The sequence below is a fragment of the Pristiophorus japonicus genome, chromosome 1 (assembly GCF_044704955.1).
Source record: "Pristiophorus japonicus isolate sPriJap1 chromosome 1, sPriJap1.hap1, whole genome shotgun sequence".
NCBI lineage: Eukaryota > Metazoa > Chordata > Chondrichthyes > Pristiophoridae > Pristiophorus > Pristiophorus japonicus.
This window is the reverse complement of record NC_091977.1, coordinates 73,447,288-73,519,376: the sequence shown is the minus strand read 5'-3', so window position 1 is coordinate 73,519,376 and position 72,089 is coordinate 73,447,288.

Here is a 72,089-nt window from a genome sequence, read left to right as displayed (position 1 = left end):
GAAGTGTGTCCAGCTGCAGCTCCTGACAGACCGCATTGTGGCACTGGAGGGGGTCACTTGACCTAATGTTTATTTGTCTCCTCTAAAAGAGTTGTGGCACTGGAGCTGCGCATGGACTCACTCTGGAGCATTCACGATGCTGAGGGTGTCGTGAATAGCACGTTTAGTGAGTTGGTCACACCGCAGGTAAAGGTTACTCAAGCAGACAGAGAATGGGTGACCATCAGGCAGAGCATAGAAGGAAGGTAGTGCAGGGGTCCCCTGCGGTCATCTCCTACTTTGGGTACTGTTGGGGGAGATGCCTCATCAGGAGAAGGCAGCAGCAGCCAAGTTCATGGCACCATTGGTGGCTCTGCTGCATAGGAGGGCAGGAAAAAGAGTGGGAGAGTGGGAGGTAGGGGACTCTATTGTAAGGGGAATAGATAGGCATTTCTGTGGCCGCATTCGAGACTCCAGGATGATATGTTCCCTCCCTGATGCAAGGGTCAAGGATGTCTCAGAATTGCTGCAGGGCATTTTTATAGGGGGAGGGTGAACAGCCAGTTGTCGTGGTGCATATAGGTACCAACGATATAGGTAAAAAATGGGATGAGGTCCTACATGCTGAATTTAGGGAGCTAGGAGTTAAATTAAAAAGTATGACTTCAAAGATAGTAATCTCAGGATTGCTACCAGTGCCATGTGCTAGTCAGAGTAGAAATAGCAGGATAGTTAAGATGAATACATGGCTTGAGGAATGGTGCAAGAGGGAGGGATTCAAAGTCCTGGGACATTGGCACTGATTCTGCGGGAGGTGGGACCAGTACAAACTGGACGGTCTGCACCTGGGCAGGACCGGAACCAATGTCCGAGGGGGAATATTTGCAAGTGCTGTTGGGGAGGGTTTAAACTAATATGGGAGGGGGATGGGAATCTGTGCAGGGAGACAGATGAAAGTAAAATGGGGGGAAAAACAAAAGGTAAAAAGGAGATAAGGAAAGGTGGAGGGCAGAGAAATCAAAGGCAGAAATCCAAAAGTGCCACATTACAACATAATTCTAAAAGGACAAAGAGTGTTAAAAAAACAAGTCTGAAGGCTCTGTGCCTCAATGCGAGGAGCATTCGTAATAAAGTGATGAATTACCTGCGCAGATAGCTGTTAATGGATACGATGTAATTGGGATTACGGAGACATGGCTCCAGAGTGACCAAGGCTGGGAACTCAACATCTAGGGGTATTCAATATTCAGGAAGGATAGACAGAAAGGAAAAGGAGGTGGGGTAGCGTTGCTGGTTAAAGAGGACATTAACGCAATAGTAAGGAAGAACATGAGCTTGGATGATGTGGAATCTGTATGGGTAGAGCTGCGGAACACCAAAGGGCAGAAAAAACGCTAGTGGGAGTTGTGTACAGACCACCAAATAGTGGTAGTGAGGTTGGGGATGGCATCAAACAGGAAAATAGGATTGCATGCAATAAACGTATAGCAGTTATCATGGGTGACTTTAATCTACATATAGATGGGTTAACCAAACTGGTAGCAATAAGCAGCTAATGTAATGCCTCTGTTTAAAAAAGGGGGCAGCCAAAAAGGCAGGTAGCTATAGGCCCGTTAGTTTAACATCTGTAGTGGAGAAAATGCTTGAAGCTATCATTAAGGAAGAAATAGCGGGACATCTAGATAGGAATAGTGCAATCAAGCAGACGCAACATGGATTCATGAAGGGGAAATCATGTTTAACTAATTTACTGGAATTCTTTGAGGATATAACGAGCATGGTGGATAGAGGTGTACCGATGGATGTGTTGTATTTAGATTTCCAAAAGGCATTCAATAATGTGCCACACAAAAGGTTACTGCAGAAGATAAAGGTACCTGGAGTCAGAGGAAATGTATTAGCATGGATAGAGAATTGGTTGGCTAACAGAAAGCAGAGAGTTGGGATAAATGGGTCCTTTTCGGGTTGGAAATCAGTGGTTAGTGATGTGCCACAAGGATCGGTGCTGGGACCACAACTGTTTACAATATACATAGATGACCTGGAAGAGGGGACAGAGTGTAGTGTAACAAAATTTGCAGATGACACAAAGATTAGTGGGAAAGCGGGTTGTGTAGAGGACACAGAGAGGCTGCAAAGAGATTTAGATAGGTTAAGCGAATGGGCTAAGGTTTGGCAGATGGAATACAATGTCGGAAAATGTGAGGTCATCCACCTTGGGAAAAAAAACAGTAAAAGGGAATATTATTTGAATGGGGAGAAATTACAACATGCTGTGGTGTAGAGGGACCTGGGGGTCCTTGTGCATGAAACTCTTTTTGGAGTTCACCTGCAAAACATAAAACATTAAACTGTGCCACCCGACCTGGGTGACACTCCAGACATTTACAAGGCCCTTTTTTTTTTTCCCCCCTTTTTTTTTTGTGTTTTTATTTTTTGGGGTTTTTTTTGGGCACTAAAATCACAATTTTCTCCAGTGCCCCCTATAAAAGGGAAGGGGGACACTAAAAGCACCGGCAATTAAAACAAATTAAACTTAAAAACGTAAAATCAAATTAAAATTTGGTTGCAGGGCGTGATGATGCACTCCAGTCCCTCCGGTGCCCATCTCTCGCGGAAGGTCGCGAGCGTACCGGTGGACACCGCGTGCTCCATCTCCAAGGACACCCTGGACCGGATGTAAGAGCGGAAGAGAGGCAGGCAGTCAGGTTGAACGACCCCCTCGACCGCCCGCTGCCTGGACCGGCTGATGGCACCCTTGGCCGTGCCCAGGAGCAGTCCTACGAGGACGCCTTCGGACCTATCCGCTCCCCTCCGCACAGGGTGCCCAAAGATCAGGAGAGTGGGACTGAAGTGCAGCCAGAATTTCAGGAGCAGCCCCTTCAAATAATGGAACAGGGGCTGCAACCTCGTGCACTCAATAAAAACATGGAACACGGACTCCTCCAGACCGCAGAAATTGCAGGCGGCCTGGGAGTCCGTGAACCGGCTTAAAAATTTGTTGCACGGCACTGCTCCGTGCACCACCCTCCAGGCCAAGTCCCCGATGAATAGTGGGAGGACCCCTGCGTAGAGTGCCCTCCATCGGGGACCCCCGCCTCCTCCGGACGGCAAGATGGTACGCCATGGCGTGTCCGGACGGCCGGCGAGGATGGCAAAGTTGAGGGTGTGCAGGAGCAGCCCGTACAGGAAACCCCTCCGCGCGGAACTGAAAGGCACGGAGGGGATTTCCCCGAGGCGGCTCAAGTTGTGAGGCGTCGGCCCCCGAGGGAGGTGCCGGGGTTTGGCGCCGATGAGGAATTCCGTCCGGACGGGGGTCAGTTCGGACGGGATCTCCCCACGTGCTTGAGCCTCCTCGATGCACCTAACGGAGTCAGGGCCCAGAGCTGTTTTTAGCGACTCGATGGCATCGGCCGCGTGGCGGACGTTGGCAGAGTTTAGGCGCCGCGCCAGCGTGTCTGGCGCCATCCAGCCCGCTCCTCCGCCATCGAGCAGGTCCCTGACCCTGGTCACCTCACCAGCCACAGCCCTCTCTTCCGACCGCCACATGAAACCTCGGCCGTGGAGGTACGGATTCCCGAGCAGCGGCTCCTGCAGGACGGCCGCCACTCCAGCCGGCGGAGAGCTGCGCTTGGTGCAGACTTTGTTCCAGACCCTGATGAGTTCCCTGTAAAAGACAGGCAGCCCCCGGAGGGCGGTCCTGGCACCCCCCAAGTTCACAAACAGGAGCTGCGTGTCATAATTGAGGTCGCGCTGCTGGCGGAAGAAATACCTCGCCAGAGCACACCACCTAGGAGGGGGCTCGACGTAAAGGTATCTCTGCAGGGTCTGAAGACGGAAAGTCGCGAGCTGGGCGCTGACGCACACCAACGACTGACCGCCCTCCTCAAGCGGGAGACTCAAGACCGCGGCAGAGACCCAGTGCTTCCTGTTGTTCCAGAAGAAGTCCACCAGCTTCTTCTGTATCTTGGCGACAAACGCAGGGGGAGGGGTCAAAGTGACCAGCCGGTACTACAACATTGCGGTTACTAGCTGGTTTATGACTAGCGCTCGACCCCTGTAGGACAGCACTCGGAGCAGTCCTGTCTAGCGCCCTAGGCGAGCGGCGACCTTAGCCTCCAGCTCCTGCCAGTTCGCCGGCCAGGCTCCCTCGTCGGGGCTAAGGTAGACTCCCAGATAGAGGAGATGGGTCGTGCTCCAGGCAAAAGGCCTGAGCTCCTCCGGCAGGGAGTCCACCCGCCACTGACCCACCAGGAGTCCGGAACATTTCCCCCAGTTGATCCTGGCGGAGGACGCGGCCGAGTAAATCTCCTGGCACTCACGCATCCTCCGCAGGTCAGCGGGATCCTCTATCGCGAGGAGCACGTCATCGGCGTAAGCCGAGAGGACGACCTCCACGCCCGGCCCTTGCAGAGCCAGTCCCGTCAACCTCGTCCGCAAGAGGCGCAGGAAAGGCTCCACGCAAACAGCATATAACTGGCCGGACATGGGGCATCCCTGGCGCACCCCTCTCCTAAAGCGAAGGGGCGCCGTCAAGGACCCGTTAACCTTAATCAGACACTCCGCGGCGGCGTACAAAAGTCGGATCCGGGCGACGAAATGCGTCCCGAACCCGAAAGCGCGCAGAGTTCCGAGCAGATAGTCGTGATCCACCCTGTCGAACGCCTTCTCTTGGTCGAGGGATAGGAAGGCGACCGACAGACCAGCCTCCTGGGAACAATGGATGAGGTCCCGGACCAGATGGATGTTATCGTGGATTGTCCGGCCCGGGACCGTGTAGGACTGGTCGGGGTGGATCATGTGGTCCAGCACGGCACCAAGGCGAGCAGACATCGCCCTGGCGAAGATTTTGTAGTCCGTGCTGAGGAGGGAGACCGGGCGCCAGTTCTTAAGGAGGCGGAGATCGCCCTTCTTAGGCAGCAGGACGATGACTGCCCTGCGCCAAGAGAGGGGCATCTCCCCGGTCGCCAGACTTTCCCCCAGGACCCGCGCGTAGTCGCTCCCCAGGACGTCCCAGAACGCCCTGTGGAACTCCACGGTCAACCCGTCCAGCCCCGGGGATTTTCCCCTCGAGAGCCGGTCGAGGGCACCGGTCAGCTCCGCCAGGTTTAGCGGAGCTTCCAGATTTTCGACGCCCTCCGGGCTGACCTTCGGCAGGTCCTCCCACAAAACTCTACGCGCTTCCTCGCTGGACGGATCCGGAGAGAACAGAGCCCCGTAATATTCACGGGCCCTGTTGTTGACGCCCTCCGGATCCGAGAAGAGAGAGCCGTCGTCGGCCAGCAGCGTCAAGAGCTGCTTACGGACACTCTACCTTTTTTCCAGCGAGTAGAAGAAGGGGGAGCCGCGGTCCAGATCCCGCAGGAACCGGATCCGCGACCTCACGAACGCGCCTCGGGACCCGACGAGCTGCAGGTCCTTCAGCGCGGCCTTCTTCGCTTCGTACACCGTCCGCAGGGCCGGGTCCTGGACGACTTGACCGAGACGGGCTTCCAGGTCGAGCACCTCTTTTTCTAGGCGCCCGACTCTGGCCGCCCGCCTCTTGGTCGACCCCCTCGCGTACTCTTGACAGAAGACGCGGACGTGAGCCTTGCCCACGTCCCACCATAGCCTCAAGGAGGGGAAGCCCCCCTGCTTCCTTCTCCAGTCGGACCAGAATCGACGGAACGAGTCCTGGAACCGCACGTCCTCCAGCAGCCGGTTGTTAAAGTGCCAGTATGCGGACCCCGCCCTCGCGCGGAGCGAAGCGAGCTCCGCCCACACCAGGTGGTGGTCCGAACACGGCACCGGCCGCATGGAGGCCGCCGGGACGCAGGAAACGTACGCCCGAGACACGTAAAGGCGGTCGACTCTAGACCATCCAACTCCAGGCCTCACCCAAGTAAAGGCGCTGGAGTCGGGGTGGAGATTTCGCCAGACGTCCACCAAGTCGAAGGACCCGACCAGGTCCCTCAACTTCTCCATCGCCGTCATGCACTGCGGGGCACCGGAGCGGTCCCTCGCCTCGAGGGTGCAGTTAAAATCCCCCCCCGAGGACAATGCAGTCGCCGACGTCGACGGAGCCAAGAAGAGCGGACACCTCTTCAAAGAAGCGCGTTTGCTGCGGGCCGGGCTGAGGGGCGTACACGTTCACGAGATGGAGCGGCACGTCCCCCAGGCGAACCGTTACGTGCAGCAAGCGGCCTGGCACTGGCTCCTCGACCCCCAAGATCTCCGGCTGAAAATGCGGGCCCAGCAAGATGGCCACCCCACTAGAAATGGCGGTGAGGTGGCTCATGCGGACCTCTCCTTGCCATTCCAGGAGCCACGTGGCTTCGTCTCCCGGAACGGTGTGGGTTTCTTGCAGGAAGCACACCGCATATTTCCCCTCCCGCAGGAGCGAAAAATTGTCAAATCTACGGCGTGCCCCTCTGCCGCCGTTAATGTTGAGGCTGGCTATGGTTATCTTCATGACAAAAGCATAGTGCAACCTCTACCTTAACCTATTGTGGGGGAGGGAGCGGAGTCTTTTGTTGAACTCCGCTCCCTCCGCAGCCCAGCGAGGAGTCCCTCGAGCTCGCGCAGCTCAAGGTGTTGCGCCTCTGTCAAGGGCCCGCCCGCGGCCAAGGTTTTGACGGCGGCGTGGACGGACCCCTTGATCAGCTCTGGCTCGGACCATTTTTCCAGGGCCAGTCGGGCTTGGTTGCAGCAACCCCGGCTCTGGGCCAAAAAGTCCCGGAGTTCCTTTGCAGGAATGAGGATGGTCTCGGCGGCGGCCGCGAGCAGATCCACCGCCTCGCTGGCGGTGGTCTCTAGGTCTTCACCCGCGTCCCCCACCGAGTCCCCGTCCTCCTCCGGGAGGTGGCCGCCAGCAGCCGGCCCATCGACCGCACAAGGTACGGCAAATGAACCGGCCGCTCCAACCGGCCCTGGCTCTGCCCCGATCCCACCCCCAGGATCGTCGGCAGAGGAGTCCCCACTGGGCTCTTTTAAAAATGGTGCTGGGTCGGGAAATGACAGCAGAAGGGGTTCCCCCCCCGCCCCAGGAACCGGGGAACAAGGAGAGACCCGGCCATAGGAAATCCCCAGGCTCTCCAAGTGCTCCAGCTCCACAGCAAGAGGCGAGGGTGGGTGTTCCTCCCCCTCCCCGCTGCCACCCCCCGGCCCAGCATCTACAGTGTCATAATTAACATTAATTTGTGTTTCTGCCGGGTCGAGCAACTCTCGGGGGCAGCCGATTAATAGCTGGGCGGGCTCAGGTTCGCCTTTTCGGCCCCGCCCGCCTCAGTCCCCGGGTCGCCCGACCCGGCGGCAATGCATTCCTCCGCGATCCCCACGCCCCCTACGACAGGCAGATCTTCCACGCCATCCCCGGGAGGCAGAGGCTAGGCAGCCTCGTCTGTCTCACCCTCCCCGGGGACAGACTCCTCTCGCCTACAGCGCAGCTTGGGGGCGCTGGTTGGGGACGCGGGACACGCGGCGGGCACCGACTCCTCCGCGGAGGGATGTTGTTCCCCCTCCGCCTCATCGGAGCCGTGCCTCCTTTTGTTCCTGGGGGCGCGCGGAGTCAGGGAGACCTCCATGTCTGCCGAGGCCTCCTGCTCCGCCCCCCCCTTTTCCTTTTCTTGCCCGCGCCCGGGCCCCTCTGTGGTGTTGTTCAAGGGCTCGGGCACGGGCTCGGGGCACCCCGCGCTCGCCGGTGACTGGGTTGGGCCGAGCGCGGTAAACAAATTGTCTGGCGCACCGAGGGGACCCGCCTCTAGATGTTTCTCCTTGTTCCGCGCCTTCTTTCCGTTCGGACGCTCTGCCTCCCCCCGGCCGGAGGCCCTGAAAACAAAGGCCTCCGACGATGCCCGCGCACCTATGGCTCCCGGCACGCGGACGCAACTAGGGGGAGGGGTGGCGGCGGCGCCAGCCTTGGCCGCCTTCGGTGGTTTGGCGGCCTTGGAGGCGGGGCAGTTCTTGCGAATGTGCCCCACCTCTCTGCAGGCATGGCACCGCACGCCGTCCGACGTCCAGAAGACGCGGTAAGCAGTCCCCTCGTGCACCACATTAAAGTGCCCTTCCGTCATGTCCTCCCGCGCCAGCCGGACAAAGAGCTGGCGGCGGAAGGAGAACACGTGGCGCAGGCTGTTCTCCCTGAGGCCGAGCGGTATGGGGTTGATCCCCGACCTTACCTCCCCCAGTTGGTGTAGGTGAGGGAGGAGGAGCTCAGCGGAAACAAAGGGCGGGACGTTTGACACGATGACCCTCTGCGCGGTGGCCTCGAGAGGGTCCACCGGCAGGATCGTCCCGCCCACCGTGAGCCCCTTTTCAAGGGCCAGGGACACCGCCCGCTCCGACCCCAGGAAGAAAACAGCCTTCCCAGACATCTTGGAGGCCGCGACAATGGCCGAGGGGCCGACTACCCCAGCCATCGCCCGCACGCACTCCTCAATGCTCATTGTGGGGTGAGTGTAGCTCTTGACCCCGTGTTTTTTTGTAATGAGTCTGAATGGTGGCAGGGCAGCGGGTGGCGCAGGAGGTGCCGTGGAAGCGGTTGCCACCTGCGCATATGTCTTCGCTGGCCCTGCCACCGGCGTGGATGGGGTCGCCATCACGGGGTCCCTTTAAGGGCCACACCCACCCCAAAGTCACAGGTCTTAATGGTCTTTATTGGCCTGGTATATTAACTGAGCAGAGGAGCCCTTAACGAGGCACCACTCCCCTAGTTGGCAATTGGGGAGGGGCCTTGCTCCCTCTGCTCAGTTGTCTCAATTGTTTTTTTTTAAATTAGGAGAAAGGGGCCTCAGAGAGAGAGGGGAGAAACAGAGTAACAGAGAAAGAGAGAGGGGGGTGGGAAGGGGGGGGGGAACTGCGAGGGCAGGTCTCCCCTCGCAGCTGTGGGTGGGTGCAATCCCCAGATGGCAAAACACAAAGTCTTTGGGGTGGTCTTCAGGTGAGGGGAGAAGATGTCTTCACCTGGGGCAGCTAGAGCCACCAGGCACACACTCCCAACGATGTTTAATTAGGGTGATTAAGGAAATTCTTGAGCCTGGTAGCTCCAGCTATCCCAGGCTAGGCAATTTGGGGGGGTGGGGGGGTTCAATTGTGTGTGGGGCCTAGTTGTAAGCAAGGCCCCCACACACACACACCCCCCGCGATGTTCCGGCCCTCAGTGGTCTTCTTTCCTCCCCCCACCGATTCAACAAAGTCTTTTTGGGACTGCACCAACACCCACCTGTAGAATTGTAGAGTCTCCCTCCTTCCACACTGGATGTTGTTGGTCTTTTCCCCCTCTCTCCAACTCTTTGCAGAATGGTAAAAAGATGTACAAAGTTTTCTTTTCTCCTCCTCTCCCTCTGGGTGAAAGTGGTGGTGAAGCCCCTTCCTTCCTTCTTTTCCTGGGCTGGTCTCAGGGCTCTCCAGGCAGGAGCTCAAGTTGATAGCTGCTCTCCTCTCTGCAGCTCAGCTCCAACTGAGCAGGACACGCCTCCACTGCTCCACAATTGGTCCTTGTGCATGAAACTCTTTTGAGTTTACCTGCAAAAACATAAACATTAAAACCATGCCACCCGACCTGGGTGACACAGCAGACATTTTCAAGGCCCCTTTTTATTTTTTATTTTTTTGGGGGTTTTTTTGGGGCGCTAAAATCAAATTTTTCCAGTGCCCCCTATAAAAGGGGAGGGGGACACTAAAAGCACCGGCAATGAAAACAAATTAAACTTTAAAACGTAAAATCAAATTAAAATTTGGTTGCCGGGCGTGATGATGCACTCCAGTCCCTCCGATGCCCACCTCTCGCGGAAGGCCGCGAGCGTACCGGTGGACACCGCGTGCTCCATCTCCAAGGACACCCTGGACCGGATGTAAGAGCGGAAGAGAGGCAGGCAGTCAGGTTGAACGACCCCCTCGACCGCCCGCTGCCTGGACCGGCTGATGGCACCCTTGGCCGTGCCCAGGAGCAGTCCTACGAGGAGGCCTTCGGACCTACCCGCTCCCCTCCGCACAGGGTGCCCAAAGATCAGGAGAGTGGGACTGAAGTGCAGCCAGAATTTCAGGAGCAGCCCCTTCAAATAATGGAACAGGGGCTGCAACCTCGTGCACTCAATAAAAACATGGAACACGGACTCCTCCAGACCGCAGAAATTGCAGGTGGCCTGGGAGTCCGTGAACCGGCTTAAAAATTTGTTGCACGGCACTGCTCCGTGCTCCTTGTGCATGAAACTCTTTTAGAGTCTACCTGCAAAACATAAACATTAAACTGTGCCACCCGACCTGGGTGACACACCAGACATTTACAAGGCCCTTTTTTCCTTTTTTTGGTTTTTTTTTTGTGTTTTTTGTTTTTTTTTTTGCTTTTTTTTGGGCACTAAAATCACAATTTCTCCGGTGCCCCCTATAAAAGGGAAGGGGACACTAAAAGCACCGGCAATTAAAACAAATTAAACTTTAAAACGTAAAATCAAATTAAAATTTGGTTGCCGGGCGTGATGATGCACTCCAGTCCCTCCGGTGCCCACCTCTCGCGGAAGGCCGCGAGCGTACCGGTGGACACCGCGTGCTCCATCTCCAAGGACACCCTGGACCTGATGTAAGAGCGGAAGAGAGGCAGGCAGTCAGGTTGAACGACCCCCTCGACCGCCCGCTGCCTGGACCGGCTGATGGCACCCTTGGCCGTGCCCAGGAGCAGTCCTACGAGGAGGCCTTCGGACCTACCCGCTCCCCTCCGCACAGGGTGCCCAAAGATCAGGAGAGTGGGACTGAAGTGCAGCCAGAATTTCAGGAGCAGCCCCTTCAAATAATGGAACAGGGGCTGCAACCTCGTGCACTCAATAAAAACATGGAACACGGACTCCTCCAGACCGCAGAAATTGCAGGCGGCCTGGGAGTCCGTGAACCGGCTTAAAAATTTGTTGCACAGCACTGCTCCGTGCTCCTTGTGCATGAATGACAGAAGGATAGTTTGCAGGTGAAGCAGGCAATCAGGAAGGCGAATGGAATGTTGGCCTTCATTGCAAGAGGGATGGAGTACAAAAGCAGGGAGATCCTGCTGCAACTGTATAGGGTATTGGTGAGGCCGCACCTGGAGTACTGCGTGCAGTTTTGGTCAGCTTACTTAAGGAAGGATATACTAGCTTTGGAGGGGGTACAGAGACGATTCACTCGGCTGATTCCGGAGATGAGGTTACCTTATGATGATAGATTGAGTAGACTGGGTCTTTACTCATTGGAGTTCAGAAGGATGAGGGGTGATCTTACAGAAACATTTAAAATAATGAAAGAGATAGACAAGATAGAGGCAGAGAGGTTGTTTCCACTGGTCGGGGAGACTAGAACTAGGGGGCTCAGCCTCAAATACAGGGGAGCCAATTTAAAACCGAGTTGAGAAGGAATTTCTTCTCCCAGAAGTTTGTGAATCTGTGGAATTCTCTGCCCAAGGAAGCAGTTGAGGCTAGCTCATTGAATGTATTCAAATCACAGAGATAGATTTTTACCTAATAAGGGAATTAAGGGTTACGGGGAGCGGGCGGGTAAATGGAGCTGAATCCACGGCCAGATCAGCCATGATCTTGTTGAACGGCGGAGCAGGCTCAAGGGGCTAGATGGCCTACTCCTGTTCCTAATTCTTATGTTCTTATGTTCTTATATGAGGAGAAACTTCTTCACTCAGAGATTATGAGCCTGTGGAATTCTCTATCACAGGAAGTTGTTGAGGCCAGTTCATTAGATATATTCAAAAGGGAGTTAGATGTGGCCCTTATGGCTAAAGAGATCAAGGGTATGGAGAGAAAGCAGGAATGGGGTACTGAAGTTGCATGATCAGCTATGATCATATTGAATGGTGGTGCAGGCTCGAAGGGCCGAATGGCCTACTCCTGTACCTATTTTCAATGTTTCTATGTTTCTCTGTTTCACGAGCCTGGCGTTTCAAGAGTTCATGAAACGCAACGGCATAAAACACATGAGGTTTGCCCTGCGTACAATGGTCAAGCAGAGCGAGCAGTTCAAACCATCAAGCAGAGCCTGAAACGCGAAACTCACGGTTCCTTGCAGACACACCTGTCACGCATACTGCTCAGTTACAGTACAAGGCCACACACGCTCACCGGGGTCCCGGCTGTGGAACTATTGATGAAGAGAGGCCTCAAAACCAGGCTCTCTCTAGTCCATCCTGACCTTAACGATCATGTCGAAACCCGACATCAACGCCAGCAGTGGTATCAAGACCGCGCCGCAGTGTCACGCGGCATATCTGTAAATGACCCAGTGTATGTACTTAACCATGGTCAAGGGCCCAAGTGGCTCCCGGGCAATGTTACAGAGAAGGAGGTTAACAGGGTGCATATGGTTAAGCTCAAGAAGGGGCAGATGTGCAGGAAGCACATTGATCAAATCAAGCTAAGACACACTGACAAACCGGAACAGTTGGAAGACACCGCAAGCTTAGACGACCAACCAACTCACGTCCAGCCATCAGAAGAATCCACTGTAGTCAACACCCAGCCCCAAGTCATGAGAGACTCGGAAAGCACTGGGATTGTACGGAGATTGTCAACCAGGGAGCGAACTTCAGGAACCGTCTGAACTTGTAATATGGACTTGTGCCAAGAACTGAGGGGGGAATGATGTAATGTACATAAGGTCTTCCCACCACCAGTGGGCACTGCCGTCGCAGGTCCTAGGGTCATAGGTACACTCATGCTGGGCCCAGTACATAATCTGAACTTCACCTTTGTATCTCCACTTCTGGAAGTCATTAAAGACTGACCAGGTTATACCTAGCCACTGGCGCACAGTATGGAGTACATTGTATCATTTCATACACCACACTCTGGTTGGCAACCAGTAACAAATGGGGTGCTGCAGGGATCAGTGCTGGGACCCCAACTATTTACAATCTATATTAACGACTTGGAAGAAGGGACTGAGTGTAACATAGACAAGTTTGCTGACAATACAAAGATGGGAGGAAAAGCAATGTGTGAGGAGGACACAAAAAATCTGCAAAAGGACGTAGACAGGCTAAGTGAGTGGGCAAAAACTTTGGCAGATGGAGTATAATGTTGGAAAGTGTGAGGTCATGCACTTTGACAGAAAAAAATCAAAGAGCAAGTTATTATTTAAATGGAGAAAGATTGCAAAGTGCTTTAGTACAGCGGGACCTGGGGGTATTTGTGCATGAAACATAAAAGGTTAGTATGCAGGTACAGCAAGTGATCAGGAAGGCCAATGGAATCTTGGCTTTTATTGCAAAGGGGATTGAGTATAAAAGCAGGGAAGTCTTGCTACAGCTATATAGGATATTGGTGAGGCCACATCTGGAATACTGTGTGCAATTTTGGTTTCCATATTTAAGAAAGGATATACTTGCTTTGGAGGCAGTTCAGAGAAGGTTGATTCCAGAGATGAGGGTGTTGACTGATGAGGAAAGGTTGAAGAGGTTGGGCCTCTACTCATTGGAATTCAGAAGAATGAGAGGTGATCTTATTGAAATGTATAAGATAATGAGGGGTCTTGACAGGGTGGATGCAGAGAGGATGTTTCCACTGATGGGGGAGACGAGAACTAGGGGGCATAATCTTAGAATAAGGGGCCGCCCATTTAAAACTGAAATGAGGAGGAATTTCTTCTCTCAAAGAGTTGAAAATCTGTGGAATTCGCTGCTCCAGAGAGCTGTGGAAGCCAGGACATTGAATAAATTTAAGACAGAGAGAGACAGCTTCTTAACCAATAAGGGATTAAGGGGTTATGGAGAGCGGGCAGGGAAATGGACCTGAGTCCATGATCGGATCAGCCATGATCGTTTTAAATGGCAGAGCAGGCTCGAGGGGCTGTATGGCCTACACCTGCTCCTATTTCTTAAGTTCTTATCTCAACGGTCAAAACAACGACAGGATGGTAAGTCTTAGCGCTGCCGCAAAACCATTGGCGAAAGTTCCGCCAGGAAGCAAAATATTGTGCGCCTTGTTTCACAGCCAAAAAATAATTTTTGCGCCCCGTCAAAGCGCTAAATGGGGTGCAAATCAGCCAAAAATCCAGCCCAATGTGTATTCCCTTGTCTTGTTAGACCTCCCTAAATACATTGCCTCATACTTATCCAGATTGAATGCCATTTGCCACTGTTCAGCCCACCTGATATATACCACGAAAAGCAAGGAACCTAGTACCCTGTGGAACCCCACTGGAAATAGTCTTCCAGTTTGTGAGCCATCAGTAGTGCATCAAATGGCAAGAGCTAATAGATCACAAGCGCAGGGCATTTCTGAGCCTTAAACAACAACCCAACTCTGGAGCAGAAAAACATCATTACAGACAGCTCAAGTCTGAGGTCTAACAAAAAACCCGGGACCTAAAGAACAGATGCTGGATGGAGAAAGCACAGGAGATACAGCAGCTAGCCAACAGCCATGATGTGCGAGGATTCTTCATCGCAGTCAAGACCACATATGGCCCAAACACCCAAGGCCCCACCCCACTGCTGGCCAAGAATGGGGAAACACTCAGACACCGAGGCAGGCAAGGCCTGTCGGAAGGAGCACTTCGAAGATCTCCTCAATCGAGACTCTGCCTTTGACTCGAGTGTTCTTGACTCCATCCTGCAGCATGCTACTCATCTCTCAGCTGTAGAGAGGAGAGCATGCCGGGAGATCTGAGAGATGCAGTGATCATGACCATCTTTAAAAAAGGGGACAACTCCGACTGCGGCAACTACAGAGGAATCTCCCTGCTATCAGCCAGTAGAAAGGTCGTCGCTAGAGTCCTCCTCAACCGTCTTCTCCCCGTGGCCGAGGAGCTCCTCCCGGAGTCACTGTGCGGATTTTGTCCCCTACGGGGCACAATGGACATGATTTTTGCAGCGCGACAGCTGCATGAAAAATACAGGCAACAGCACCAGCCCTTATGCATGGCTTTCTTTGACCTTACAAAGGCCTTTGACACTGTCAACCGCAAGGGTCTATGGAGCGTCCTCCTCCATTTCGGATGCCCCCAAAAGTTCATCACCATCCTCTGCCTGCTCCACGACAACATGCAGGCCAGGATCCTTACCAACGGATCCATTACAGACCCAATCCACATCCGGACTGGGGTCAAACAGGGCTGAGTCATTGTCCCAACCCTCTTCTCAATCTTCCTCGCTGCCATGCTCCACTTCACAGTCGACAAGCTCCCAGCTGGAGTGGAACTAAACTACAGAACCAGAGGGAAGCTGTTCAACCTTCACCACCTCCAGGCCAGGTCCAAGACCACCCCAACCTCTCGTCAAGCTACAGTACGCGGACAACGCCTGCGTCTGTGCACATACAGAGGTTGAACTCCAGGACATAGTTGACGTATTTGCTGAGGGGTACGAAAGCATGGACCTTACGCTAAACATCAGCAAGACAAAGGTCCTCCACCAGACTGTCCTTACTACACAACACTGCCCCCCAGTCATCAAGATCCATGGCGTGGGCCTCGGGCTTGGACAACGTCTAACACTTCCCATATCTCGGGAGCCTTCTATCAACAAGAGCAGGCATTGACGACGAGATCCAACACCGTCTCCAGTGAGCCAGTGCAGCCTTCGGGTGCCTGAGGAAAAGAGTGTTTGAAGACCAGGCCCTCAAAACTGCCACCAAGCTCATGGTCTATAAGGCTGTAGTAATACCCGCCCTCCTGTATGGTTCAGAAACATGGACCGTGCACAGTAGACGCCTCAAGTCGCTGGAGAAATACCACCAACGATGTTTCCGCAAAATCCTACAAATCCACTAGGAGGACAGATGCACCAACATTAGCGTCCTTGACTAGGCCAACATCCCCAGCATTGAAGCAGTGACCACACTTGATCAGCTCCGCTGGGCAGGCCACATAGTTCGCATGCCAGACACAAGACTCCCAAAGCAAGCGCTCTACTTGGAACTCCTTCACGGCAAACAAGCCAAAGGTGGGCAGTAGAAATGTTACAAGGACACCTTGAAAGCCTCCCTGTTAAAGTATAACATCCCCACTGACACCTGAGAGACCCTGGCCAAAGACTGCCCTAAGTGGAGGAAGCGCTTCCGTGAGGGCACTGAGCACCTCAAGTCTCGTCGCTGACAGCATGCAGAAATCAAGCGGAGGCAGCGGAAAGAGCGTGCGGCAAACCAGTCCCACCCACCCCTTCCCTCAAAGACTATCTGCCCCAGCTGTGACAGATACTGTGGTTCTCGTATTGAACTGTACAGCCACCTAAGAACTCATGTTAAGAGTCGAAGCAAGTTTTCCTCGATTCCGAGAGACTGTCTATGATGATGATCAAATGGCATCTAATCACTACTTGCTCAACCACTCTCAATTCCGGTTCGACCAAAATTACTTGACTGCAAACCTCATCACATCCTTAATCCAAATATGGACACAAGAGATGAATGCCAAAAGCAAGTTGTGAATAGCTTCCTTCAACATCACAGCAGCATTTAAGCAATTATGACACCATGGAATGCTACCAAAACAAAGGTCAATGGTTAAAGTGAAAACCTTTCAGTGTTGGAGTCATACATGGCACATAGGAAGATGGCCAGGGGTCACAGTCTAAGGATAAGGGGTAAGCCATTTAGGACTGAGATGAGGAGAAACTTCTTCACCCAGAGAGTGGTGAACCTGTGGAATTCTCTACCACAGAAAGTTGTTGAGGCCAATTCACTAAATATATTCAAAAGGGAGTTAGATGAAGTCCTGACTACTAGGGGGATCAAGGGGTATGGCGAGAAAGCAGGAAGGGGGTACTGAAGTTGCATGTTCAGCCATGAACTCATTGAATGGCGGTGCAGGCTAGAAGGGCTGAATGGCCTACTCCTGCGCCTATTTTCTATGTTTCTATGGTTGTGGTTGTTTAAATCAGACCCAGGACAACACTACAGGAGTTCCTCAGGGAGGTATCCTTGGCACAACCATCTCCAGCTACTTCATCAATGATCTTACCTCCATCATAAGGTCAGGAATGGAGGTTTTCACTGATGATTCTACAGTGGTCAGATCCATTCACAACTCCTCTAATAGTGAAGCAGCCCATGCAAGACTTGGGCAATATCAAAACTTGAGCTGAAAAGTGGCAGAGAAAATTTGTGCCACAGAAGTGCCAAGTAATGACCTGCAACTAAAGAAAGCCCAAACACATCCCCCTGACCATCAAGAACACCACCATTAGTGAATTTCCCACAATTAACATCTGGGAGTCACCACAAACCAGAATCTTAACTAGGCCAACGACATCACTGCAATGAGGGGCTCATGCCCTGACCCCTTAAAGTCAGGAATGTGTTGACACTGTATCCGAGATGGGTGCAGCTGCAACAACATAATAAATCAATATAATCGAAACAAAGCAGCTAGCTTAATTGGCACATTGTTTTCTAGACTGAATATCCACACACTCCACCATTGGTGCACTTTGGCTGTGGTATGCATGATCTACAAGATGCTCTCCAGCATCTCACCAAGGTTACTTCAACAGCACCTCCCTACCCTGTGACCTCTACCACTAGGAAACACAAGAACAACTATGTTATAGGAACATCATCACCTCCAAGTTCCCCTCCAAGACACACACCATCCTGACTTGGGCATATATTGCCATTCCTTCATCGTCACTGGGTTAGAGTTCTTGAATTCCCTACCTAACACCATTGTGAAAACATCATCACAAGGACTGCAGCGTTTCAAGGAGCAGGCCCACCACAATCTTCCCTAGGGAACTAAGGAGGGGCATTAAATGCAGCCTTGCCAGCATTGTGCACATCCTGTGAACACTTAAAAAAAAATCATGTTTGCCCAGTCCTTTTTCTAAGGATAGCAATTTATTTTCTCCTGCCCAGTGTACTATAGTTAAAGCATCCCAAAGATGATCTTTAACTCAAGAGCTCTCAAAACTAACCTCTCAAGATCGTGAGGTGTAATTTGCTCAATGCCAGTAGCACAAAACAAGCTGATGGCTTCAATGCAATAAAAAAAAAATCGGGCATGGTATAAAATGAGCTTATGATTCCCTATCAGCCCATTTTACACAACTGACATTGGCCAATTTCACACCCCTCCATTCTCGTCAAAATGTTTTTCTGAGAAACTGGGGGAGAAATTGCGTAGCACCTCGTTTGCATCAATAACTTTTGCAGTAGTGCAAACGTATTACCGGGTGCTACGCATGAGACTCCGGTGCGAACATCTGGTTTATAAAAAGGAAGGAAGTGGAGCACTAAATCAACCGTTAGCACTTCCCCTGGAGTGCTAAAGCCAGCAATAGGAACGGTAGTGTTGCAACGCTGCCTAATGTCGAGGGCAGCACTGCCAGTATAGGAAACTCCTTCCCTCCCTTAAAGGAAAAGGCCATCACTGCAGGCTCTGCATGGAAACAAGGTCCCACGTCGCCGATGTCAGCTGTGATCTACGACAATCACCCCCCAAGTACCTCAGAGTGCAGGGCTGTTCAATCGCAGCCAAAGAAAATCTTTAAAAATTGACGTAAGGGATTCAGAAATGTTTCTTATTGATGTAACTATCATCATCTTTAACTATCGCTTCCCAAGCGGCCGGTCTCCCTAACAACACCTCCTGCAGGAGATCGGGTGCTAGGGGTTGCCGCTGCTGCTAACCTCCACCGGAATTTTGTGGGCATTAGTACCCTCAGAGTTGTTAGTGCCCCATTATCGACCCCGGAGGCGCTAACAAGGGGTGCAAAGGAGGCCAATTGCTAGCCCTAATGGATAGAAATTAGTCTTGGGCAATAGTGCAAAACAGGCAATAGCAAATTGGCAGCCCGTTTTACAGTCCACTCGATTCTTTTTCCATAAGACAAATTTCTACCCTCAAGAAACACAATAGGATCAGCTTGGCTGAAAATATGATGCTCAGAGCATTTCTAAACCCACAAAAGGCACTTAATGTAGAAGTACACTCCACTTCTCGTCGCCTGCAACAAGCACAGCAATCTAAGACTTCTACATAACAGAATCTATCAGATGTGTTGGATAATAAAATACGATTGTTGCAGTGCATCAGCTAGACATTTCCACTGGCTGCAGGCAAGTGTGTTCTGCCTACATATACCAGATCCAAAGTTCCCAGGGTAACAGGAAGAGCGCTATTTGTTTCAAGAAAAGTTCAAGTCTGAATTTATTTCATTCTTGAGATTTGGTGCCCATGTCAAAGAGTTGAATAGTCTATTTTATTCTTTGCTGCAAGGTGCCATTTTTCACACAGCTGGATAATTGAGCAATTTGAATGTTTTCCTGTCCTGTTTTCACGCCAGTACAACAGACTGTCGTCAGGATAACTTGGTGGAAATGGCCACAAATACAACATTAAAACAAATTGGCTCCTAATTCCACACATTTGATGTGGAAGAAAACTGAGGCAGAATATTATTCAACACATATATCATAGGAATATACCATCGGGCTGCAAAGTGCCCTAAAAGTACTTTTGCTACAGCTCCTAAGAAAACCAAATATAATTTAATATCACAGTCAAATTCTGTGAATTTCTTGGAATCCAATTTAGAAAAACATTTCATGAGAACATTACTGCTCTACACTCTCCTTAGTCCTGAATTCAATTGTAAATGGAGTTAAGGTACAGATCAGCCATGACCTAATCGAATACAAGAGGGGTCCCAAATGCATCTGACGAAAATAGAGAAAATAATGAATAGTAATAAGAAAGTAAAGTCAGTTTTGAAGACACAATAAAACACAAAGGAAGCTTGAGCAGTTTATAATCACTTGAATTGCCCAATGTTATATTTTAAAACTAGTATGTGGTCACAACATTCCAAAGTTATTGCACTTGTAATAATGGTGATGCCATAAACATAATATTACATGACATGACATTACCTGACAGGATCACCTAATTCAAAAATAGGTTACCCACTTTGTAACCATGCAAGAGGGGAATAATTCATTTTTTTAATAAGTTTAAAAAAAAATAATATCGGTTTGAACTGTAAGGAAATGCAAAGAACCTGAAAAAATCATCAGATCTCAAAAATCAATGAAATTTCACTCATAAGCAGCTGCAGCCGATTGCGGCCAGCAAAGACACATGCTCCAAAATCCTCACCTCCTGACAGAAAGGCCATTTGGACTTTGAGAGGTTTTCATGGTAGGTAAATTCTCTGTGCCCTAAACCACAGAAAGTCAGTGAATGTCAAGCATACCATCACCCCATCATCCCACGCCCAAAAAACACAAACACCCCCAGACTATCTTCCACCCCCATGGATTAAACAAACAACACTGGAAACAAACCCAATGAATAGAACCCACAAACAACCCTCGCAGATAAAACAGTCACAACACATTGTGATGCAACAAAATTTTAACAATGGTAACCAAAATTTGAATTACATCCTCTCCGCGTTGAAGCAAAAATCACACTTGTTGCCTCCAAGCCTGCACTGAAGCTAAACTTATGCCCTGGATCCCTCCTCACTGTGAAGAAATTCACATTCTGAAACTTGAACCACATGAGATAAAATGCACTCCTGGCATGCCCCTATCCACCAGAATCCCTGGCCCCCAGCTGGGGCCACATCATCACCCACATAATAAAGGAACCCCATCACCCCCCTAACTGAGGTAGCATTCACAACCCCCTTCTAAATTATAACTCACCTAGCAGTACAGGTCCATCGCTGACTGAGAAAATCCCAGCTCTCCTTCCCTCTCTCTCTTCCCCTCCTTATCTGCTCGCCTCCTTTCCCCACTCTCCTCCTTTCACCAATCTCCTCCCCTGTCCTCTCCCTCCTCCTCTCCTCCACCCCTCTCCCTGCTCTCTTCCTCACTTCCTAATCCCGTCCCTTTTCTCCTTTCCCTTCTCTTTGTGTCAATAAAATCTTCTAACTTATCTTAAAGGAAGATCTCACCACGGTTTATCAATAAAGTATTAAATGATATATAGATATGGTGAACTTTACTTCCTGGTGAGTCAGGTCAAGAGGACATTAATTTAAATTAGTGAAATATTTCTTTATTCTAATCTTTTGAGTAATCAACCAGGTAAAGTAGTAGAATCAAAAATACTAGGGCAGCTTAAAATGGAATTGGATGTTTGCGGATGAAAATACGAGTGGGATGAGTTTCGATAAATAAGATGGCTCTTTTAGCTCTTAAAACCCTATCTACTTTTCCTGGATTCTGCACAGTCCAAAATAATCCAGATCAGTGAACTGGATGACGATAGCCTACTTCTTGCTGAAGCTTGACACAGCACTTCCCCTGCCTATGAGCAGCAATCGTACCTCCGGTAAATATTGGCGCCTTGGATCTTTCTTGAGAGTTCCTTCTTTGCTAAGCTAGGGTGGCTGAAGAATAGGGCCCAATTTGAGAGCTTTCGGTCCTTGTTCCTGCGGTGCTTGTCTCCATATATAGAAAATATTTTTAAAAGTATTTCTCTTAAAATTCAAGGGAGGCACTTACATAAGCAAAAGTTCATTTCTTAAACTGAAACCTGAACAACAAAAAAAATTACAAATATTTACAATTAATTCTTTTTTATTTTGAAGTGGATATTTAATTGGATCAGTGAGCACACAGGACATCATTCCCTGAAATCAAACTTAACAGGAAAAAACAAGGAAACCCCAAATCATCCACAATGATAAATCAATGACTTCATATACTATAATCTTCTGCGGCGGGCGGTTAGCAATAATTGGATTAATAATGATTTTACCTTCTCATCTTGTGAAGCAGTAATATTCAGTATAAGAAAAATAGCAGATAGATTTTCACAACTTCTGACTGAGCCCTCAGGTGAACTCCACAGATTGAAAAAAGTGTTAAAATACAAGTTTTCAAGCAATATTTTTTTCTTATTGGTTGTCATTTACAATGAGAGGTACATTTTGTCTGTCCCTAGACGAGCAGTATTGTCAGTTTCTTCATTACCATATTTATATAGCTTGGTCAGTACTATTTCCCCTATAAAGTAGCCAAACGTACAAGTTGCAGCATATTATTAAAGGGAAATAAGTGAAGCATAGACTTTTAAATCTTAGCCCTTTTAAGTAGTACCAGCATACACTGAGTTAATAATTGATTCAGGCCAGGTTATGTGGGGCCTTCAAACATCTTGGCAATATTCTCCAGAATTTCACTCACAACGCAAAACAACATACAATCCAGATAAGTGTGAGGTAATGCATTTGGGGAGGGCTAACAAGGAAGGGAATACACACTAAATGGTAGGACACTGAGAAGTGTAGAGGAACAAAGGGACCTTGGAGTGCATGTCCACAGTTCCCTGAAGGTAGCAGGCCAGGTAGATAAGGTGGTTAAGAAGGCATACAAAATACTTGCCTTTATTAGCCAGGGGCATAGAATATAAGAGCAGGAAGGTTATGCTTGAACTGTATAAAACACTAGTTAGGCTAGAGTACTGCGTGCAGCTCTGGTCACCATATTATAGGAAAGATATGATTGCCCTAGAGAGTGTAGAGAGGAGATTTATGAGGTTGTTGCCTGGACTGGAGAATTTTAGTTATGAGGAAAGATTGAATAGGCTGGATTTGTTTTCTTTGGAACAGCGGAGGCTGAGGGGAGACCTTATTGAGATGTGTAAAATTATGAGGGGCCTAGGTAGAGTGGATAGGAAGAACCTATTTCCCTTAGCAGAAGGGTCATGAACCAGGGGGCATAGATTGAAAGTAATTTGTATGAGGTTTAGAGGGGAATTGAGGGGGATTTTTTTTATCCAGAGGGTGGTGGAGGTCTGGAACTCACTGCCTGAAAAGGTGATAGAGGCAGAAACCCTCACCACATTTGAAAAGTGTTTGGATAAATTTCATTTGAAGTGCCATAACCTACAAAGCTGCGGACCAAGAGCTGAAAAGTAGGATTAGGCTGGCTAGCTCTTTGTCGGCCGGCCGGACATGATTCTTCCATGCTGTAAATTTCTATGATTTATATAGTGCCTTCTCAAAACTTATTGCTTTGACCAAGCTTCCAATCAGTAAATCAGAGTTTTTGTAATATTGTGGGTAATCCTGATATTAGCAAATCGGCAGCCCATTTTTTATTTCCATTGAAACCATATTAAAATCATTGATCCCCCTTCCCCATCGTTGCCTAGCTCCATATCCCGATTGTTACCTCAACCCAAATCCCAATTGCCCCCCAGCCCCCACCGATCATGCCCCCAATTGAATTACTCTCCTAATTTTCCTATTCTCCCGATCACCCTACTCTCCTGATCACTCCACTCTCCCGATTACCTCCCTATTCCAATCGGACACATACTCCCAATCGCCCACATTCTCTCAATCACACCCCATTCCTTGGACCTACCCGTTCCGATGCAGGTATTATTCCCTGTGCCAAATTTGCGCCAGCAGGCCAGCGCAAATCAGTTTCTAGGTCACAGTGTCTTGAGCTTTTTTTCTGGAGTGGAACTTGAGCCCACAACCTTCTGACTCAGAGGTGAGAGTGCTACCCACTGAGCCAAGGCTAACATTTACAGTGTATCACTTGTCAAAGTCAGGATATTGTACAAGTCCTGCTGTAGGCTTTCATGGGCTGCTTCATTATCAGAGGAGTTGTGAATAGAGCGGAACACTGGAATCTTCAATGAATAGGCCATTCCTGACCTTATGATGTAGGGAAAGTCCCTGATGAAGCAGCTAAAGCTGATTGAGCAGCATCCTTTGCCCAGAGGAATTCTTGCAAAAATGTTCTCGTGCTGCGATGATTGAGTTCTGTCAATCAAATCCATCTTCCTGTGTAAAAGATATGACTGGAACCATTGAAGGGTTTTCTTTCACCCCCATTGACCTCAGTTATGCTAGGCTGACTTGGTGCCATACACAGTCCAATGCTGCCTCAATGTCATCATTCACTCAGCACTTCTGGCTGAAGATCTTTGCAGATACTTCAACCTTCTCTTACACTAATAGGTTGGGAATAGGGGTGTTCATGGAGTCTCTTCCTCCACTTAGTTGGTTAACTGACCACCACTGGGCATAGTAGGGGTACAGAGCTTAGCTCTGTGATTATAGGATCTATAGCCTCCTGCTTTTAATGTTCAGCATGCAGGTACCACCATTTTATAGTTTCATTCTAAAGTATGCCTAGCGCTGCTTCTGGCACATCCTTCTACACTTGGGGAGCAAATTTCAACAGCAATCCTCCTGATTATCTGCCATACCTTCAGCAGAAGACATACAAAATCCTGGAAATTGACATAATCATCACATTGTTCCCTTGATATCCTATCCCATTAGTGATTGAGGAATGAGTGATATTAGATGGTGATCAGCGGTGGCCACGGCCATGTTTGAACTGAAGCTATAAGACTTCATGGAATCCAGTGTCAATAGTGATGGCTCCCAGTGCCACTCTCACTTGACTGTATACCACTATGTCCCCAGCTTTGGTGGGACTATCCTGACGATAGGACAGAGCATACCCAGGGAGATGGAGGAAAATGGAAAAGTGAGGTGCTAACAGGCAGATATGATTCTGTGAGTAAGACAATGTCAAATTGTTGCTTAACTAATCTATGGAACAGCTTTTTCACTTGGACATCAGTCCCCAGATGTTAGTGAGAAGCACCAGGCAGAATCTATGATTTCCTCGGTCTTGATATGAAGCCTGGGTCATAGAATCATAGAAATTTATAGCACGGAAGGAGGCCATTTCAGCCCATCGTGTCCGCGCCAGCCGACCAACAGCTATCCAGCCTAATCCCACTTCCCAGCTCTTGGTCCATAGCCCTGTAGGTTACGGCACTTTAAGTGTACATCCAAGTATTTTTTTTAAATGTGGTGAGACTTTCTATCTCTACCACCCTTTCAGGCAGTGAGCTCCAGACCCCAACCACTCTCTGGTAAAGAAATTTCCCCTCATCTATACCTCCCCCAAATTACTTTAAATCTATGCCTCCTGGTTGATTACTCTTCTGCTAAAGGAAACAGGTCCTTCCTATTCACTCTATCCAGGTCCCTCATAATTTTATACACCTCAATCAGGTCTCCGTTCGGCCTCCTCTGTTCCAAAGAAAACAGACCCAGCATCTCCAATCTTTCCTCATAGCCAAAATTCTCCAGTCCAGGCAACATTTTTGTAAATCTCCGCTGCACCCTTTCCAGTGCAATCACATCTTTCCTGTAATGTGGTGACCAGAATTGCACACAGTAATCCATCTGCAGCCTAACCAGTGTTTTATACAGTTCAAGCATAATCTCCTTGCTCTTGTATTCCATGCCTCAACGAATACAGGTAAGTATTCCGAATGCATCCTTAACCACCTTATCTACCTGGCCTGCTACCTTCAGAGATCTGTGGACCTGCACTTCAAGATCCCTTTGTTCTTCTACACTTTTCAGTATCATACAATTTAATGTGTATCCTCTTGCCTTGTTAGACCTCCCCAAATGCATTACCTCACACTTATCCGGATTGAATCCCATTTGCCACTGTTCTGCCCACCTGACCAGTCATCATCATAGGCAGTCCCTCGAAATCGAGGAAGACTTGCTTCCACTCTTAACATGATTTTTTAGGTGGCTGTGCAGTCCAATACGAGAACCACAATCTCTATCCCAGGTGGGACAGATAGTCATTGAGGGAAGAGGTGGGTGGGGCTGGTTTGCCGCATGCTCTTTCCGCTGTCTGCGCTTGATTTCTGCATGCTCTCGGCGACGAGACTCAAGGAGCTCAGCGCCCTCCCGGATGCACTACCTCCACTTAGGGCGATCTTTGACCAGAGATTCCCAGGTGTCAGTGGGGATGTTGCACTTTATCAAGGAGACTTTAAGGGTGTCCTTGTAACATTTCCGCTGCCCACCTGTGGCTCGTTTGCCATGAAAGAGTTCCAAGTAGAGCGCTTGCTTTGCAATGGTGATGATGATGATGATGATGATGAACCTCCCCAAATGCATTACCTCATACTTATCCGGATTGAATTCCATTTGCCACTGTTCTGCCCCCTGACCAGTACATTGATATCATTCTGCATTTCACAGTTTTCTTCTTGATTATCAACCACACAGTCTATTTTAGTGTCATCTGAAAACTTCTTAATCATACCCACAACATTCAAGTCCAAGTCATTGATATATACCACAAAAAGTAAGGGTCATTGTTAATATGTCTGATTTTCGAAATTATTATTCAACTCTACAGCAATTGTTTACGATGGAATGACTTGCTAGGCCATTTAAGAGTCAAGCACATAGTGTGAGACTGGAGTAACATTAGGCCAAACTGGATAGGACTTGAAGGCTCCCTTCCTCAAAGGACATTTGTGAATCAGTTGTTTTCTTACAGCAATCTGCCAGCTTTCATAGTCAGCTATATCCCTTCACATTAAATTGCATGAACTTTCCATCTAGCAAGCAAAAATGTGCCTTTGATATATTTATGATCTAATGTTATCTGGACATGCAGGTTGTGCAGTCTGCAGCAATGTCCAAATTCCAATATTTTCATCTCAAAAACCATTTAACTGTCAGATTCAAGAGGGGGAAAACATTTCCTGATTCTTTTGCGGTTCACAAAGGAACAGGAACATATATATATATATTTTTAAATCCACTGTTTTTGTCTAAGGCAACCTTCACTATCACATTACAGCAATGTTTCCTGTCAAAAATCTGACAACATCCATGTCAGGATTTTAATGTAATAAAGTTAAGGCCTACAATGAAAAGCCAAAATGCATAAGCTGTCAATTTTTGTCTCCACTGCCCAAATCTGTTTAACTTTCAAATAATTCAATAAAATAATTCAGCTCCAACACCAGGTAATAATTCCTCTGGGTATGATGGTGACAGGCTGATTGCATCTTTTGCTCCATTGAGTAAAAAAAATGACAATGTTCAAATATGTGCATTAAATAAAAGTATTACAGCAGCGTTTGAAACAACCTCGTTATTCTGTTTACCAATTAGCTATCTCCGACAAAGATTTTAAATTAATTCCAGTGTACCACAATATTTTCCACAAGTAGATAAAGAAAACTTATTCTAACTGCCTGTATAAAATGAACCATTATACAGAAATTAACCATTAATGCTGAAACCCTTTCCTTAAAATCTGAGTGCATTGCACCTAAAGCATTTCTAATTGTTAGAATTTTAATGTTGTTCAATACGCACACAGCACTGGAAACAATCAGGGTATGTCAATCACAATTCTATCCAACCACAACTAATGCCGTTGGCTCATATTTTCTAGCTGATTGGCAAAGGTGCTTCAAGAGGCACATCACCACAACTGACAGACATTTATGGGCTCAAGATTACCTGACAACCAGAAATTGTTACTATTAATATTATGACATTAAAAAATTGAACGTGACTACGTTAAACAAAAATGGGCTAGAAATTCAATGCATTTGTGCCTCCCGGGGCATCATCATGACGTCATCATCCAGTTAGCACCCCAGCCCCACTTGCGTGCCGGGCTGATCGCATGGCATCCCCGCTCCATGGTGGTCCTGGTACGTCTCTTTTTAATTCACAGAGTCTTCAGCATAGGCCCTTCCCTTTAATGGAGGGAAGGGTCCCTTGGACGGGGCAGCGCTGTACAGCCACTAAGATTCGTGCCTTCCAACCATTACTGACCCCAAATGAGGCAATAATGAATTTTACCCCCAGTGTATATTCATTCACAAAATATAAAAAGGTACAATTGGGTAACTAACTATCGTAATTTATTAAAATAGAAAACCGTAACTGAAAAGTAACTTTTGCTGGGTCAATATTGGAAATTAAATATTCCTGAATGTAACATAGAAACATAGAAACATAGAAAATAGGTGCAGGAGTAGGCCATTCAGCCCTTCGAGCCTGCACCGCCATTCAATGAGTTCATGGCTGAACATGCAACTTCAGTACCCCATTCCTGCTTTCATGAGAAATAGGGAAGAAAGATAAGGAGGTATGAATTACAGAAAATGATGTAGATGTCCCCCTGCCGCCCCAGGAGGAATGCTCCAACCATTTTGAGGGCCGGGCATCATTAGTATGGGGAAGGCATGCTGCAGCCAGAGATCGAACACCCCAGGGCAGCACAACAGCTGCTGCAATATCAGGCAGCCCGCCTGTCTTCTGGGTTGGAAGAAGGTAGATGTGTGGGGGGATAGCTCCGATCTCTGGAGCAGTAACAGCCCAGGCTGGTTTTGTGAAGCCTGGATGTGCAGTCCTGCTGCTCCCAGCCCAAGAAATGTAAAGATCTACTTATTTTTGGGGTCATTTTTGGCCAGGCACACAGGACTCCAATTTGCATTTTAAATGGGCCCACCACCTAACTCAGGCAACCACTCCAGCAGCTCAGCGGTAGGCTCGGGAGAAGGGGGCATTGCCACGAGGGCCACAGTAATGGAAGAAATGGGGCAGCAGGTCATTCCCCACTATTTTTGGGGTGTTAGCACCCTGTTTCCGATGGGTGGAAGGTCTGAAAATTTAGTCCAATATCATAGCACTAGAGTGCAAGAATTTAAGTAACGAGTTTACCCATGATTCTATGGGGCCAATTTTCGGCCTGAGTTGCTCCTGTTTTTTTGGAGCAACTGGTTTAGAATGGAGTATCTTATAAATTGTAATTCTCGGATTTAGTTTGCTCCAGTTCTAGTCAGTTAGAACAGTTTCAGTTTGGAACAGATTTTTTTTTTCAAAAGGTCACGTGTCCGGCCACTTACGCCTGTTTTGAAAGTTTAGGCAGTGAAAACTTACTCCAAACTAACTTAGAATGGAGTAAGTGTAGATTTTTGTACGCTCAGAAAAACCTTGCCTACAATTAGAAAATCAGGCATAGGTTACAAATCAGGTGTAGGGAATGGGCGAGTGGGGGTTTAAAGGGAAGTTTACAAACATTAAACACTTCAGTTTTACAAATAAAGAGCCATCATCAATAATAAATGATAAATACATCAATAGATCAATCAATAAATCAATTTTAAAAAATTAATAAAAAATTAAAAAATCAATAAATAAAAAATGTTCTACTCACTGACTGCAGCACCGGGAGCCCTCCAACAGCGTGCTGGGACGGGGCCCCCCCAGTGTGTGTCTCTCTCTCTCGGTCTGTCTGTCTGTGTGTGTCTCTCTCTCTCACTCTCTGTCAGTGTCTGTGTCTCTCTCTCTCTGTCCATCAGTGTCTATGTGTTTCTGACAGCGAGGGGGGCGGTGGGGGGGTAGAGGGAGGGGGGAGAGGGAGGGGAGAGGAGAGGGAGAGGAGAGGGAGGAAGGGAAGGGGAGAGGAGAGGAGAGGAGAGGAGGGGGAGAGGGCGAGGGAGGGGGAGGGGGAGAGGGAAAGGAGAGGGAGAGGAGAGGGAGGGGGGAGGGGGGAGGGGGGAGGGGGGAGAGGGAGAGGGAGAGGGAGAGGGAAAGGAGAGGAGAGGAGAGGGAGGGAGGGAGGGAGGGGGTGGGAGGGGGAGAGGAGAGGAGAGGAGAGGAGAGGAGGCTGAACGGGCCCGGCTGACGTGAAGAAGCCGGCCCCAAGGCTTCGGGCGGGGCCCGCCCCCAGCAAGGTAGGTGGCCGGGGGAAGCGGAGCTGGGGGGGGTCGCCGGAGCGGAAGCTGGGATGGGGTCGTCGGAGCCAGAGCAGGAGCGAGGGGGGGGCTCGTCGGAGCGGGAGGGGGTCATCGGAGCCGGAGCGGGCGGGATCGTCGGAGCCGGAGCGGGGGGTTTGGGGTGGGGGAGGTCCAGGGGGGGAGTAGAGCGGCAGCTGGGGGGGGAGGGTCCGGGGGGGGTCGGAGCGGGAGCTGAGGGGAAGATCCGGTGGGGGGGGGGGTTCGGAGTGGGAGCCGGTGGGGGGGGGGTCAGTGCGGGAGCTGTGGGCCGGGGGGGGCAGAGGTGTGGGGGTTGAGAGATCCAGCTGGAGACAGAGCAGGAGCTGGACCAGGGAGGTGCAGCCTGATCGTTGCAGCCCCAGTGAGACCATTTGGCCAGGGCTAGGGGCTGCTTATTTCGGGCCCCTCCCACACAGTTTCGGCTCCTGGAGCTACTGCACATGCGCGCCCACTGTAGCGTGCCTGTGCAGAGGTCCCGGCACTGATTTCAGCGCAGGGACCTTGCTCCGCCCCTCACAGCTCGTGCTGCGCTGCGCCGAGCTGCAAAGGACCTGCAGGGAGCCGGAGAATGTGCAGGTATTTTTTTGCCGCACTTTCGGCGCGAAAAATGGGCGTCCAGGTCGGGGCTGCACCGTTCTAGGCACGGCCCGAAACTTGGGCCCTATGATTCTAAACACAATCCCTTTGAATTGATCTGAGGAATAACAAGGGATAGATCACATTACTGGGAGTTTATTATAAACTGCTGAAAACTGAAGATGACATTTTTTAGACCAATTAGAAAGAGATCTAATAATGCAGCTATAATTGGAAGAAATTTCAGTTATTCACAAATAGACAGGGAAAGTGAAAGTGCTTGCAGTGAATAATTCGGGATTTTTGGAGTGTTCAGCAATCAGTATGTTGCTCCTCCAACAAGGAAAAAATACTGCTTGACCAGATTCCAGAATATAATCAGCAACAGTGTAAGAGAAAACAAAAATTTGAAGACAAGGATACTTGACTGGAAACAAAATATAACAAAGTAAAAAGCAATCTTAACCGATTGAATCGAAAGATCAGTAAAGAGAACAGCAGTGGGAAATATTTAAATGAGATGAAAAACATGCAAACTAAATATATTCCAGGAATGTAAAAAGGCTGGAGCTTGATGACTAGGAAGATTAAATCAAAATTGAAATTAAATAAAGAAGCATTTAATGCTTACAGAGCAAATAATAAAAATGATCACTAGCACAAATATAAATAATATAGGAAAGCTACATGAAGGAAGATTAGAAAAGCTGAGAGAATGTGAGGAAAAATCAGTAAAAACATGTTGCAATTGCAATAAAATTGTTTACTGTAGGTTTATTAGGAGTAAGGTGATAGTAAAGGTGGGGTAGGATCTTTAAAAGATTAAGGAGGCGATCATAGTGAAGAGTGGGAGAATGGCAAATAAATTAATTTACCTCCATTTTTATAGAGGACTTGGATTTTGGAATTGTAGCACCACCAAAGGTGGGTGTAGAAAATTTTGTGTTGTGTTGTTCAAAGAGAATTGGTACTAAAGAATTGATTCAAAATAACAGCAGACAAATCACAGGAATTTGATGGATTACATTCAAAGCTAGGGAAGAAACGAAGGCCCAGAAATTCCATACGTTACCGCCACGAGTTAGTGCCGCAATCCTGGCGAATAATGGTGACCACCATCTAACGCCCTTCTCTGGCGCAGGACTTGATGACCATCATTTTGGCGAAGGACTTAGCGCTACTGATAGCGACGCTAGCTCTGGAGATGCAAATATGGAGAGCATGACACCAGTCGGCGTGCTATTGAGGTCGGAGGTGTCCTTCGGACGAACGCCTCCCACCCGAAAAAAATCTACTAAAGTACCTGGTGGTCTTGGAGGAAAGTAAGATCCTGGTCAGAGGCCTAGATTCACTGTGCAGCACATGGAGAATGCCTTTCAGCTAAATAAGTCCAAGCTGGAGTCACGTGGGCCTGGACAACCAATCATGATGCAGTATTCTAATTGATTAAAATGGGAACTCCATTTGTACGAGTTCCCATTACTATCAATGAGAAAAACTCCTAACACACCCAAACACAGCATAATAAATAAATAAAACACATTACATACTTAAAATTAAATTAAATGTTTTAGAAAAAATATTTTTTTGGGGCTTTTTTTTTTAAATGTGTTTTAATAGGGTTAAAATAAACTTATCTTAATGAACAGGGTTCTTACGATAATAATGTGTATTTAAATGTAATTTTTATATGTTTTATAACACTTACGCTCATAAAAGTAGGCTATGCGCCTGCTTTCACCAGGCGTAAAAGTTTGAAGGACATTTGCTGGGCATGAGTTGGGCAAATAGTCCAATCTCTCCCGCGCGAATGTCCTTCTCCCGGGGATGCAGAGAATCTGTATGGAGAAATCTTTGACAGATTGCAAAAGCCGGTTTTCGATGCGTGCGCATCACGCCGCGAAAACTGGCTTTTACTAAGCCTCGCTGGGTCCATGCGCTGGGTTTGTACAGACCCGACGAGGCCGGAATTTTAGGCACATTACCTCTGCAACCTGTGCACTGAATTCAGCGCTGGGTCCTAAGCTCGGTCTGAAAAGCAAACGTGCAGCTGACTGACAGAGATGCTGGCAGCATTTCTTAAAGGGACACACATCTTTCAGATAAATTTGCATTTAAGCTTTTGGAATGGAATTTATTTTATTTTAATGAAGTAGTGGCTTGGTGCAATACATGTTAAGATTTAAGTGTGGATGGAGTGCAGCTGGATGCTTGCAAGGCCTCGGATGGTAAAGGAAGGCCTCTGACAAGACAGAAAATGCTGCAAATATTAAGCAGGTCAACAGCATCTGTGGAGAGAGAAACAGAGTTTACTTCTGAAATTGAGGGGCAGCCTGATGTGCTGAGTATTTCCAGCATTTTCTGCTTTTATTTCAGATTTACAGCATCCACCCACAGAGAGAAGAGGAATACGCAGAAGAAGAGGAACAAAAGAGGAGGAAGCAGAAGAGGAGGAAGCAGAAGGAAGGATGCAACCCAGACAGCCCCTTTCTGACCGGGATAGAATGATCCGCCTGCAGTACAAGTGATCGCACCCCCAATTCCCTTTTCAACATTAGTTCCAAACCTTACATTTTGTCTGTGACTGACCATCACAGCGTCCTGTTGACCACAATACTGAAATAACAGCCACCACATAGCAAACTTTCCAAACCAACTTTATACATCTATCCATCCAATACGACATCAAAAAATCAATGCATCACCCTTATGCATTCCCAAGTATCTGTCTTGTGTGTCCCTTTGCCTATCCTACTGATGTCATGTAGTGCTACCCCAGTGACTGCAACATGGCTGGTGGAAGGCTGCTGATGTTCAGTGGAGGACACCTCTGTTGCATGGTAGTAGCAAAGCAAATCAAATGTCAATATCTAAGTCAGGTATTTAGGCCAAAGCTTCTGGTGTAACAGCATGGATATCTTGTAGGCTGCATATAAATTTCCTCTGAGGGCAGTGCACAATGATGTGCTCCAGGGTCTGATTAGGAGCTCCACAGTCACATGATGGGGATGCTTTAATCTTGCATCAAAGGAGAAGGTGGCAGCATCTACCATGACCAGTTCTGAGGCGGTTCATGGTTGTCCACTGTTTGCGAGGAAGGTTTGATCCTTCAGGTTGTACTGTGGGGTCCTCTATAAGGAATCCATTCCATATGTCATAGTTATTCCAAGCATCAAGGCTGAAGGAAGATCGCTGAAGGACTTCAAAATGGCCTTCTAGATTTGAGACGGGTGGGTGGTAGGTTGTTCAAGTCGGCCTGGATCAGATTGTCCTTGCTGGTGTAGCAGTTGTATTCACTGGAGACTGCATATTCGCAGGTGTGGTGTAATGATGTTTGCAAGCACAGGTAGTCAAGGATTGGTGTCGATAAAAGCATACTAGTGATAATTTTCATAGTAGATTTCAACTGGACATCAACGGATTTGACATGTGGACTTCATAGCCATGCCAGAGAGCAGTACTCCGCTGTAAAGTACACCAGGGTGGTACAGAGAATTTAAGTGTCTTCTCCCCATGTGGATTTGGTAAGTTTCTGAATCAAGTTGACCCTACTCTTTAGCTCTTTCCAAAGGGGAACACTGCAGATGGCTATGCAGGTAAACCTCGAGGAGCTAGTGGCTGAGAGTGTGAAATCAATCAACGGTGTTTCTTATTATTATTATTATTCACTCCCCTCTCCCTCTTCTTGGTCAACCTGTCTGCATTTCTTGAGAGTGTGAATTGAGGAAGGCACAATGGTGGATTTGTGGTGAGGGGAGGGTAGGAGAGCAAGAGGTGCATGTGAGAAGGAGGATAACGTATGAGGATACCAGCATCTTGTATCCTTTCAAGCTAGGGCTCAGCCCTTTCAAGAATGGCCAATGCTGTCTCCTCCAAGGGGGTGAAGCTAGGAATCGAAGGTGTGCCTCGTAGTTGGTATAGATTTTTGTTAGGTGAATGATTGAGGGAAGGGGAGTCAGACATAGGAGAAGTCTATGAGGATAGTGGTGCAGTTGGTAGGAGATGGCTTTTGAACATGCATTCACTGACCTTGACCATTGCTCTGAGGTCATGAAGTTTCCTTGGGCACTGGAGCCAGTTGTGGAGCGACACTGCTGGCCATGACACCCTCGGTGATCTGGTTCCACATCCTTCTTTCTGGTTTCCTTCAGTATTCATGGTTTCCAAAGAACGTGTAAAACTAGATAAAAGTAAAGTAAACTATAAATGCTGGAAATCTGAACAAGAAACATAAAAAGTTAGTAGTTATCAGTTTTGGCAAAAGGTCTGCACACGTTTCCTTTTTCCTCTTTTCAGATGTGAATAGGTCTGCTGTGTATTTGCAACATTGATATTGTTTTTATTTCAGTGTATTACAGCTAGCTATGATTTAATAGTCAATGTTGTATCTGAATGTTCTCACAAAACTGATTTACTCATCCAAATCATGAATAAAGTGCTGTGAATTTGTTTTTTCTTCGTTGCAACAAGTATACAAACTAAACCATCTCGTAAATCTCAGAATTTGCCACATTTATAGGGCCCTATGGCATCAGCGTAAAACATTCAAAAAGATTCAGAAATTAAGTACACGATGAACATTGAACTTTAGCATATGGGCAATGCTGGTAAAGCTACAATTGTTGCTCAACCCTACTTACCCTGGAAGGTGATGGTAGGTCTTCTCCTTGAACCACTGCAGTTCTTGGGCTGATAGTTCTCTCACAATGATGTTCTGGCGAGAATTGCAGGATATTGATCCAACAATGAAGAAGGAATGGTGATATATGTCCAAGTCATTATTGTGTTACTTGAAGGTGATGATGTTCCCACAAAATTGCTGCTCTTATCCTTCTCATTGATAGAGTTCATAGGGGAGGGAGGTAGAGTCAAAGTAACCTTGGTGAGTTGCTGCCGTGCATCATGTAGATTGTGCATACTGCAGCAACAGTGTGTAATGTTGGATGGGTAGATACTGATTCCAGTGTTAACGAAACTGATCAAGCAAACAGCTCTGTCCTGGATTTTATTATGCTTCTTGAGTATTGTTGTGGTTGCACCCATCTAGGTAAATGGTGAGTATTGCATCAAACTCCTGATTGAGCCATGTAGATAGTGGAGATGCTTTGAGGGGTCAGGAGGTGAGTCAATCATCAGGGTAACAAGCCTCTTCCCTGCTCTTAGATTCATGTTGATATGGCTGGTCTGGTTAAGCTTCTGGAGAGTAGAAAGCCCCAAGATGTTGATGGTGGAGACAAGGCGATGCTAGTGCCATTGAAGGTCAAGAAGATGGCTGGGCTTTCTCTTGTTTGAGATGATCATTGCCTGGCACTTATGTGGTGCAAATGTTACCTGCAACTTGTCAGCCCAAGTCTGGATGTTGACCAGATCATGCTGCAGTCTGGCACGCGCTGCTTCATTATCAGAGATGAACATTGTAATCGCCAGTTAACAGCCCCACTCCCGATCTAATGATGTTGGGAAGGCCATTGATGAAGTGGCTATTGATAATTAAGTCAAGGACATTTCAATAGGAAGTCCTGCAATGATGTCTTGGACAGTGACAACTAGCTTCCAATGGCTGCAACCATTTCCTTTGTGTCAGGTTTGACTGCTGTCACGGGAATGTTGTCCCTTTGATTCCCAGTGACCTGTATTTCGTTAGTGCCATACTCGGCCAAATGCTGCCCTGATGTCGAGTGCAGCTGCTGTCACCCTCAAGTCTCTTGTGTGCTATAAAACTGTTGCTATAAAGCTATGATACTACTTTCTAAAGTAAGTTTTTGAAAATTGTACAAATATGAAATTTGATAAATTACCTTTAAGAACATAAGAACATACATAATAGGAGCAGGAGTAGACCATTTGGCCCCTCAAGTCTGCTTCGCCATTCAATAAGATCATGGCTGATCTGATCATGGACTCGGTTCCACTTCCCTGCCTGCTCCCCATAACCCTTTACTCCCTTATCACTCAAAAAACTATCTCTGCCTTAAATATATTCAAAGACCCAGCCTCCACAGCTCTCTGGGGCAGAGATTCCACAGATTTACAACCGTCTGAGAGAAGAAATTCCACCTCATCTCAGTTTTGAATGGGTCACCCCTTATTATGAAATTATGCCCCCTAGTTCTAGATTCCCCCTCGAGAGGAAACATCCTCTCTGCATCCACCTTGTTGAGCCTCCTCAGTATCATTTATGTTTCATTCTTCTCATTCATCCTCTCATTCTTCTAAACTCTAATGAGTAGAGGCTCAACCTGCTCAACCTTTCTTCAGCAGAAGTCAACCCCTTCATCTCAGGAATCAACCTAGTGAACCTTCGAACTGCCTCTGAATGCAAGTATATCCCTCCTTAAATAAGATTAGGAAGAGCCAATATAAACACTAAGGGGTCGAAATTCGGTTGATAACACATGCTGATAACGCCGATGTTAGGTGGTAACGAGGAATTAGGCGTCTGGGAGTGGAGCTCAGTGCTGTGCACGCCTGAAGCGAAATTTGGTTGAAATTTTTTAGGGGCATAAACACTTAATGTACTGCTGGCTAACACCATGGAAATCATGACGTCAGTACACATGCAATGCCTCCTTGGCGCCTTTCTCGCCATTTACTTTTGCCGCCTCACATAATGGCTGACGTGCATGACGCCTGAAAAAGTTGGACTGCAAAAGGCAGAGAAAAAAATCAGGGGCCTTATTTAAAGGGAGTTGCAGGCGGTGCTCAGAGGTCTCGGTCAGTGCTGCGTTTGATGCTCGCACAGAAAGTCGGGTGTTGGCGCTGCACTGCTGCGGCCTCGTCAGATTGACTACTAGTATCTGGGACACATTGGCTGCCATCTCAGCTAACTTTGAAATCTCTATCTCACTGTGACCTCTGCCAAGTGATGATGGCAGTGATGGCACACCACGTCATCCTGCGGTGCCAACTTGAAAGGCACTGGCTGCAGAGACAGATTATGGCAAATGTGGATCCTCCCCAGAGGAGAGGCTCCAGACGGCGGGGCAGGAGGCCGTACACATGCAGAGTTTACCATGCGCACTACTCTTATCTTGAGATGTCCGAGGAGCAGTGTTTAAGAAGGCTGAGGTTCCGCAGGGAAGTGGGCACGAAGCTTTGCAACCCTCTGCGGACATATCTGGCAGCTGACATCGGCACCAGGGCCTCGCTGTCAGTGGCAGTGAAAGTTACAGCAGTACTGATCATCATCATCATCATCATAGGCAGTCCCTGGAAATCGAGTAAGACTTGCTTCCACTCTAAAAGTGAGTTCTCAGGTGACTGTACAGTCCAATACAGGAATTTCAGTCTCTGTCACAGGTGGGACAGACAGTCGTTGCAGGAAAGGGTGGGTGGGGAGTCTGGTTTGCTGCACGCTCCTTCCGCTGCCTGCGCTTGTTTTCTGCATGCTCTCGGCGACAAGGCTTGAGGTGCTCAGCGCCCACCCAGATGCTCTTCCTCCACTTAGGGCAGTCTTTGGCCAGGGATTCCCAGGTGTCGGTGGGGATGTTGCACTTTATCAAGGAGGCTTTGAGGGTGTCTTTGAAATGTTTTCTCTGCCCACATGGGGCTCGTTTGCTGTGTAGGAGTTCCGAGTAGAGCGCTTGCTTTGAGAGTCTTGTGTCGGGCATGCGGACAATGTGGCCAGCCTAATGGAGTTGGTCGAGTGTGGTCAGTGCTTTGATGCTGGGAATGTTGGCCTGATCGACAACATTGACGTTGGTGCGTCTATCTTCCATGGGGATTTGCAGGATCTTGCGGAGACATCGTTTGTGGTATTTCTCCAGCGATTTGAGGTGTCTGTTGTATATGGTCCATGTCTCTGAGACATATAGGAGTGCGGGTATCACTACAGCCCTGTAGACCATAAGCTTGGTGCCGGATTTGAGGGGCTGATCCTCGAACACTCTCTTCCTCAGGCGACCGAAGGCTGCACTGATACACTGGAGGCGGTGTTGGACCTCATTATCGATGTATGCCCTTGCTGATAGTAGGCTCCCGAGGTATGGAAAGTGGTCCACGTTGTCCAAGGCGCTGTGGATTTTGATGACCGGGGGGGAGGCAGTGCTGTATGACGGGGTCAGATTGGTGACCTACAACACCAATCCGGCCCTGCCACACAGCATTGCATCCACCAACCCCCCTCCCCGCCCTCCCCCCGGTCATCAAAATTCATGGCCCGGCCGCGGCCGCGAGGACCTCCTCAGCCACAGGGAGAAGATGGTTGAGGAGGATTCTAGCGATGACTTTCCCAGAGGCCAACAACAGGGAGATTCCTCTGTATTTGCCGCAGTCGGACTTGTCCCCTATTTTAAAGTTGGTCAGTAGTCTCCTGCAGGGGGAGAGAGAGAGAGTTGGTGGGGCGTGGGGGTGCAAGGGGAAGAGAGAGAGAGCTTGTTGTGGGGGCGAGAGTGAGCCGTGGAGGGGGGGTGGGGAGAGAGAGAGCCTGGGCGGGGGGGGGGGGGGTGGACAGAGAGACAGAGAGAAAGCGAGCTTGGTGGGGGGGTAGAGAGAGAGAGAGAGAGAGAGAGAGAGAGGGAGAGAGAGAGCTTGGTGGGGGGGAGAGGAAGAGCTTGGGGGTTGGGAGAGCAAAGAGAGAGAACCTTGGAGGGTGCGGGGGGAGGGCAGGGAGAGAGATAGAGAGAGCCTGGGGGTGAGGGAGAGCGAGCCTGGGGCAAGGGGGGAAGCCTGGGATGGAGATCGGGTAGAGAGAGAGACACGGGGGAGAGATCGGGTGGGAGAGAGGGATCTCAGGGAAGATGGATCATGTTCTTCCAACCCCCTTTACACACACCCCCGATTTCTTGGAAAGCTCGGTGCATGTGTTACAAGGGACATCGTTGGAGTGGATTAAATCCAGAAGTCAAGACACTGTCACTATTCACTTCATACCCAATAAACCTGTTAACAATCCGCACACAATGCCCCATCTATGCCAGAGGGGAGGGGGGGCCGGGTGGGCGGTAAGGGACTTTGCCTGGAGAAGTGATGCACTTGCGCTGTGGTAAGGGACTTTGGCTGGAACTTAGTGGCTGTGGTTGGGTTGTTCGAGATGGCTTCTGAAGCCAGAATGGATCATATTACAATTTGCAAAGTCAGTTAGATCTTAGGCTGGATGGTTCCATTTACACATTCCAGAGAAACTTCAGGGTGTGGCTTATCTTCCAAGGAAACCAATCAGCAATAATGGAGAGCCAATCAGAGAAACGGCGACCATTTTGTTAGTACAAATAGTTATGTCCTTGATTTTACACATGTGGCATTGAGGACCCCGCCCCACAATGGAGAGATATTTCAGAATCACAAGAGATTCCACTCCCTCAACGTACAGCTGGTCTGCGATCACAGGCAGATGATCCTCGCTATCAATGCCTGATATCCTGGCAGCTGCCACGATGCCTTCATCCTGTGGGAGACCACTGTCCCACGACGCTTCAAGCCACCGCACGAAGACTGTGGCTGGCTCCTGGGTGACAAAGGATATGGTGTGGCCTCTGCAATCCCACCACCCCTGCTGAGCAACACTACAACACCAGCCATACCACAACATGGGTGATTATTGAGCGAACTATCGAGCTTCTGAAACAGCGTTTCCGCTGCCTTGACCGGTCTGGAGGGGTGTTGCAGTACTCACCTAATACAGTTTCCATGATCCCCATTGTCCTGCATGCAGCACAACCTGACCATTATGAAGGCGCAGCAATTACGACCAGGGATGGATGATCCACCTCAGGAGGAGGACGACGATGATGAGTGTAATGTCTGTGAGCTTGTAATGTTTGTAGCGCCACACTGTGGATGTGGACATATTGTGTACTGCAACTATAGAGTTAAATAGAAGCAGCAGGTTCCGGTGGCTTCCAAGAGAACTGCCTGCCATGTTAGAAAGCTGTGTGTGCTTGTGCTCTGTGAATATATCACATTTGACATCGAGATAGGATTTTTCAGCTGATTTAAAGCTGAAATTTTGTTGGTGAAGGATTCAGCCAGCTGACAGAGAGACTTTGGGAGCTTCTCTGTCTTTGGAAATAGCTACAAAATCCGAGGTAAAATACAGCACATTGTGTGAACAGCTAGAAATTAAAATGGCAGCACCTGCAGGTGTAATGGGACATTTGGGTGAATATATACATGACCGGGAACGTTTTAAAGCATATATGGATTGGTTAGAAATGTATTTCACTGTAAATAACATAATCGAAGTTCCAGACAATGCAGTCCTGAATCAAGTGATATTGGAACGTAAGAGAGTGATTTTCTTATCGGAGGCGGGTCCGGCATTGTATGAAACACTGATAAATCTGCTTGTGCCTGACGAGCCAAAGGACACAATGCTTAAAGAGATTTTAACGAAGCTGGAGCAACACTATAAGCCCAAACCATTAGAAATTGCTGAAAGCTATCGTTTTGGTACACAAAATCAAAAGACTGAGAAAAGTATCAGTGATTATATTATAGCATTAAAAAGGCTATCGATGCACTGTAATTTCGGAAACTTTCAAAACCGAGCACTGCAGGATCATTTTGTTTGTGGGGTGAAAAATGATGCGATCAGAAGAAAGTTATTGATGACCGATGACTTGACTTTTGAGCTTGCTTGTCAGACAGCGAGGTCGATGGACATGACTGATCAATATTCTCGAGAATTTCATAATAATTATGGTCATCGGTCAACCGAGGTAAATCACCTGCAGGTTCAAAGTAAAAGGCGGTGGGGGCCCAAAGTCTCAGAAACTGGAAATTTTAACAGAGCATCGAAATCATGCAATAGGTGCCTGGGACAACACATTGCTCAAAGTTGTCCATATGTGAAGGCAGAGTGTTTCTTCTGCAGAAAGACTGGGCATCTTGCGAAGGCATGCCGACTGTAGGGTAAACCAGTTTTCAAAGCTATGAGTCCAGCGTTCAAAGCTATGAGTAGAAATCCCAAGAGACTACAGAGCATGGAAGAACAATAACAGGACGAGGAGATGTTAGAGTTACACATCATCAGGAGCACGAGGTTAACGGACAGCGATTCGGAAAGTATCAAAATCCACACAGATGTTGCGGGATTCAAAATACCAATGGAAATCGACACGGGTGCATCCGTGAGTGTAGTACCGGAGTCGCTATACCTCGACAAATTGCGTGATTTCCCATTGGAGAAACACAAGATGGAGCTGCGAGGCTACTCAGGAGAGAAAATTCCTGTGGTAGGTCGTAACACCATACCGGTGAAATACAAGGATCGATTTCAGAACTTGCCTCTAATAGTAGTGAAAAGAAACAAGTCTGCCTTACTAGGAAGAAATTGGTTCAGATCACTGAAGCTGGATTGGAGTAAGATTTTCCGTGTGGAAGCGAGATTTGCATCAGCGGATGATGTTATCAAGAAGTAGCCGAAGGTGTTCTGCGAAACGGGCAGTCCGATCCAAGGCTTCAAGGCGAGTGTCAGGGTACAGAAGGACACTAGATCGGTTTACTACAAGCCACGTTCCGTACCATATGCACTCAAGGAGAAATTTGAGCAAGAACTCAAAAGACTAGAGGCTGCGAACATTATTTGTAAGATAGGTCGATGTAATTGGGCTACACCCATTGTTGTTGTACCCAAGTCTGATGGTAAGGTAAAATTGTGTGGTGATTATAAAGTAACCGTAAACCAGGTTCTAGAGGGTAATGTCTCCAATACATTGTCGAATATAGAAGATTTGTTCACAACACTGACAGGTGGTCAGATTTTCTCAAAACTGGATCTTATGAAGGCCTACTTACAGCTTGAACGAGATGAGGAATCCAAGTCATGCTTGACTATAAGTACTCATCTAGGCCTATATTAATTTAATAGGCTACCGTTTGGAGTTTCTTCCGCCCCTGCCATATTCCAAGGGGTGATGAACCAGATTTTGCAAGGTATTGAAGGGGGAGTATGTTATTTGGATGACATAGTAATTTCAGCACCAAATAGGCAAATTCATAATAACATATTGAATGAAGTCCTCAAACGGCTAGAGAAGCACAGAGTACGAGTGTCTGCTCGTAAGTGTGAGTTATTTAAAAACTCAGTGGAGTACTTAGGGTACAGAGTAGACAAAGATGGTTTACATAGAAACATAGAAATTAGGTGCAGGAGCAGGCCATTCAGCCCTTCGAGCCTGCACCGCCATTCAATAAGATCATGGCTGATCATTCAACCTCAGTACCCCTTTCCTGCTTTCTCTCCATACCCCTTCATCCCTTTGGCTGTAAGGGCCATATCTAACTCCCTTTTGAATATATCTAATGAACTGACCTCAACAACTTTCTGCGGTAGAGAATTCCACAGGCTAACTACTCTCTGAGTGAAGAAGTTTCTCCTCAACTCGGTCCTAAATGGCTTACCCCTTATTCTTAGACTGTGACCCCTGGTTCTGGAACTCCCCAGCAACGGGAACATTCTTCATGGGAAAAGTGGATGCATTCAGAAATGCACCCACTCCCAGGAATGTCACTGAACTTCGTTCATTCTTGGGTCTTTTGAACTATTATGGGAAGTTCCTACCAAATTTGGCTACAGTATTACATCCACAATGAACTATTGAAAAAACAGGTCCATTGGAAGTGGTCAAAAGAATGCGATACAGCATTCAACGAGTGTAAAAGCAAATTGGTAGAGAGCACTATGTTAGTTCACTTTGACATATCTAAGGAGATTAAGCTAGCATGTGATGCCTCTCCGTATGGAGTTGGGACAGTGATCTCTCCTGTATCACATAGTGGGGAGGAGAGACCAATTGCTTTTGCTTCACGCACTCTCAAAATATGCACAAATCGAAAGGGAAGCTTTGGCATTAATTTTTGGGGTCAAGAGGTTTCACAAATAGAAACATAGAAACATAGAAAATAGGTGCAGGAGTAGGCCATTCAACCCTTCGAGCCTGCACAACCATTCAATAAGATCATGGCTGATCATTCCCTCAGTACCCCTTTCCTGCTTTCTCTCCATACCCCTTGATCCCCTTAGCCGTAAGGGCCATAGCTAACTCCCTCTTGAATATATCAAATGAACTGGCATCAACAACTCTCTGTGGTAGGGAATTCCACAGGTTAACTACTCTCTGAGTGAAGAAGTTTCTCCTCATCTCAGTCTGAAATGGCCTACCCCTTATCCTAAGACTGTGTCCCCTGGTTCTAGACTTCCCCATCATCGGGAACATTCTTCCCGTTTCTAATCTGTCCAGTCCCGTCAGAATCTTGTAAGTTTCTATGAGATCCCCTCTCATCCTTCTAAACTCCAGTGTATAAAGGCCCAGTTGATCCAGTCTCTCCTCATATGTCAGTCCCGCCATCCCGAGAATCAGTCTGGTGAACCTTCGCTGCACTCCCTCAATAGCAAGAACGTCCTTCCTCAGATTAGGAGACCAAAACTGAACACAATATTCTAGGTGAGGCCTCACCAAGGCCCTGTACAACTGCAGTAAGACATCCCTGCTCCTCTACTCAAATCCCCTAGCTATGAAGGCCAACATAGCATTTGCCTTCTTCACCGCCTGCTGTACCTGCATGCCAACTTTCAATGACTGAGAAAACATGACACCCAGGTCTCGTTGCACCTCCCCTTTTCCATATCTGCCGCCATTCAGATAATATTCTGCCTTCGTGGTTTTGCCACCAAAGTGGATAATCTCACATTTATCCACATTATACTGCCTCTGCCCTGTATTTGCCCACTCACCTAACCTGTTAAATTCACTCTGCAGCCTTTTAGCGTCCTCCTCACAGCTCACACCACCACCCAGTTTAGTGTCATCTGCAAACTTGGAGATATTACTCTCAATTCCTTCATCTAAATCATTAATATATATTGTAAATCGCTGGGGTCCCAGCACTGAGCCCTGCGGCACTCTTACTAGTTACTGCCTGCCATTCTGAAAAGGACCCGTTTATCCCAACTCTCTGCTTCCTGTCTGCCAACCAGTTCTCTATCCACATCTGTACATTACCCCCAATACCATGTGCTTTGATTTTGCACACCAATCTCTTGTGTGGGACCTTGTCAAAAGCCTTTTGAAAGTCCAAATACACCACATCCACTGGTTCTCCCTTGTTCACTTTACTAATTACATCCTCAAAAAATTCCACAAGATTTGTCAAGCATGATTTCCCTTTTATAAATCCATGCTGACTTGGGCCGATCCTGTCACTGCTTTCCAAATGTGCTGCTATTTCATCTTTAATAATTGATTCCAACATTTTCCCCACTACTGGTGCCAGGCTAACCAGTTATAATTACCCATTTTCTCTCTCCCTCCTTTTTTAAACAGTGGTGTTACATTAGCTACCCTCCAGTTCATAGGAACTGATCCAGAGTCGATAGACTGTTGGAAAATGATCACCAATGCATCCACTATTTCTATGGCCGACTTCTATGGTCGTAAGTTTACCATTGTTATGGAACATAAGCCCCTGACAGTAATCCTCCATTCAAAGTCCCCAGTTCCAACATTAACTGCAGCCTGAATGCAGAGATGGGCTTTGATTTTGTTAGCATATACATATGATATTGAATACAGATGATCAACTGATAACAGTACTCATAGGCAGTCCCTCAGAATCGAGGAAGACTTGCTTCCACTCCTAAAGTGAGTTCTTTGATGGCTGAACAGTCCGATATGAGAGCCACAGACCCTGTTACAGGTGGAACGGACATTCGTCAGGGGAAGGGGTTGGTAGGGCTGCTTTGCCGCGTACTCCTTCTGCTGCCTGCGCTTGGCCTCTTCATGCTCCGAGACTCAGAGCTCAACGCCCCCCCGGATGGACTTTTTCCACCTCGGGCGGTCTGCGGCCAGCGTCTCCCAGGTGTCAGTGGTGATGTAGCACTTTACCAGCGAGGCTTTGACGGTGTCCTTATAATGTTTCCGCTGTCCTCCTTTGGCTCGTTTACCATGAAGGAGCTCCACATAAAGCATTTGCTGAGGGAGTCTCGTATCTGGCATGCGTACTATGTGGCCTGCCCAGTGAAGTTGATCGAGTGTGGTTAGTGCTTCAATACTGGGGATGTTACCCTGGTCGAGGATACTGATGTTGGCGCGCCTGTCCTCCCAGGAGATTTGCAGGATCTTGCAGAGAGATCATTGGTGATATACCTCCAGCGACTTGAGGTGCCTTCTGTACATCGTCCATGCCTCTGACCTATACGGGAGGGCGGGTATTACTACAGCCCTGTAGACCATGAGTTTGGTGGTAGATTTGAGGGTCTGACATTCCAGCTCCCGAACTTCATACTGACGGAGTGGAAGATGCCTGTGCGTGAGTTCTTTTAACGTGGGGTGGCTGCTGCACACCGGCAACCACACGGGCTTAGCTGAGCAAGGTCTTGGTCCAGTGGCAAGGGGGTCCAAGACAACTGGAGACCATGCACAGCTCGATAAGCCTAATTGCCTATGGCGAAGTGTTGGCCGCAAGCTCGGTGTCGGGTAGCGTCATTGATGGTAGATGGCCTGAGGCTAGGTTGGGGGGGCAGGCATTAGGAAGGTGACTTCCAAGGTTGTTTTAAAAGATTAAAAGTTTCCCTTAAAAAATGGGAGAAATAAAAAAGATACATACTTCAGGCAATAAAGAGGGCTTCCAGGAAAAGTTCAGATAAAACTTAGTGATTGAAGGATTGTATATGTTTATTTTAAAATCATTTTGGGGGTGGGGGAAGTGGAAATAAAAACGTTTTAAAAACTTCTAAAAAATTTTTTTTTTTTAAACTTTAAAAAGTATTTTTAAACTTTAAAACTTTTTTTTCCACAGTAATTCTGATGCAATGTCCAGATTGCCTTCCCCATCACAAGTTACACCCGACAGGGAAGAGGTGTTCTATTTTTCATACATTGATGAACTGCCAGTCACAGCTGAAGAGATTGGTAGAGCAACCAAACATGACCCAGTGATGTCAAAGGTATATGAGTATATTGCAAATGGATAGCCAAACCAGATAACAGACAGCGATATTCATCCATTCTTCATTCGAAGGAATGAATTAGCAGTCAATAAAGATTGTATCACGTGGGTGCAAGAGTGGTTATACCAAATAAATTCAAGTCCAAGTTATTAGGAGACCTCCATGACCAGCACCTGGGAATGTGCTTGACCAAGAGTTTTGCATGCAGTTATTTATGGTGGCCAGATCTTGATAAAGATAGAGAATACATTGTGAGTCAGTGTATGACATGTCAATCGGTAAGCAAGCAACCACCATCAGTACCATTACAGCCATGGAAATGGCCTCCCAGGGTGTGGCAAAGGCTACATATTGATTTTGCTGAGTTAGAAGGACAACAATTGTTCATTGTGATTGATAGCCATTCAAAATGGGTTGAGGTGTTTCCAATGTGGAAAATATCAACAAGTAAAACATTGGACATTTTGCAAAGTTTATTTTCTTCATTTGGCCTCCCTGAAGAAATTGTTTCGGATAATGGACCACAATTTCGTTCAGAAGAATTTGCACAATTCACGAGCAAAAATGTTGTGAAGCATACCAAGGTTCCACCATACCACCCTGCCTCAAATGGTGCAGCAGAGCGCACTGTACAAATTGTAAAACGTGCCCTCATCAAACATGTTAGATCCAAACCCAAAGAAACGACAGTTGTCATTGGCTCACAAATTGGCTAATTTTTGGATTATGTATTGTAATACTCCTCATACAATTACTGGTTGAATACCAGCAGAGTTGTTTCTCAAACGACCGCCACGAACCAGATTCTCATTGTTAAAACCAAATTTGGCACAGTCCGTAGAAGAAACACAGGGGATGACCCGGCCACACTGGCTGATAAGCGCCGAGCTATCTTGCTGACCAGTTGTGGGCCCACTGTCACATGGTGCAGCCAATCGTCTCAAGTCTGCAGCATATTTTGCGATTTCTTGGCCTTCGGGCCGCTGGTGTGTGTCGAACCAGTGTCTGGCTGTGAGGATGCTCTCTTTAGGTTTGAGCTGTTCCTGTATCATCATTACGAGCTCTGCATACGTTTTAGTTGTTGTCTTCTCTGGGGCTAGCAAGTCCCTGACAAGGCCATAGACGGTGGGTCCACAACTACTGAGCAGGATAGCTCTGCACTTATCAGCCAGCGAGGTCGGTGTGTCTCCCTCCAGGTTATTTGCAATGAAGACGTGTTCGAGCCTTTCCACAAAGGCATCCCAATCTTCCCCATTGGTGAATTGTTGAAAGTTGCCAAAGTTAGCCATTTTTTGCATGGAAATTCGTAATCTAGTCGCCAGTTATTGTGTCTGTGAGCACTGTGTGACTCCACGAGCTAAGGTATTGTACTTGAACTGTTGTGACCTTAGCCCATTTATTGCAGCTCCTGAGTGAGGGTACAGCATGGTGAGCTCCCTTTTATACTTGGTTACCTGTAGTGTACAGATCACCCTAGGTCTCCACCAGTTGCACCCTCTGGTGGTGCAGGCATAGCGTATACAGTGTGATGATACATTCAGTGGTCTTATGTAACTGTACATTGAGTGTACAGGGTATATACTTATATTATACATACACAACAGTACCTATGGAGATATGTGAGGAGACCAAACCTTACAACCGTCGCAAGGATGAGCTGTCCATTCAGTCAGACTGTTTACTGTAGGGTAATCATGTAATCATGCCTAAGAAAGGTAGAGAAAAATTTGTACATGAACTTCATAGCACTCATTCTGGTATTGTCATGATGAAGTCCATTGCTAGGTCTCATATATGGTGGCCTGGAATTGACTCTGATCAGAAATCATGCATGCATCAGTGCAATACTTGCATGCAGTTAAGTAAAGTACCAGTGGAATCTCCGCTGAGTCTTTGGTCATGGCCATCCAAACCATGGTCAAGGATCCACATTCATTTTGCGGGCCCGTTCCCAGGAAAGATGTTTTTTGTCTTGGTAGATGCATATTCTAAGTGGATAGAGTGTGTTATTATGTCATCCAGCATGTCTACAGCTACCATTGAGAGCCTTCGTATCATGTTTACTACTCATGGTTTGCCTGACATTGTTGTGAGCGACAACAAATCTTGCTTCACAAGTCTTGAGTTCCAGGAGTTCATGGAACTCAATGACATCAGACATGCGAGATCAGTTCCATTCAAGCCTGCTTCTATTGGTCAAGCAGAGCATGCCATTCAAACGATCAAGCAAAGTATGAAACGTGTAACTCAGGGTTCACTGCAGAGACGATTGGCATGTATATTGCTCACAGGTCAAGACCTCATACGCTTACTGGGGTTCCTCCTGAACTACTGACGAAGAGAAATCTCAAGATCAGGCTTTCTCTTGTTCATCCGGATTTGAATGATCGTGTTGAAAACAGATGTCAAAGTCAGCAATGGTGTCGTGATCGTGTTGCCGTGTCACGCGACATCTCAGTCAACGATCCGGTTTATGTACTGAACTATGGTCAAGGTCCAAAGTGGATCGCCGGCACTGTTACAGCCAAGGAGGGTAACAGAGTGTTTATTGTCGTGCTCAAGAATGGGCAAACATGCAGGAAACACCTGACCAGGTTAAACTGCGACACACGGATGAACTGGAACCAAGTGAGGAAGATGCAGTCAGTGACCAACCAACCATTGTTCACTCACCAGAGGACTCTGCTGACATTACTGACTCTTAACCTTCAGTCCCTGATGTAGTCACAACCACTTCCATCAGATTAGCTACTCCGCCCTCAGTTTCAACGGATCCAGAACGCTCGCCCCGAGCCAAAGTTGAACTGAGACGATCAACTCGCGAGAGGAAAGCCCTAGACCGTCCTAATTTGTAAAAAGACTGTTGCTAAGGTTTTAAAAGGGGGATGTTGTTTGGTATTAATGCTTGGGGGTCACCAGACACCAGAGGGCGCCGCAGTCGGAGGTCATCAAGCTGTACGCATGTGGCACTTTTTAAAAAAGGAGGGAGAGAGAAAACAGGGAATTATAGACCGGTCAGCCTGACATCGGTAGTGGGTAAAATGATGGAATCAATTATTAAGGATGCCATAGCAGCACATTTGGAAAGAGGTGACATGATAGGTCCAAGTCAGCATGGATTTGTGAAAGGGAAATCATGCTTGACAAATCTTCTGGAATTTTTTGAGGATGTTTCCAGTAGAGTGGACAAGGGAGAACCAGTTGATGTGGTGTATTTGGACTTTCAGAAGGCTTTCGACAAGGTCCCACACAAGAGATTAATGTGCAAAGTTAAAGCATATGGGATTGGGGGTAATGTGCTGACGTGGATAGAGAACTGGTTGGCAGACAGGAAGCAAAGAGTAGGAGTAAATGGGTACTTTTCAGAATGGCAGGCAGTGACTAGTGGGGTACCGCAAGGTTCTGTGCTGGGGCCCCAGCTGTTTACACTGTACATTAATGATTTAGATGAGGAGATTAAATGTAGTATCTCCAAATTTGCGGATGACACTAAGTTGGGTGGCAGTGTGAGCTGCAAGGAGGATGCTGTGAGGCTGCAGAGCGACTTGGATAGGTTAGGTGAGTGGGCAAATGCATGGCAGATGAAGTATAATGTGGATAAATGTGAGGTTATCCACTTTGGTGGTAAAAACAGAGAGACAGACTATTATCTGAATGGTGACAGATTAGGAAAAGGGGAGGTGCAAAGAGACCTGGGTGTCATGGTACATCAGTCATTGAAGGTTGGCATGCAGGTGCAGCAGGCGGTTAAGAAAGCAAATGGCATGTTGGCCTTCATAGCAAGGGGATTTGAGTACAGGGGCAGGGAGGTGTTGCTACAGTTGTACAGGGCATTGGTGAGGCCACACCTGGAGTATTGTGTACAGTTTTGGTCTCCTAACCTGAGGAAGGACATTCTTGCTATTGAGGGAGTGCAGCGAAGGTTCACCAGACTGATTCCCGGGATGGCGGGACTGACCTCTCAAGAAAGACTGGATCAACTGGGCTTGTATTCACTGGAGTTCAGAAGAATGAGAGGGGACCTCATAGAAACATTTAAAATTCTGACGGGGTTAGACAGGTTAGATGCAGGAAGAATGTTCCCAATGTTGGGGAAGTCCAGAACCAGAGGTCACAGTCTAAGGATAAGGGGTAAGCCATTTATGACCGAGATGAGGAGGAACTTCTTCACCCAGAGAGTGGTGAACCTGTGGAATTCTCTACCACAGAAAGTTGTTGAGGCCAATTCACTAAATATATTCAAAAAGGAGTTAGATGAGGTCCTTACTACTAGGGGGATCAAGGGGTATGGCGAGAAAGCAGGAATGGGGTACTGAAGTTGAATGTTCAGCCATGAACTCATTGAATGGCGGTGCAGGCTAGAAGGGCCGAATGGCCTACTCCTGCACCTATTTTCTATGTGTGCTTGGTCACCTGTATATAAGCTGGGTGTCTTTGTCACGCAGGCACTCTTGGGCTGGAATAAAGATGGATCAGGTTGCACCTGAGTGAGTTTACGGTAACCAGACTCTTGAGTCATTACAGATTCCTCCATCCTCACAGCTAGTGCATCAAGACTCTGTGGCACCCTTGCTAGTGCACCCAGCATATCACTGTGCAACTGCAGGGATTGTCTTGTGACAACCTCTAGGTCAAGCTCATCATCAGATTGTTGCTGAGCATCGCTCAGACATGCACTCACCCTCCAGGGAGCTGGCCTCCGGACTTCCCTCCCCCGTGGCATTGCTGGAGGCCACTGGGTTCCGTAGCATCACCCACCCCGAACACCCCTTGGTCAGCAGCACTGCTGGCTCCACTCTCCAATGGTGCAGCCTCCTGCGGTGGTCGAAGGAGGTCTCGTCCTCCTGCTCCTCCTTGTCCTCTGTCACTGCCACCATCTCCACCTATGGAAGGCACCTGAGAAGGCCTCGGTGCATCTGGCTGGTTATCTAAAAGCACAAACATAGAACAGCGGTTACCTGCAGGGGAGGGGGTCAGGAGCAGGAAAGGCATTTGTGAATGCCAGTCTCATGGAAATAGCTGACGTTGATGATGTGAGGGCCAAGTGTCCTGCAGGTCGCTGCAAAGGAACGCAACATACCGTCACTGTCCCGAGGGGGGGGTCGGCCGCACCCACCACCATTACATCATCAATGCAGTTATCCGTTCCTCCAACGGAGTGAGCACTTGGAGGCCTGGCTCCCCTCCACCAGTCTGCATTTGTTCCCGTCGGTTGTGGGCGAGCTTCGCCTGTAATATTTAACAGAAAGTCAGAGTAGCGACCTTCTATCGGTGTGTCCCAAGCGCCTTACATACTTTAGTACCATTTATTCATGACAGTCTTCACAGCTCGATGTTTAGTCCATTTTACTCTATGACAGTCTTCACAGCTCGATGTAACTACCATTTGTGACGTTGAGTTGCTGTGCCAATGCTTGAATTAGGGCGAGAGGACCTCACGGTAATGGGGAAGCTACCGTCTCGACACACATATGAAGAATGAGGAGTAAACAACATGAGGGATGGGTCTGCACATCCGAGCTGCAGGCCCTTACATTGGCTGAGGCTGCAAATGGGAACACTGGGCTAGAACCTCCACTTTTTTTGCATGCTTAATGCCCACTTAATGCCCATTTTATTGCTGAAATGACGTATAATGCCCATATATCGCCCATTTTGGCACAAAATGGAAACTGGCCGGCATTTTTAGGAAACTTTTCACCGAGCGCTACTTTACTCATGTGCTTAACGCTGGGAAAAAATATTACCGACCACCGACTTTTTGGGGATCTGCAGAATGGGCGAAATCAATGCCCATAATATCACCCAGTGTTACTTTCCACATGGAATTAACGCCGAGATTCAATATTAACACCCGCACATTGTTTTTTGTTGTAAAGAACATATTTACCCAAACTAGCGGCCATGGAGATCGGCCATCGTCAATTTCACAACCTCGCACATATATCACCCAGAATATCGCTCGCTCAAAAAAGTGCCCACAAAAAGTGGAACTAACCGGAACGAAAGTCAGCACTGGCTGGCATTTGTTAAATTCCACTCTTACGTGAGGAGCTGATATCTGAAATATTTGCGTGAAAGAGCGCTGATGTGAGTGACAATGCTGACACACTGCTGTGTGTGTGTGCAGCTCAGCAATCAATGGTGCCCATCACCTTGGTGCCAGTTAAAGTTTACGTTGATTGATGTTACGTTATATTTAACCCATTCATGGTAAGGAATCACCAGAGTGTAACGGCCCAGCTATCTGAGACATTGTGCAACAAGGTTATGTTCAATAACAAAAATTTATTACCAATATTGTTCTGAAATCATAAGTATCACAACCAATAACACCCAACCCCTGCACACACACCACTTTTTCCACCATTGACATAAGTCACATATTCAACATGTCCAGCAACACAGAATAAAAAGGCAAAGCAGGAACGTGGCCCCGAGCCCCCATACATTGCAACAAATTGCATACACCCAGATGGAGATATAACACAGCCATCACCTGCGCACATGCACCTCACTTTCCTTCCCCCCCTCTCCTTCTTCTCCCCACCTCTACCCCTTCCCCTCCTCGCTCCACGGCACCTGGCCGAGGAGCTCTTCAGGCGGTGCCTCATTGGGGGACGAGTGAAGGCAGATGCGGTCATTGTACGGGAGCGGGGGGTGCCGAGGGGGCAACATTCTCTGATGCAGAAGCAGGATCTTTGTCCTTGCTCCCATCTGCCATTCACAGTGGTGGTGCAGAACCTAGGGGTGGAGTGATGCACTCGGGGACCACTGGGAGGCCTGTGGCAGCAGTGTTCCTGGCTATCACATCCAGGGACTCCGCCATGCGTGGAATGTACTCGGTCATGGTGGCCAGCTGTCGGGATATGCCCCCAAAGCTTCAATGAGCTGGTCACCAATGTCTACAGTACTCCTGGACAACAGTACCATCGCTCCGCTGCCATGTTGTGCTTGTGAAACAGACCTGCCATGTCCATGAGGCCTCCATGGAGTCGGCACCATCCTGGGGACAAATGGGGTGCCCTGTGAAGAGCTGCTGGGGTCGGTACCTCCAGATTGGAGGCGGAAATGACCGGAGGACCACTGGATGGCCTTGGGGTGGAATAGCTTCTGGAGCGTAGTGATGCAGGTTCTTCGAAGTTCGCGCTCTCATCCGTGAAGAACAGACCCAGTGAATTGACGGGAGAGAATCGGAGTTCCTCAGCACCAGATATAGTAGGATATCCGCCGATTCCTGCCCCGCGCCCCACTTTCTGGCCTCTGTGGTTTTGCCTGGGGCCACACTGCTGGCTGAGCTGCAAAACACAAATGAGGTTATTAGAGGAGAAGGGGGTGCTAGAGTCACAAGGTGAGTCCAGCACTACACACAGCATATGCACGACAAAAGAACCACCACTATTAAAATCATCACAGACATCACATTTCATGACCATCAACACATTGTGCATTGCAATGATTTTCATTAGGCCAGCATTATTTCTATGACACTTTTAGAAATCATCTATCATATATGATTGTTCGGATACCAGTGGGTGTGGCATCTATAGACCTTACATGACGCAATGGTGTAAGCTTTACTCGTGTGGCATCACTTCAGGGTCTGCAGATGCTTCTATGGCTGTCCGGGTGTGCTTCCCCATGAGTGCAAGCACCCGCTCCTCCATATCAGTGATGTCACTGGGGACTGGTGGCCCCACACCCGTTCACCTCTGCACAGACCTCATCGTCGATAGCTTCTTCTGTAAAAGGTGACAGGATGACATGGCACGAGATCATTGCATAATATCATTGCTAGGTACTGTCACAGAGACTGATACAACATATAACCGACAGATGTAATCATGATTATTATGATAATTATCATTCTTTACCTAAAGACGTACACCGTGACCGCAGGCTTTGAGTAAAACATTCCCGGTAAAAGTGGAAGACCTCACATCTGCTGATAGTCACTCATGACTGTTGCAAATCAATTTATAGAAATACATAAGCACATGTAAATCAATGTAATACTTACTCTTGCGGATCCCACAAGGTCATTCCACCTTTTGCGGCATTGGTTGTCCTCACATACCTCGTTGGTCGCTGACGTGACCACCTCTGCTATCTCGGTCCATATCTTCTGGTATGCCTTTGGAGTGGGCTTCCCATGCCCTCCCTGTGTCAAATCATCCCAGTGTAACTCGACCTCTTACCTCGTCCGAGAACCTGCTGGCTCTTTTGTGGCCTCCAATGCACTCCTCTCCCACCTCACTGCTCTCTCCAGCCTCAGTCTCCACAGCGTGCTGTGATGCCTCCTCCTCTCTCTCCATCATAGGCCAAGTTCGGTCAAATGTGTGGCTGGTAACAGCTATTTTTTGTTTCCCTACTTGCTGTGAAGCTCTAAAGTCTCCCTCCTTCCTCGCAAAGCAGCCACACCACACCCAAACATGCCTTCAATCCCTCTGAGCTCCCTCTCTCTCTGTCTACTCTTCTGCCCATGTCATGGTGACCCTTGACCTGCAGAATTGTGGGAATCGAGTGTTGCCATGGTGTTGTTAAGGACGGCCACACTTTATGGCAGTAGGTCAAAAAAATTTAACGTTACCGCCCATTTTATATCGCTTGCGGTAACGCACATTTTCAAAAGTGTAGACTAGGTGGTTTGTGAATGGGCGAGAAGCCGGCGATCTGAAAACCTTTTTTACTGCCCATGCCAGTAATATCGCCTTTTTGGGCGATAACGACAAAAGTGGAGGTTCTAGCCCATTGACTGTAGCCTTACCCACTTAGAGCATGGATTCTGAAACACTACATTGAGCAGAGAGTGCACATTGAGGACAGAGTATAGCATGTTGAAGTTTGAAATTAAAGATACTCACCCTCACTAGCCGCGTTAGGTCGTTGCACCTTTTGTGACATTGTTCTTGGCACTGCATCACTTGCAAACACTTGTTCACCAGTTCCCTCCATAGCTTTCGGTATGTTTGGGATTGGGGTCTCCTCCCAGCCTCTGTCCTCAGCACCTGCCGATGACTCTCCAGGGCATCAAAGATTGCATCCAGTGCGGTGTCTGTGAAGTGATGGGCACGCTGACGAGCTGTTGCTGCAAGGTCTGCTATGCTCACGGTCTGAGTGGGTGCGTAGGTAGTGAATATAGCTCATTGCAGCCTCCATGCATCATTCCCCTACCTCCCCCTCATGGCAGCCCTTCTCCCAATAACGCTTACAGATGAGGGGCTGAGTGGCAGCCGAGGAGACAGAGAGGCACCACCTGTCAGACCCGCGCCAGGCCTGGAGACAACCCCAGAACCCAGTGGCAGCAAAGGAGAGAGGGACCCAGAACCTGTCAGCCCAGTGTCAGGCCTCGATGACACCCTTGAGGACAACAATACCGAAATGCCTTAGAACAGCATCGAGGACATTGAGGGCTCCAACCTTGCTGACACCCTGGCGCTCACTCTATCTTTTAGGGACCTCAGTGATGAGGATGAGGAAGAGGAAGACACTGCTGGCAGCACCGAGTCACTGCTTCCACCCACACGCGCCAGCTCAGATACTAGGCGGTCCGATCTAGTGCAGATAGTACAGGGGTCTGCACCAGGTGTTGCACCGGATCATAGTGGGCTGCAGCATGGTGACAGAGTGTGGCAACCTCAGGTGCCAGCTCTCCGGGCGGCAAGTCCGCACCGGAGTTCTGCTGAGGAGAACTCAGACGAGCCCATTGATATTGCGGCTTATGAGAGTAGGGTGGAGGCCATGCCTTCCCAGATGTTGGGGGCACTGACAAGAGTACCAGAGAGGCTGTCGGAAGTGGTAAGGATCGTGGGGGAGTCCGTCTCCCACATAGTCGACAGCTCTGCACACTCTTTAGAGCCCATCATTACCAGTGTGCAGGCGATGGTGAACCCAGATTGTCCGTGATGCAGCAACTTGTAGGTGATGTGGCAGCTGCCATTGCAGCACAGGAGTGAGGGAACGAGTGCATCGGTGCTGGTTTGGAGAGGATGGCCGTGGCCCTTGAAGCGTAGAATGTTCTTATGCACTCTGGGCAACAAGCCGCGGAGCGTCAAACTGCTGGCTTTGCGACTCTGGCTGCTCTTATGCAGTTTCAGCATGATGCCACCCGACACCTCAGTGTTGCCTTCGCGGCTGGGTCCACCGTGGGTCACAGGGGACTGTTATGTCTGTAATGTACTTATGAATGACTCCACGAGGCAATGTGTTGTACTCAAACTGTAGTGACTTTGGTCCTTCATTCGTAACTCGAGTGAGGAAGCCACAAGGTGGCTACCCTTTTATACAGCCTCTGCCACCAGGGCAGGAAACCCCGGTCTCCACCAGTTGCACCCTCTAGTGGTGCCAACATAGTATATACACAGTGTAAACCTTATTGATAGTACATCAGGTAAACAAGTCTCCATCTTATGCAACTATACGATGACTACACAGGGAGTATATCTATGGTCTGTATATATCTGTATATAAGCAAAGAGTAGGAGTAAATGGGTACTTTTCAGAATGGCAGGCAGTGACTAGTGGGGTACCGCAAGGTTCTGTGATAGGGCCCCAGCTGTTTACATTGTACACTAATGATTTAGATAAGGGAATTACATGTAGTATCTCCAAATTTGCAGATGACACTAAGTTGGATGGCAGGTGAGCTGCGAAGAGGATGCTATGAAGCTGCAGAGTGACTTGGATAGGTTAGTTGAGTGGGTAAATGCATGGCAGATGAAGTATAATGTGGATAAATGTGAGGTTATCCACTTTGGTGGTAAAAACAGAGAGACAGACTATTATCTGAATGGTGACAGATTAGGAAAAGGGGAGGTGCAACAAGACCTGGGTGTCATGGTGCATCAGTCATTGAAGGTTGGCATGCAGGTGCAGCAGGCGGTTAAGAAAGCAAATGGCATGTTGGCCTTCATAGTGAGGGGATTTGAGTACAGAGGCAGGGAGGTGTTACTACAGTTGTACAGGGCCTTGGTGAGGCCACACCTGGAGTATTGTGTACAGTTTTGGTCTCCTAACTTGAGGAAGGACATTCTTGCTATTGAGGGAGTGCAGCGAAGGTTCACCAGACTGATTTCCGGGATGGCAGGACTGACATATCAAGAAAGACTGGATCAACTGGGCTTGTATTCTCTGGAGTTCAGAAGAATGAGAGGGGATCTCATAGAAACGTTTAAAATTCTGACGGGTTTAGACAGGTTAGATGCAGGAAGAATGTTCCCAATGTTGGGAAGTCCAGAACCCGTCGTCACAGTCTAAGGATAAGGGGTAAGCCATTTAGGACCGAGATGAGGAGAAACTTCTTCACCCAGAGAGTGGTGAACCTGTGGAATTCTCTACCACAGAAAGTTGTTGAGGTCAATTCACTAAATATATTCAAAAAGGAGTTCGATGTAGTCCTTACTACTAGGGGGATCAAGGCGTATGGCGAGAAAGCAGGAATGGGGTACTGAAGTTACATGTTCAGCCATGAACTCATTGAATGGCGGTGCAGGCTCGAAGGGCCGAATGGCCTACTCCTGCACCTATTTTCTATGTGTCTATGTGTCTATAACATTACTCTCCCCCAAGTCCTTTGTGCCAATTACCTTTGCACTATGTGCTCTGGCTTAACTCTCCGCAGAATTAAGTACCAATAGCCCTTGCACCTTGGCTGTACTTTGGCTTGGCTCTCTCCCTGTTAACCCCCAAGTTCTTTTGCCACAACGTTGGGTAGTGGTTACCAGTTTGGATGGTTCAATGATGCAGTGGAGGTTCTAGTGGGTTCTGGATGTGATCCATGTGTGTGTCCATGGCTACATACATCCATGAACCCCCTCCAACCCCCGTCCCCACAGCGAGATCATGCAGTTGGCCCGTTACATTAACATACAGGATCAGACACAGTGCAATTAGAAAGAAAGGAAGTTACAGTTTGTATCGTGACACCTTGGTTCAGTGACTTACATTTGTTATGTTTTACGGTCATGCGCCAGCATTCATGGTTCAGTCATGGTCAGTACTGAGGTAGCAGTACAGGTATGCGAGGACGCTGGTTCCAGAGCAACCAGACAGGGTCCTTGTCATTTGATGGCGGTGCTGCGCCCCCTGCTAGCGGGTTGGGCTTGTTTCACTCACCTTGCCAGGACTCAGGGCCTTTGCCGTTGCCTAGTGTGGGCAGAGCCACAGATGTGTGTGGCTACCCTGTCCTCCTTTCTGCCTGCTCTCTAACAGTGTTGGGAACCTGACTGTTCCAGATCCCGTTTGGGGAACTCGTTGGTTCTGACCTTTCGCTCCCAGACATAGCAGAGGTGGTGGGCAACGGGGGCCGACCGTGCGTATAGGCGCCGTTCTCGTTTCCAGGTCTGTGGCGAATAGTGCCATCAGGTGCCTGCAGTGTGGGATAGACCTGAGGCAGGGTATCCGAATCAGTGCCTTCACCCTCCTGAGGTCGCTGGCCTATAACTTGTGGAGACATCTGGGGCAGGGCATCAGGATCAGCGCCTTTACCCTCCCGAATTCGCTCGCTTGCTGCTTTTGGGGGACACCCTATTCCCGACATCTGCAACAATATTTTGTTCTTTACATTCAGAATAGTACCGACATCTCACAACAACATTTTGTTTAAAATCTTAATCGGTTCATTACATTGATTGCCATGCATACTATGTCTTTTTAAGTTCAGTTGGATGCAGATCTCCCTTAAGAGAACCCTGCTGGCTTTACTCCAATCAAACCCTTTGTTAGACACCACGTGTTGGTCCCTCAGCGTTGCACCTCGTGGTCTGGCCGTGGCCATCTTTCTTTTCAGCCACGCTGCACCTCGCTGCAGTAGGGACGCCATCTTGCCTCTGTCCTCGAGGTCGCCTGCCTTGATCCTTCTCTCCCGTGATTCTGCCACAAAAGCTGGAAGAGTGCTTGTGAATTCGATCTCCCTCCCCAGGAGTCCTGCCACTGGAGCTGGGAGGGTACTTTTAGGTCATTCCGGTTGGATCATTGCCACACAATCATGATGGACGGTCTGTGCCTCAGGTGCTGCGCTGGTCTGTCCTCTGGTGTCTAGCCCAAGTGAAGGTGAGGCTTTGCTCTGCCTCTGAGCACAGGGGACATCGATTGGAGTGAAAAGATCTTCCCATTTCCACTGCATCTTCCCCCATCACCTTCTTCTGCGTAGCATTGGACCATCACCTGCAACAATCCACAGAGGTAACTTGTGCACCACGCCATTATGGATTATACTTACATCCGCACTGCCAAGGACTGCAATCAGCTCCTTGGTGTAGGTACGCAACTTTTCCTGCACTGGAACCAGCTCGGGTTGTTTTTTGTTCTACAACCTCTTGAATGCATCCTTGCTCATCACTGACTGGCTCTCTCCCATATCCACTTCCATGAAGACTGGAATGCCGTTTATCTCGGCTTCCATCTTCACTGAAGGACAATCGGTGGTGCAGGTATACACGCCATGCACTTCTTCTTGGGGTTGAGCTGCCTCTCTGGCCAAATCATCATAGAAACATAGAAAATAGGTACAAAAGCAGGCCATTCGGCCCTTCGAGCCTGCACCGCCATTCAATGAGTTCATGGCTGAACATGCAACTTCAGTACCCCATTCCTGCTTTCTCGCCATACCCCTTGATCCCCCTAGTAGTAAGGACTTCATCTAGCTCCTTTTTGAATATATTTAGTGAATTGGCCTCAACAAATTTCTGTGGTAGAGAATTCCACAGGTTCACCACTCTCTGGGTGAAGAAGTTTCTCCTCATCTCGGTCCTAAATGGCTTACCCCTTATCCTTAGACTGTGACCCCTGGTTCTGGACTTCCCCAACATTGGGAACATTCTTCCTGCATCTAACCTGTCTGAACCCATCAGAATTTTAAACGTTTCTATGAGGTCCCCTCCCCGCTGGACTCAAAGTTATCTACCGACTCCTCTGCTAGACGGTGAGTCGTATTTCTTTTAAACATTCGCTGGAGGTGGCCCTTCATGTTGCAGGCTTTGCATACATACTCAGAAAACCGATACTGGTGAGCCCTATGGTTTCCTCCGCAACGTCAGCATGGTGCTGCTCGATTAGCATCCCTCGGCGGACTCGGATTTCTGGAACTCGGAGGTCTGTGCTCTCTGCCCTGGGCAGAGCCATGTTCTACAGTCGTGCCTGTGAAAGGCACCATTCTGTGTACAGTACTTGCCGGGTTTGAGTCCACAGGATGAATAATTTGCTTGGTGCTGCAGGTTGAGGTCATGAACGCCTGACTGATGCTGATGGCCTTCTGCAGGTTGACTGTGGTGTCGGCAGATAATAGCTTGTGAAGGAGGCCCTCGTGGCCAATTCCCATAACGAAGATGCCTCACAATGCTTCGTTCAGGTGCGTGTCGAAATCACATGGTGCCACAAGTTTCCTGAGGTCAGCAGCATATTTGCAATCTCCTGGCCCTCAGGTCTGCGGTGAGTGTAGAATCTGTGCCTAGCCGTGAGGTTGGTCGTGAATTAGTTCAGTCAGCTCATCGTATGTCTTATCACTGGCCTTCGTGGTGCCAGCAAGTCCCTGATGAGGCGGTAGCCCTCTGGCCCACAATTGGTCAGCAGTATAGCCTTGCGCTTCTCAGCCAATGCGTCCGTCTCCCCTGCCAGGTCCTTTGCCACGAAATAGCACTCAAGCCTTTCCATGAAGGCATCCCAATCATCACCATCTGCGAAGTCTTTTAGTGTGCCAAAGGTAGCCATAATCACGTGAAAGTCCATATATTCATCGCCAGTTGTTGTGTCTGTAATGTACTTATGAATGACTCCACGTGGCAATGTGTTGTACTCAAACTGTAGTGACCTTAGTCCTTTATTCCAAACTTCAGAGTGAGGCAGCCATATGGTAGCTACCCTTTTATACAGCCTCTGCTACCAGGGCAGGAAACTCTGGTCTCCACCAGGTGCACCCTCTAGTGGTGCCAGCACAGTATATACACAGTGTAAACCTTATTGAAAGTACATCAGGCAAACAAGTCTCCATCTTATGCAACTATACGGTTACTATACAGAGAGTATATCTATAGTGTGCAAATATAACAGGGACCTTCCGGTGTGGCCCCACAGCTCCAACCTGACCTTCCTCAGATTGGTTGTGATGGTAATGTGCCACCCCCGGTGAATGTCTCAGGCTTCTCGGACCAGGATACAGCTGATGCGCTCTCTCAGATTTGCAGCATTCCTGGCCCAGACCTGTCAGTCTGCCAGTGCCTCCATGCATGGCCTCGCCCAAGTCAAGGTCGACTGAACCCTCCCAGGAGGGTGCTGACCAGTCTTCAGCCAGGCCTTCCAGGCCCAAAGCTGGTCGAGGACTTTCTAGAAGGACATCTGCGACTTCCACACCGGACACAAAGCAGTGTATCATTTCAGAGTGGGAAATTATATATGAAAACACTCATTGGGATGGCCATGGAAAATAGAAGCTGAATGGTCATGTGGGGATGAAATTATCTGAAATGAGCACCAATCGAATCGAGCACCAATCAAATGTCTCCGCACCTCCCTTGCAGGGTTGCGATGGCGGCGACGCCTCCTGGGTGGTTGGCGCCAGGGATCCAGGTCCTCCCTGCTCCTCCTCCTCCTCTTCCTCCTCCTCCTCAGGTCGTACTGCTGGCTCTACTTCCAGCAGCTCGCCCCTCATGACAGCCAGGTTGTGCAGCATGCTGCAGACCACCACAAATATGGAGACCCGTTCAGGACAGCACTGTAAAAACGCCATCAGAGCGGTCCACGCAACGGAAGCTCTGTTTGAGGATCCCGATACAGTGCTCAATGATGCACCTGGTGACAGAATGAGTGTCATTGTGTGCATGCTCGCCACTGTCCTGGGCTTCCGTAGTGGAGTCAGCAACCAAGTGGACAGGGGATATCCCTTGTCCCCAAGCAGCCATCCACAATCCTGGTTTAGCCCGGTGAAGATGGCGGGCACACTGCTCTGGCGCAGGATGAACGAATTGTGGCTGCTGCCTGGATGCCTGGCATCAACTGCCAGGATCCTACGCTAGTGGTCGGACACCAGCTGCACATTCAAGGAGTGGAATCCCTTTCTATTCATAAGGAGTTCGGGATGGTTCAGTGGGGCCCTCAAGCCAACGTGTGTGCAGTCGATGGCACCCTGCACCCTGGGGAAATCTGCAATCTGGATAAATCTGGACTACAGCTCCATCTGCTTCTCCCTGCTCATCAGAAAGGAGCTATATTGGACTCTTCTCTTATACAGAGCATCGATCACCTGTCAGATGGAGCAATGGGCAGAGAATTGGGATATGTTGGATATGTCTGCTGTTGCAGACAGGAAAGAGCCCGTCGTGTAAAAGTTGAGAGCTAAAGTGACCTTGATGTCAGCGGTGAGAACTGTCCTCAGCCTTGTCAGAGGCTGCAGATCTGCCCGCAGGAGATTGCACAACTCCCTCACTATGTCCTTTCTAAATCGCGGCTTTCGCAAACATTGCTCATCACTGAGCTCCAGGAATGAAAACTGACATCGGTACACTCTTTGACGGTCGGGCCTCCTTCCCCCAGGTCTGTGCTGGGACCCTTCGATGGCAGCTGGCTGATTGCCTTCTCCCTGTTTCTGCTGATATTCCTCAGCCTCTGCAGGCTGCTGCTGGTAAGGCTCCCAGCCCATTATATGGTGCGGAGGGTCAGCGTACTTGACCCTCTTCCTCACGCCATCTCCCTCCTCGCCACCCTGTCTACGTGGAGGCCTGCAGCCTTCTCCATGTTGGGCAGCCATGGCTGCGGCCTCCCTTGCCCGCTGCCTCTGTACACGTCGCCTTCTCCTGTGTGCCGCCCTGCCTCTCGTAATTTGCACAAGGCATTGCCCTGCCAACACTGAGCCCATTCTGTCTGCAGGCTTGACCCTCACAAGCAGGCCTCTGTGAAGCAGAGAACAAGACCCACTAATCAGTGAACGTGATGTCATTTCTCAGGACTACATCATTCTGCCTTCGCAGCTGCGGCCCTCTGCACCTCATCCGCAACAGAGTGTTGCCAACCATACTGAGGTTATAAAGTTCACAGCCGGGTCTTCCAGGGCCTGAGCTGGTTGGGGACTTCCCGCTTGGCCATCATGGGGAGGTCAGATTCCTGCCCTGGTTCAGCAAGGTTAGGTCCGTGTTAATCTGAATGGGCCCCAGACTGAAAGGCAGCGGCCAGTGCATCCATTCATAGAAACATAGAAACATAGAAAATAGGTGCAGGAGCAGGCCATTCAGCCCTTCGAGCCTGCACCACCATTCAATGAGTTCATGGCTGAACATGAAACTTCAGTACCCCCTTCCTGCTTTCTCGCCATAACCCTTGATCCCCCAAGTAGTAAGGACTTCATCTAACTCCCTTTTGAATATATTTAGTGAATTGGCCTCAACTACTTTCTGTGGTAGAGAATTCCAAAGGTTTACCACTCTCTGGGTGAAGAAGTTTCTCCTCATCTCGGTCCTAAATGGCTTACCCCTTATCCTCAGACTGTGATGCCTGGTTCTGGACTTCCCCAACATTGGGAACATTCTTCCTGCATCTAACCTGTCTAAACCCGTCAGAATTTTAAATGTTTCTATGAGGTCCCCTCTCATTCTTCTGAACTCCAGTGAATACAAGCCCAGTTGATCCAGTCTTTCTTGATAGGTCAGTCCCGCCATCCCTCTCTTAGGACACTAGGCCGGCTGAGCAACTGAAAATTTGTTGCTAAAGAGCCAGCCTCAGAGTCCCCTAAGAGAGGCTTCCGTGGAAATAATAAATCGCCCAAAAAAGCACCAAAAACATTCCCAATACCTTGCTCACCCCACATAAAGATAAATCTCAAAAATAAAACAAAAAAAAACAATCACACTTACCTCATGTAGTCACTGCTTCTCTCACCGCCACCGGAACAGCTCGGACTGCCCGCTTTCCCAGGTGGTCCCAGTACGGCGCGTTACGGGGTGCTATGGGTCCCGGTCAGAACAAATTTCACCACACTGTCTCAACCGGGGGTGTTGCACACCAGCTTGACTCTCCCAGAAAACCAGCATCAAATTTCCCAGCGGTGCGCTGGAAGCAGGCCATCCGGCCGAAAATCATTTGCATACCAATTACCGCCCCTCCGAGGCGCCAATAGAGGCGCAAGCCCAACGAAAATCCAGCCCAAAGTGATTACAGTAAAATAAAAGTTAATAGAGGTGAACTTGGTCTTTGACAGTAATGTGAAATCAATGATAGCGAATCCGTAGCCCGTTTTACACTGTGCCCAAAATCGTACATGATGTAAAATTTGCTATTACCCATTTTGTGCTTGCACCGAAGACCAATTTTAGCCCCCAGAGTATTTTGATAATAAAGTTTAAATAGAGAAGAAAAAGAATAGGAAATGTAGGTAAAGAAGAAAAAGATAACTGCCACAGAAAAAATGTTATTTAAATTGTTTGAAGTATGTTAACATGAGCCGGATAGAGGCCAGATACTCCATGACAAGTGACTTACCTCTTGACTCATCTCCACAATCTGTAAGGCTCTAGTTAGGAGTGTGATGAAACACTCACCACTCATCTGAATGGCTGTTCTGACCAGGACAACAGTCAAAAAGCGCAACACCATTCGGGATAGATTAGTTTGCTTGATTGCTTCCCCTGCCATTGGATTCCACATCCACCAATCTACAAGATGAACTGTAGCAACTCATCAAGTTTACTTTAGCCAGTATTTCTTTCCCCTGTCCTAACACCAGGAAGAATAAGAGCAGCCAAGTTGTGGGAGTGCCATCACCTCCAAGTTTCTCTCAAAGTCACACACCATCCTGACTTGGACATTGCTTTATATTTAACGGATCAGGATCCTGGAATAAATTATGTGACACCATTTTGGGAGCACCATTTTAGGTACTGGGCTGTAGGCTGCCCTGGTGGTACAGTGCCATGACTACAAGGATTGCAGTGGTTCAAGGAGAAGTCCCACCACCACCTTCTCAGGCCAACTAGAGGTGGAAAATAAATGCGGCCTTGCCAGCATTGTCCACAACCTAGCAACACATTTTTTTAAAACAATGTTGTATAAGCTACTGTGACATTTATTTGTATTATGTCTGCACTATAGTTCAACGTGAACTGATATCTTTAAAAAGTGGTTAGCCTAGGAAGCACAGAATTCCCTGGAACTGCTAGCACTCTGAAGGATAAATAAAATAATTGTTACCCAAAAATGCTAAAAATCAATAAAAGAAATATTTTTTCCTGAAATGTTAACTCTTTCTCTCTCCACTGATGCTGTTTGACCTGCTGAGTATTTCCAGCATTTTCTGTTTTTATTTTTAAAATACAGATGGTTTCAATTAATTTTGTTTAAAAAAATTATTTTTATGACTACCTGTTTCTGTCAATCTTGCTTTCTTCATGTAGAAGGATGGTAATATTCTGATCCTTACATTTTCAGCTTAATCTCTACAATTCACTCGCCAGACATAAAGCTGGTCCTGGGTCTTGGTGCTATACTATAGAACAGCACAAGATGGCGCTGCTGCTGTTTAAAATGGCATCCAAATGCTAGACCGAATACAATGCAGTATTTCCAATGTCTAAATCTGTCTGCGAAGATTGAGATTACAGAAAGGATCAATTCTGTTTTGCCCACATAGTGAGTTTTAAAGTAATGCCATAATTTCCTGTACATTTGGGCATTGTCAAGGAAAATTGCTAGTGATAAAACAAAACACTTCGTTATTTGTGGAGCCATAAGCAATTTTTAAAAAAGTAAACATTTCATCTATCCATCTCAAGCTATTATTAAAAGCCCAACAAATGTAATTCTTTCAAAAATGACAATTCTTTATGGTCAACAGTAAAAATCTGGTCTTAATTCGTATCCTCTGTTAAATTGAGGCTCTCTTCCAAACCTCATGAATTGCGTGCACTCCAAAAGGATTCCTGTTTCAAATTACTTTTCTTTATTTATATTTTTGGAAATCACACAGAAACCCAACTGTGATACGTGAAGATGAAAGGAAAGAAGATGTGTATTGGGCAGAAAATATATATTTTTATAGACATAGGCAATTACATAACGCACCCAAAATGTCTGTCCTCTGTTGCTCAGCTCCATGGGACCGCCAAGTGACCCGAGTGATCCGGGTGGAACACAAACTGAGCATTGGTGAGCAGGTTATTGGTGAGTAAGTGCCACTTAATAGCACTGTAAATGACACCTTCCATGACTTTGTTGATGATTGAGAGTAAGCTGATGAGGCGGCAATTGGCCGGATTGGATAATGTCCTGCTTTTTGTCAACAGGACATACCTGGAAAATGTATCACTTTGTCAGGTAAATTGCCACGTTGTAGCTGTACAGCTGGAGCAGCTTGACTTTAGGCACAGCCAGTTCTGAAGGACAAGTCTTCAGTACTACAGCCGAAATGTTGTCAGGACCCATAGTCTATGCTTGATATCTCGTGGAGTGAATCAAATTGGCTGAAGACTGGCTTTTGTGATGGTGGAGACCTCAGGAGGAGGCCAAGTTGGATCATCTACTCATCACTTCTGGTAGAAGATGGTTACAAACGCTTCCGCGTTGCTTTTTCACTCGTGTGCTGGGCTCCGCCATCATTGAGGCTAAGGATGTTCATGGAGCCTCCTCTTCCCATTAATTGTTTAAATGTCCACCGCCATTCATGAGGTGGGGCAGGACTACAGAGCTTTGATTTGATCCGTTAGTTGTGGAATCGCTTAGCTCTGTCTATAGCATGCTGCTTTCGCTGCTTAGCATCCATGAAACCCTGTGTTGTAGCTTCACCAGGTTGGCACCTCATTTTTAGGTACGCCTGGTGCTGCTCCCGGCACGCTCTTCTGCACTCCTTATTGAACCGGGGTTGGTCCCCTGGCTTGATGGTAATGGTAGAGTGAGGGATATGCCGGGCTATGAGGTTACAGATTGTGGTGGCATATAGGGGGCGAAATTGCCCTGTGCCCCGATCGGGGTGGTAACCCACTTGGGGCGGGACTTCCTGCACCTGGCATGAAAGTCCCGCCCCAGCCGCTGAATTGGGCTTACCGCCCCTCAAAGGAAGTGGAGCGTAATCTCGTGCACTCTACTTCCTTTAGGGACGAGACCAGCGGAGCTAACTGGATGCAATCGGGAGCTCTGCGCGAATTGTTCTGGGTAGCACTGATGAGCTTCAATGCCCCTCCCCTTTGTTTAAAGGTGTGGGCCACTGCACACTCTGCAAAGCCTCTGATGCCCTCCACTGTACCACCAGGACAGCGTGGTACCGAGCCTGCAGCCCAGCACCTAAAATGGAGTACCAGGCTGCACGGTACCAGCCCAGAGCACGCAAAAAAAGATGCAAGCGAGCCGACCCGCGAGGTATGTAACCCTTGGCAACCTGTATCACACCACCACCAAAGCTGGCATTGACACACGCTCACACCTGCCTCATGGGCAGCGGGGCAATTTTCCACATAAGATAGCAAAGGGTCAGTGCACGGCGCTGAGTGATCGCCGCGCAAGCCAATGATGTCATCGCCAGTTGCGCGGCGGCCCGAGGCGCTATCCACAGGGCGTGGCGCTGTCATGACAGCACTTCCGCAAACTCCCAGGCAATTTCCGAGAGCCAGTAGTGTCCCCCCACCGTGTCCCCCCCGCCCATGGAGCGAAAAGTGTGTCTCCCCCGGAGGCTCAAATGGGCCTCTCAAAATGGGGCAATTTCACCCCCACAATTCTGCTGCTACTGATGGCTCACAGTGCGTCACTGATGCTCAATTTTGAGCTGCTACATCGGTTCTGGTTCTGAAAGACGGGACTTCGTCTCCACAAGGATTGTCCAGTGGTCACTCCTACCATATTGTCATGGACACATGCATCTGCCGACAGGTAGATTGATGAGGATGTGGTCAAGTAGGTTTTTCCCTACAGTTGGTTCTCTCACCATCTGCCACAGACCCAGCTAAACACTGCTAAGACTGAAGCCATCATCTTCATCCCCTATCTCAAGCTCCTTATCCTGAACACAAAATCCACAGCCCTCCCTGTCCATTGTCTCAGGCTGAATCAGACTGTTTGTAACCTTAGTATTCTCCTTGATCCTCAGTTCAGCTTCTATTCACATAACCTCTCCATCATGAAGACAGCCTACTTTCACCTGCATAACATCGCCCACTTCCATAGAAGCATAGAAAATAGGTGCAGGAGTAGGCCATTCGGCCCTTCGAGTCTGCACCACCATTCAATGAGTTCATGGCTGAACATGCAACTTCAGTACCCCATTCCTGCTTTCTCGCCATACTCCTTGATCCCCCTACTCACTACCTCAGCCCATCTGCTGCTAAAACCCGCATCCATGCCTTTGTGACTTCCAGTCTTGATTACTCCGGCCTTCTCTCCTCCACCTTCCATAAAATGCACACATCCAAAATGCTGCTAGCATATCCTATTCTGCACCAAAGGCTGTCCATTCATCCTAGGTGACTTGCAAATAAATAAACAAAAACTGTCATTTAAGGCGGCATATGTAATACTTGCCTTTATTAGTCGCGGCATGGAATACAAGAGCAAGGACGTTATGCTTGAACTGAAAAAAACACTTGTTAGGCTGCAGCTGGAGTACTGTGTGCAGTTCTGGCCAACACATTACAGGAAAGATGTGATTGCACTGGAAAGGGTGCAGAAGAGATTTACAAGAATGTTGCCTGGAGACTTTTGGCTCTGAGGAAACATTGGAGATGCTGGATGTGTTTTCTTTGGAACAGAGGAGGCTAAGGGGAGACCTGATTGAGGTGTATAAAATTATGAGGGACCTGGATAGAGTGGATAAGAGGGATCTGTTTCCCATGGCAGAGGGGTCAACAACCAGGGGGCATAGATTTAAAGTAATTGGGGGGGGAGGTTTAGAGGAGATATGAGGGGCCATTTCTTCACCCAGAGGGTGGTGGGGTCTGAAACTCACTGCCCAACAGAATTGGTAGAGGCAGAAACCCTCACTACATTAAAAAAAAATAATTGGATATGCACTTAGAAACATAGAAACATAGAAAATAGGTGCAGGAGTAGGCCATTCGGCCCTTCTAGCCTGCACCACCATTCAATGAGTTCATGGCTGAACATGCAACTTCAGTATCCCATTCCTGCTTTCTCACCATACCCCTTGATTCCCCTAGTAGTAAGGACTTCATCTAACTCCTTTTTGAATATATTTAGTGAATTGGCCTCAACAACTTTCTGTGGCAGAGAATTCCACAGGTTCACCACTCTCTGGGTGAAGAAATTCCTCCTCATCTCGGTCCTAAATGGCTTCCCCCTTATCCTTAGACTGTGTCCCCTGGTTCTGGACTTCCCCAACATTGGGAACATTCTTCCTGCATCTAACCTGTCTAACCCCGTCAGAATTTTAAACGTTTCTATGAGGTCCCCTCTCATTCTTCTGAACTCCAGTGAATACAAGCCCAGTTTGATCCAGTCTTTCTTGATAGGTCAGTCCCGCCATCCCGGGAATCAGTCTGGTGAACCTTCGCTGCACTCCCTCAATAGCAAGAATGTCCTTCCTCAGGTTAGGAGACCAAAACTGTACACAATACTCCAGGTGTGGCCTCACCAAGGCCCTGTACAATTGTAGCAACACCTCCCTGCCCTTGTACTCAAATCCCCTCGCTATGAAGGCCAACATGCCATTTGCTTTCTTAACCGCCTGCTGTACCTGCATGCCAACCTTCAATGACTGATGTACCATGACACCCAGGTCTCGTTGCACCTGCCCTTTTCCTAATCTGTCACCATTCAGATAATAATCTGTCTCTCTGTTTTTACCACCAAAGTGGATAACCTCACATTTATCCACATTATACTTCATCTGCCATGCATTTGCCCACTCACCTAACCTATCCAAGTCGCTCTGCAGCCTCATAGAATCGTCCTTGCAGCTCACACTGCCACCCAACTTAGTGTCATCCGCAAATTTGGAGATACTACATTTAATCCCCTCGTCTAAATCATTAATGTACAGTGTAAACAGCTGGGGCCCCAGCACAGAACCTTGCGGTACCCCACTAGTCACTGCCTGCCATTCTGAAAAGTCCCCATTTACTCCTACTCTTTGCTTCCTGTCTGACAACCAGTTCTCAATCCATGTCAGCACACTACCCCCAATCCCATGTGCTTTAACTTTGCACATTAATCTCTTGTGTGGGACCTTGTCAAAAGCCTTCTGAAAGTCCAAATATACCACATCGACTGGTTCTCCCTTGTCCACTCGACTGGAAACATCCTCAAAAAATTCCAGAAGATTTGTCAAGCATGATTTCCCTTTCACAAATCCATGCTGACTTGGACCTATCATATTACCTCTTTCCAAATGTACTGCGATGACATCCTTAATAATTGATTCCATCATTTTACCCACTACCGATGTCAGGCTGACCGGTCTGTAATTCCCTGTTTTCTCTCTCCCTCCTTTTTTAAAAAGTGGGGTTACATTGGCTACCCTCCACTCCATAGGAACTGATCCAGAGTCAATGGAATGTTGGAAAATGACTGTCAATGCATCCACTATTTCCAAGGCCACCTCCTTAAGTACTCTGGGATGCAGTCCATCAGGCCCTGGGGATTTATCGGCCTTCAATCCCATCAATTTCCCCAACACAATTTCCCGACTAAAGGATTTCCCTCAGTTCCTCCTCCTTACTCGACCCTCCGACCCCTTTTATATCCGGAAGGTTGTTTGTGTCCTCCTCAGTGAATACCGAACCAAAGTACTTGTTCAATTGGTCCGCCATTTCTTTGTTCCCCGTTATGACTTCCCCTGATTCTGACTGCAGGGGACCTACGTTTGTCTTTACTAACCTTTTTCTCTTTACATATCTATAGAAACTTTTGCAATCCGTCTTAATGTTCCCTGCAAGCTTCTTCTCGTACTCCATTTTCCCTGCCCTAATCAAACCCTTTGTCCTCCTCTGCTGAGTTCTAAATTTCTCCCAGTCCCCGGGTTCTCTGCTATTTCTGGCCAATTTGTATGCCACTTCCTTGGCTTTAATGCTATCCCTGATTTCCCTTGATAGCCACGGTTGAGCCACCTTCCCTTTTTTATTTTTACGCCAGACAGGGATGTACAATTGTTGAAGTTCATCCATGCGGTCTCTAAATGTCTGCCATTGCCCATCCACAGTCAACCCCTTCAGTATCATTCACCAATCTATCCTAGCCAATTCACGCCTCATACCTTCAAAGTTACCCTTCTTTAAGTTCTGGACCATGGTCTCTGAATTAACTGTTTCATTCTCCATCCTAATGCAGAATTCCACCATATTATGGTCACTCTTCCCCAAGGGGCCTCACAATGAGATTGCTAATTAATCCTCTCTCATTACACAACACCCAGTCTAAGATGGCCTCCCCCCTAGTTGGTTCCTCAACATATTGGTCTAAAAAACCATCCCTTATGCACTCCAGGAAATCCTCCTCTACCGTATTGCTTCCAGTTTGGTTAACCCAATCTATGTGCATATTAAAGTCACCCATTATAACTGCTGCACCTTTATTGCACGCACCCCTAATTTCATGTTTGATGCCCTCCCCAACCTCACTACTACTGTTTGGAGGTCTGTACACAACTCCCACTAACGTTTTTTGTCCTTTGGTATTCTGCAGCTCTACCCATATAGATTCCACATCATAAAGTGCCGTAACCTACAGGGCTATGGACCAAGAGCTGGAAAGTGGGATTAGGCTGGATAGCTCTTGGTCAGCCGGCGCGGACACGATGGGCCGAAATGGCCTCCTCCTGTGCTGTAAATTTCTATGATTCTATGAAACAGGACCAGGAACCCTTTAGGAGTGAACATAAATAATGAAGTTTGGAAAAGAATTTCAATGGTTCCCTTACTGTCTCAAATGTAAAATTCTCATCCTTCTGTTTAAATCGCTTCGTCCCTCCCGGTGTCTGTAATCTCCTACAACAACCCTCCTCGCTGACTCTCCATTCTTCTGGGTATGGGCCGTGGTGCAATCTGCCTCCCTTCTTCCCCACCATTGCATGGGTATCAGGCTGCAGGATGGAGTCGAGGACACTCATGTCGAAGACAGAGTCTCGGTTAAGGAGATCTTCAAAGTGCTCCTTGCAGTAGGCACTGATTGTCTCTCTGTCCTTGATGAGTACCTCTCCATTCCAGTTGGGTAGGGCCTTGGGTGCTTGGGC